General features: G+C 38.6%; 1 protein-coding gene across 1 annotated transcript; it reads right to left on the minus strand.

Moving 5' to 3' along the window:
- Nucleotides 1-5,880: 5,880 nt before the first annotated feature.
- TRPC6 (transient receptor potential cation channel, subfamily C, member 6) lies at nucleotides 5,881-33,587 on the minus strand (the record flags this gene model as incomplete). Its single annotated transcript, XM_009586891.1, has 8 exons — nucleotides 32,817-33,587; nucleotides 24,188-24,373; nucleotides 23,595-23,759; nucleotides 18,672-18,885; nucleotides 16,607-16,834; nucleotides 10,658-10,922; nucleotides 7,683-7,878; nucleotides 5,881-6,084 (listed from the first exon to the last, which is right to left on the minus strand). Coding segments are annotated over exons 1-8 (2,145 nt in total), but the record flags the coding sequence as incomplete, so codon positions are not given.
- Between the last annotated feature and the right edge of the window lie 19,783 nt (nucleotides 33,588-53,370).

Below are 53,370 nucleotides of genomic sequence, written 5' to 3' on the forward strand. Positions count from 1 at the left end.
TCTTCCTGCTTTTTCAGCTCCGGTTTCCTAAAGCACAATTTTTGGAAATAATGTAGTAGAATAAGAGGAAGAGTATGCTTCCTCTGCAGTGGCAGAGGAAAGTCGCCCTGGCCAAAGCTGCTCTAGGGCGTGAGCTGGTGTGGCTGGTGTCTCAGCCCTTCGGGATCTCCGACTTTTTCTGCAGCTGTGATACCATTCATGATCCTGTTACTTATCAGTTACTTACAATCTACTAATGCATTTAATTTCATTATGTATTTTTTAATATTTATTATGTATTTTATTACATATTTTAAATGTAATCTGTCATGCCGGTTACCGGTTTCAATTTTTTGTTACATTGGTTCACTTCAAAAGTTAATCCAATGCTTAACTAAAACCTGATTTTCACTTGAAATAGCAAAATCAGTAATATGTGGTGAAATAAGTGAGACACCGCAAACTTGTAAAACCAGACACACTGTAACATCTTTATCTTAACTTTGACCCTTTGGCGCTCTACATTTTCTAAACAGAATAATGTACTTTTAATTAGCTACAGACTGCACCTTGAAAGTTGGCAAGTAAATCAGAAGTGTGTAACTTCATTAAATGTGCTTATGTGTAACAGTAACAGGACAGAACACCTATTGTACGTTGCTGAATGACCACTTGGTGGCAGAGATTGCCAAGATTTCATTATAACTTCATTTTTGCACAAAGTTTTAAAACTCTCTTTAAGCTTCACGCCTATGGCTTTTTCCTCTCCCAAAAATTACTACTAGAGTAAACTCAGCCTGTCACTGAACTAGAATTCGTATTTTTAAGTTAATATCTATTGAACATCCACACATGAGTAACTGGAGGGGAAAAAAATGTAATTGAAATAAAACAATGATATAAACCCTAACAAAAACAACTCTCCTCCAGGAGTGTTGTGTGAAAGAAGAAATGCAGCATACATGGACCGTTGCTCTTAGAAAATACCTTCTTCTTTAAACTTGCTTCTCATTTCATCATTCTCTAGTATTACTTAAAATCCAATACAATCAGAATAGTAATGTAATTACTGTAGCTGTTTTGTGTAACACTTTATTATCATCTTAAATCCCAGTTTTCAGAAGCAGCTGACAACTTGGAATGCCAGTAAATTGTACGTGCTTGGACCAGAAGGGAGGGTTCCCAGAAAATAGCTCAGTTTGCACTCCCAGAACTAGAGGTCACTTGTGAAAATTTCAGAAACACTGTTTTATACTAATAAAGTAAAAGTTAACATATTTTTTATTGTTAGAGTGAGGGTTTAAAGCTATTTCAATAATTAGTTGTTCCTTATTTCTATTCTGAAGGGCCATGTTTTAAGAAAAAGGCTTAAATAAGTCATCTGCCACTATTGGTTTTTAGGTCAGGAAGATGAACAAGTTCTGTGACTCTTAAACCATAAACTTTCTCATTCACAAGGCAATTTTTCAATTTAGAACAAAACTCAAAGTAGGTTTCTTTAAAAGTCTCTTTTTTCTTCATTTATTTCTTCCCTTTTTTGGTTTGAGTTTCTTGTTCATTTGATGTTTAAAACACAAATTCTAGCCTGAAACAGAAGAAATCTGTGGGTTTTAATCAACAGCCTGAAAGGAAACATCTTCACAGCCTTTATTATTATATGTAGATATGTCTCAAGAAGTTAGTTTCTGGCGTGCTACACTTTGAACACAGCTATGCAAATCCCTTGCCATTTAGCATTGCTGGCATCTAGCTTTGTTTTTTTGCCAACGGTAATCAGGGCAGCGCTGGCTCTAGGGGAAGAATTTCCCCCCTTCCCATCTTAATTCTTGTTTTACACTCACCCTGGTGCTGCTGCCGCTTTTGCACTGAGACGATGCAGGCTCTGCAGGAGAAAGACCCACAGGTTGGGTCTGAATCGTTAAACTCAAGCGTGTGTTAATATTTCTGGGTATTGCAATGCAATGTCTTCTATCAGTAAACTTTTAGTGTCCTCCCAAGCAGGACTTGCACCAGAGCAACTGGCTCTCTCCCTAGGCATAGTTTGGCAACCGGAATGGTCTGGGGACAATAGCTTGCAGCAACCCTACTTTGGGAGGAAAACTACTTTAATAGGGGCAAGCCACACCTGAATTGGCCTCAGTGCCCAGATAAGCTCCCTGTCACATTTAATTTACAAGCACAGACACAGCCACCAAGTCTTGGGTCTGGTCTTGCCAAATCTTTTCTTATCTTTGCACAGCTCACTGTGGTTTTTGTAGCTCCTTGCACAAGTATCTCCTTGCTCAGCAGTCACAGCAGCACCAACCTGCTCAGCACAGGATCAGTCCGAAGTCAAAACCCAAAAAGCCTGAGAATGCCTCTGAGAAGATGCCATGAAACAGCCTCAACAATAACAAATCATTAACAGTGGGTCAAAATGTGACACAAAAACATTTTAGATACTTCTTAGAAGTGCGAAGGATGGGAACATCTGACAGATTCAGACAAAGTCAGCTCCACAGTATGTGGTGGTCCAAAAGGTAAGTAAAAATGGAATCATTTCGCAATATCAGTCACCCTGCTGGAAAAGCTGAGGAATGAATAGATGCAACTCAGCTGCTTTATGTCTTTTAACATAAAAGCTTTTTTTTTTAAAATTGATTCGCAGTTTTATAGCTTCTTTGGCTGAGGAGTAAGCACATTTCATTTAGCATTAGTTATACTACAATCTGCAGTGAGTGGAAAGCATTAATATTTAAAGACTGAAAATTAATTCAGGGTTAGGAAAAAATCTGATAAATGATGGTTGCATCCTTACAGCTCTCTTTCAGAGGGACTGCTGTAAAAGCAGACACAACTGTTACTGTTTTACCTAGAATTGGTAATTATTACACTTTGCACCTTTCTAGCCACCTGAATTGCTAGGTTTGAATACAATTTTGGAAAGGAATGATAAAAATCCAGCTTCTTTTCTTAGGGTGTAAGAATGGCATTTTTATGGGAACATAAATTTCATTTTAAAAAGTTATTAAAAATAAGCTTCTAACATACTTATGTGATTTTCAAAGTCACAAATTAAGTGAAGAAGAAAAAAAATTTGTTGTTTCTCACCATCACTTAATTTGAAGTTTATATGCATCTCCTTAAAGTCATGATTTTTCAGTGATGACTTTATCACTTACAGAGGTTGTGAAATCAATTTGCATCAAGCAGCTTGATGAAAAGTTTTGCAAATGTTGGAGTCACTAAGAACTTGAGCAAATGCAGTATCACCTCTGTGGGTCTTAAATACATTAAGTTTAGATTTCCCAAATAAAATTGTGAGATCTGTGAAAGGCTAGAAAAATTACCAGTAGCACACGAGACATCTGAAGTTAATAACAATCTTGACTTTGGTGACAGTGTTTGTAATATCTGTGTTTGTTTTTATAAACTATTATGAACTTAACCAGAGGCTTGTCAGAGGCACAGTATTCTTCCCTATAGCTCCATTTTTTCCTTCTGGGATTGCAACCCGTTTCTTTTCTCTTTTACTCTTCAACTGATAACTGTAATGGAAAAAGTGCTTGGCACATTGGTGACAGAGAGCTGACAAATGCACGTAACTCTTTACTGGCCCCCCATCTAATGACTAATGACTCTTGACTACAGACTCAAGAACTCCTAACCTTGAACAGGCCTCTGCTCAGACTACTGCCTATTTTAACAAAGATCCTGGCATATTCAGATTTCCATAAATGACACATTTGTTTCTGCCACCATGACAAACCTGTAATTTCTTTTTTTTGTGTGAATGTTACCATATGCTCACCTTTCTACGCACTACGTCTGATCAGCTGTCTTGCAAAGCTCTTCTTCCCTAACGTGTTACAATAGTGCTAGTCTTTACACTTCCAGTACCACCTAACACCATGTGCTACACCCTGCAAGGAAGACTGACTGATTATAAACTCTTGAAATAAGCCCTTGAGATACAGCAAGGAATCAACTCAAGTGCTTTTTACTGTACTTGTCGTGTAAATAAAATGGATAACAGAATGCTTTACAATAAAAGCAGGATGCATTTTTGGTGGAAGCAGAGACAGGCTACAAAGGGGGAATTTAAAAACTCTGCCCAGGCATGTGAGGGTGGTGGGAGGAAAGGCAAATCTCACCTTAAGCTGACATTTGCAAGGGCAGTAAGAAGAGCTTCTACTGCTACAATAGCAGTATAAGGCTGAACAAGGAAAATGTGGGCCTGTTGCTCAGTGGGGCGGGGGATTTAGTGACAGTGGACTCAGGTAAGGCTGAGGGACTTGATGCCTTCTTTGCCGCAGGCTTCGCCAACAGTCTCTCAGGCCTCTGTGCTTAGTGAAGGGATTCAAGGAGAAGGAGTATGACTGGCTGTGGACAGGGTTACTAGAAAGAACTTGACCCAGGCGAGTCCATTGGACCAAATGGGCTGCATCCACAGGTGCTGAGAGAACAGATGAAGCCTTCCAATTATGCTATCATCTTTGAAAGATCATGGAGATTGGGAGAAATCTCCAAAGGCTGGAGGAAGACAAATGTCAAACCCATCTTCAAAAAAGGCCAAAAATTATGATCTGGGCAACTACAGGCCACTCAAGCTCACTTTGGTAACTGGCAAAATAATGGTTTGAGTCCTCTTGGAGCACATTTCTGGGCTCATGGAAGAGCAGATGGTGACTGGGAACAGTAAGTGTGGGTTTATGAAGAGTAAAACGTGCCTGACCATTCAGATGGCCTTCTGAGATAAAAGACTGGATTTGTGTATGAGGGGAGAGCTGGAGATATCATCTACCCTGACTTTAGCAAAGGTTTTAACACTGTATCCTAGAATATTCTTGTACCCACATTAGGATCTTACTATCTGGACTGGCTGTCCACTGTATGGGTGGACAACTAGATGGGCAAAATCCTGGCTGGATGGTTGTGCTCAGAGGATAGTATAGGGGTCTTGTCCTGGGAATTGCTCTTTTAAACATCTTTATCAATGACCAGGTGTCAGAGGTGTTGGACTGCACTCCTGTCAAATTTGCAGACAAAGTCAAATTTGGGAGGGAGCAGCTGATAGGCTTGAGGACAGGGATGCCATCCAGGAGGATGGGCTGACAGGAACCCTGTGGATTTCAATAAGGACAAATGGGAAGGAATAACTCTTTCAACAACACAGGCTGGGGACTGGCTGGCTGGGGAGAAGCTCTGCAGAAAAGCACCTGGAGGACTCGAGGAACAGTGAGAAAGATGTTAAAAAGCTGCAGCAAGTTCAGCAGAGGGTCACCAAGATTTTTGGGGCTGGAGCACTTGCCCTGTGAAGGCACACTTGGGAATCTGGGTTTGTTCAGCCTGAAGGAGAGATGGCTTCAGGCATACCTAACAGGAGCCCCCAGTGCGTACGGGGAGGTCACTGAGGAGAAGGAGCTGGGCTCTCCACAGTGCTGCAGGACAGAAGGATGAGAGACAATGGACAAATTCAAACAAGAGGCAGAAGAAGCAACTTCTTCCCCATGAGGGACAGTCAGATGGTGGCACATGCTGCCCGGAGAGGTTGTGCATCCTTGGAGGTTTTCAAGACCTGACTAGATGAAGCCCTGAGCAACCTGGCCTGCTGCGAGCAGGAGGTTGGACCAGAGACCTCCTGAAGTCCCTCCCGGCCTGCATTATTCTCTGATTCTGTGACAAGCAGCAGGAAGAACTGTAAATTTACAATGGTATTTTTGGACTTTACTGATTACAAATGTAGACAAATATTTACATTAAAAAACAAAGCAAGAATTTCAGCCTGCACGTAGTGACTGACTTCAGTATGGACTAAGTATGTTGGGAAATCAATTGGAAAAACAGGTCAATGTGAAAAATCAAGTTAAAATTAGTTTTATCTTTTAAAATTAGCAGTCAGTATACACACTATACAATTACCTTGTTCATCTCTGCATCTTCCTGAAAGCTTTTCTTTTGGCACAGAAATGGTTTAGAAATCCATTTTTTGATTCTGAGTAGGAGATAGAGCAAAGATTTTGGGCTTGGCACTAAGTTGAAGGGTACTGGAAGAGTTCTCCCTTCTTCAAAGTAAGAAAACCAAAGTTTAGCCCTTGCAAATTTCCATTCTACATCAGCATCATCCTGTAAAACAGAAACATGGCTGTTAATACCATCCTGACTATTAAAGATGCTCTAGATCAAGAACTCGTTTAAAATCTGTGAAAACCAAATTTCAATGAATGGAACTGTTCTTATTAATCCATTTAAAGTAATGCAATTACAGAAGAACAAAGTGGATTTGATTTAAACACTAGTTACTCCAGAGTGAGTGCTAACAGTCTGCAATACAGGATCACAAAGACAGACCTCTTCGTTTGGTGCTTTCTGTAAACACACAGATAAGAAAGCAAGCTCTGACTTAAAAGCACCCAATACAATGCCCAATGTAGAGCTTCACGGCAACACTCAAATTCATCTGTTAGGGCTTGACCGAGTAGTCGCTTGCTTGGAACACTGTCATGCTCAGTAAGTAAAATGGAAAAATCCTATATTAATATAACAAAAATGTAAATCTCTCAATGAGACTACCAGCTCTGATTTCTTATGTTATTGGTCTCTTCTGTAGCAATTAGTCTATTACCTTTTTTGTGAAGAAGACATAGTATCAGAATTTTAAATGAAAATTTTACTCTATTACTTTAAAGATGAAGTTAAAAAAGATTAGATGATTCTTGCCTAATTCCTTCCACTTGCTGGAATATAAGATTAAATCAGGTATGCTATCATCACCATGGTTTATGTTTAACACTTATGATAGCCAAAACACGCACTCTATTCCTCCCTGTAAAGTTCAAGAGGGTTTTCTGCAGAAAGGACTGATGTCATGTTCAAGGACATGACCCAATATTGCTGTAGCTGTTTTTGAAGCTGTTTGTATCCAGTCACCATATTTTTTGATAATAGCCTGGGTTTTATTGCTTTGAACCTGATAGTTCTTGGTCTCCTGAGTCAGAAGAATCTGAACCTCCCTAGAGAATGTGTGTTGCTCTTGCTCAAGCTCGACAACACTACAGCCCCAAACCAAAGCCCAGAACCTGGGATCAAAGCAGTGTCAAACAACTTGAGTCTGCTGCTTTGTGGCAAGGACGTCACCTGGGAAAGGCTGGGATGGCTCCTGGAGATCTGCTTCCTTTTTTTCTAAACAGTGATAATGATTTAGCCCTTTGTTTTCCATGACATGCAAAAGTTCATGCTGACTTTCAGCAGCCCTGCTGATTACTTTGTCAAGTAAAGTTTTTTTCTCTGCAGAGGACTAGAGCAACAGTTGTTTAAATAAAAGAAGAAAACAGCATGTTACAGACTTGCTTGCAAGGTCAAGGCATAGGAACGAGAACATCCTTGCAGCAAGAGGGACACTACTCAAATAATAACTACCAATGAGGCAAATGAAAGATTTACAAAGTCACACAATGTAGCCCACCCTCTTCAGGAACATAACACAGTTCAACAACAGTTTCTTAGTCTAGTTCTTACTATTGCAAGCACATGCGGCTGGGTAATTTCCAGGTATTTTATAACACAAATGTACAGTGGAATTAATATTTTCTCCTAATATATTCCAAAAGCCTATGTGTTACTTTTCTTAAATAAGATGTCAACAAAAAAGATTTTCCAGGAGATTTAGACAATTAGCTATAACAGTAAATGTGGTGATATTTCATCATAAACAGAATTTTTACCTCAATTTCCTGGAATGAACTGTTGATCATTGCAATAAGCATGTTCAGTAAGACGATGACCATGGTAACATTATAGACTCCATAAAGGACATAACCAATGTTTTCAATAAATTTGTGTTTATAATTGATGACAACTGATTTAACTTCTGAGAGTCCAAATATAGCCCAGAACAATGTCTTGAAACTTTCTTCAACACTAAAAGGAGAAATTGAACACACGCGTATGTTACTGAAGAAAAGCTGTATATTCTTATTGTATAAATTGCCAGTTACCATTTTTATACAGTGTACAAATTTTTCCTTTATCATAATGTACAACTCTACCATAGTGATTTACGCAGAACAAGTAGACTATCTAATTTCATACGTACAGGGTGTTTCATAATATAAGATTCCTAATATTTAGGACTGATAATAAAACCATCTGATTCAGTTTAGAAATTATATATACATCCTCAAAAGAATATTACAATGATTCACTTGTTAACTACTTTAATCTACATGCTACATGCTTGCCGGTAATGTCAATGTAAGTAACAAAAATAATTAACATGTAAATACTTTATTTTAATTGCATCATTAGTTCACTTAGTATTAATTATTTCACCATTAATATGACTAACATTCTGAAACTGTGAAGAAGACAGGATGTCTGACTGCAAAACAGCATTTTTCAAAAAAACAGTCTCACAGACCATAATCCTCCAGTTGAGTTTTCACTATTCCACAAATCCAAGGTAAAGGTAATAAGCCATGGTGTGGGGATACTGATTTTTTTTCAGGTTAGTTCATTTAAATACATGTATTTCCTCTTAATCAGTTTTTTTTTTTTTATATATATATATAGACATAAGTCCAAACTTCTGAGGTATCATTTCCTATCTATCCCCACCTGTTTGAAGACATATTTCTCTTGCTTTGATGAAGAGATCTCAGTTCCCCATATCCAAAAATGCAGTAGCATTGCAAAGCACATTTTGGATTTTATTGCGTTATTGTTAAGAAAAAAAAAGTTAAAAGAAACTTGTAATTTTTAGTCATTAATTTACTTTTCCGCTTATAATATTTTATCAGTATTCCATTTGTGAGTTACAGTTTATCTATTGTGTAAACTAATAATAATAAAAAAGTAGTAACAACTTTTTCCCTCATGGCCAAGTTTGCTTCCTGGCTGAGTATACTTCATAACAGCTATAGCTTGAATATCATGACAGCCAGAAATTAAGTGGGCAAGGGCTGCAGAGCATGGAAAAGAATGAGTTTCCACTCAAGTGATCTATCTTAAAATCACAGCTAGAAATGAGAGGCACGACAAATGTATACCAAATAACTCCTGACAGACAGTAAATTCAGAATTTCTCTTCTTACGGTGGGAGAAGAAAAAAAGAACAGGAAATAAAGAGTCAAAAATAAAAAAAAGGGAATATATTTTCTCCTCTCAAGATGGAATAGGTTATTGCCATTGGAAACTATGGAGAGCCAGAGCTTAAGATAGGGATTAGATTTTTTTTTGACTGGTAAGAATATACAGAGTTGTCTGAATTAAATGAAAAGTATTTTATAATGTGTATCACACTGTAGTGATTAGTCTGCTTCAATTACAGATGACAGGAGCAGTTGATGGAGGAACCAGCCTTGCTCCCATGTGCTGCAGGGAGCCGCCTCGCTGCGCTCTGAAGTGCCGGTGCTGCCGCCCTTGCAGGCAGGATGCTGTCCCGCAGGCCCGGGGTCTGACCCAGCCTATGTCCCGAAATCCCTGAACAACAGGTTGCACTGACAGGTCATCTGACGTATGTACAGTGCTGTGTAAAGGGTCTGAGGTACTTCTGGTTTTTTACAAGCCTCCCCAGCCTAATGCAGCCCAGGCTTCTGCCAAGCTGCCTTCCAGCCAGTCAGCCCCAGCCTGCCCTGGTGCCTGAGGTTATTCCTCCCCAGGGGCAGGACATGGCATTTCCCTGTGCTGAACTTCACGAGGCCTCTGTCGGCCCATTTCTCCAGCCTGTCAAGGTCCTTCTGAGTGGCATCGCAACCAGCTGGCCTATCAGTGACTCTTGTTCATCCATAGAGGCCTCCTGACACCTTTGTTTGATTTCCTGCCCATTGAGACAAGTGCTGAAAAGGCAATCTTGAGTGCTGAAAAGGCAGTTCTTCAAAATCAACCAGCTTCCCTGGACTGCCCTTCCCTTCAGGATCTTATCTCATGAGATTCTTCCCTGAACAGCCCGAAGTCTGTTCTCCTGAAGTCCGGGGTTGTGGTCCTGTTATTTGCCTTGTTCTCTCTTCTCAGGAACCTGAACTCCACCATCTCATGGTCAGCCAAGGCTGTTTGCAACCTTCACATACCCAACCAGTTCCTCCTTGTTTGTAAAAGTCAGGGGTCACAAAACTCCTCTCCGCATCAGCTCCTCAATCACCTGTGTCAGGAATTTATTGTCAATGCTCTCCAGAAACCTCGTGGATTGCTTGTGCCCTGCTGTGTTGTCCCTCCAGCAGATATCAGGGCGGTTAAAAATCCCCATAATGACCAGGACCTGCAAGTGTGAGGCTTCTTCCAGTTGTCTGAAGAAGGCCTCATCTACTTTGCCTTCCTGATCAGGCATTTCGTAGCAGACATCTACTACAACATCACCCATGTTGATCTGCCCTCTAATCCTGACCTATAAGCTCTGGCTGGCTCATCATCTATACCTAGGCAGAGGTACAGCCATTCCAAAAAAAATACGTAAAGGCCAACTACATCTCACCTTTCCAGCCTGGCTTTCCTGATTTATCATAGCAAGAGCTCATCCTCTGATTTCAAATGTATCCTTTAAGCACCAGAACAGGAGAGAAAATTACTACTTAATCCAAGATGAAGAAATTTTTAAGATGCAAACAATTATAAAACAATTAGTAAACTTAACACATACGATGCAAGCAACCGACTTTCCATAAAAATAGCCCACAATCACAATGGTTTAATCAGTTGTACTTACGTTGTGAATGCTTCATTTTGTTTTGCCCCCAGATAGTAGGAATAGAGATTAAACATGCCTATCATGAAAGCCACAAACACCATGATAAATATCACCATGAACTTGAAGATGTCTTTCACAGTTCTGCCAAGTGATATCTGCAGTGGTCCAAAGCTTTCATTAGCTGGTAAGATGTAGGCTATTCTGGAGAAACTTAATACTACCGCAATTGCATACAGGCCTTCAGATATGATCTGAGGATCAGATGGATCCCAGTTTATTCTGGCTAGAAACAAAAGATGAGAATTTTGGTCAGTATTTCAAAGTCCACCTTAGGCTGTTTACTGAAGTACTCTCTTTTGGGGAGTAACAATGAACCAGTCAGTGTAAATTGGAATTGAATGCAATGATGCTATGAAAATTTGGAACAGATAAGGTGCAGTCTTCATGGTTTTTTTTCCTTTATTGTACATTGCATCATGAATTTTCAGCAATTTTCACTTGCAGAAAAATTCTAAGACTTTGTTGTCTAAAAGTAAGGATCAGTTACTTTATACCCTTTCAAACTTAAAAAACACATAGAAAATCTACTTCCTCACTGAGAGCTGTGAATGCTTAGGTATTAACTTGGGCTTCCATGTGCCAAGTATGACTGCTCAAATAGTGCCAGTAGTGGCTGTCCACTACATCACAGTGCTCAGCGAATGTCTTACATGAAGATGCTGCTAGAAATAGAAGTGGAAGGAAGATACCTTGTTACGACTGAAACAGAAGTGGGATATTATTCCACCTACTACGCTAGGGCTGGGGAAGCATTTTATTTTACTTATGTTTTACTCTCTTCTTTTTACAACTTCATCAGAAGTGTAATTTTTAATTAGAAGAAACCATGACTGGGTTTCAGTTTGAGATTAAGATGTCTACACAGAGCTATGCAAATGGAAGGTATAATCACTCCATCCTAGTGAGCACTTGGGGCTTGATTCAGACACCTGAGCAAAGACATCCATTGCCATTTGAGATGCCTAGGGTATCCAAGACTATTTGTACAGATCTGTCTGAGGTTTTTTTGGAGCAGCACCTTGACAATTCAAATGGCACTATTCACTTATGTTTGGCCAATTGAATTGAGTGAGCCAGGTAGAGATAAAACCATTTCACAGCTCTACTGACTCTATTGATTAGATCTCCATTGATTATAAAGGTGGGCTGCAAGATCACTGACGTAACTTTTTAGGAGTTGAATCCCGACCTATTAGAGGATTTAAGTAAAATTCACCTTATGGTGTCAGATGATGAAAACTGAATAAATTAAATTAGAAATGTGATTTGTTTGAGCTATCCGAAATGAACTGTTTAGATGTGGCGATCTGGAATCATTAAATGCCATCCACAACTCCAAAACTGTGGAATCAGTGTTTCTCTACTTTTTCTATATACTCCATCTTTTTACTCACAGTGAAATGGTAATGGCCCTTTCCTGACATACATCAAACACTCATTTCCATCACCTTTTCTATCACCATTTCTATCAATCTCTTCTTCTGAAGATAATCCACTCGTGTGAATTACTTGAACATCCTTTGGATCATGAGTGAACGTGACACTGCTGTTTGATAGAGAACACATTCAACTGAAGAGGGGAATATTCCAGTTCAAACCTGTGCTTAAATAAATATTTATAGAAAAGTGTCAGAAGGAGAAATCCAAAGCACTAACATTCAGGATATTTCCTAGCTGGACATTAAGCCATTCTCCCATAAGGTGGGAGGCTTAAGTTCAATTCACTACTGTGCTTCAGGCAAAGAGAAGAGGTTAAGCTGGGATGGGTTTCCTACATCCCAGGAGAGTATTGTCATCTGTGTTTATTCTACTGTAAATGCCAAAAAATGAAACAAATAATTTATACTATAATGAAGGCAATCACTGGCATTTGGAAAAATACCAATTTGAGATGTTAACTAACAAATAACCACTTAATAAACTATCAGAAAATTATTTTCTTCAAGGAACTAAGTGCCATGCCAGTATTCGTGTATCATGACAAAGTAATGAATGACTCTGGTTTTAGGCATAACAAGGCTCAGTTAGCACATATTCATTGCCTTGTTAGCTGCTGTGTGTTTCTTGTAGGTATGTGCATATTCTTTTGTTTATTGTCACTGTAAAGCCTACTACACACTATATTTAACTGAGAAAATGTCTATATGGCAAAAGATTGCACATTTTCACATAAGCAGACATACCTATGTTAACTTTACCTCAGATTTCATGAATAACTGAAATCAAAGATGTCAGATGTTTCAGTATGGGCTAGTAGCCAGATGTCTTTTAGGATTCCAGATGAGCTGTATTATCACAGAAAGTTTGAGGTGGGAAGGGACTTCTGGAGGTCACCTGGTCCAAGACCTCTGCTCAAGCAGGGCCACCTAGAGCCCAGGATGGTGTCCAGGTGACATCTGAATATCTCCAAGGATGGAGACTCCACCACCTCACTGAGCAACCTGTGCTAGTGCTTGGTCACCCACACAATAAAAAATTGTTTCCTGATGTTCAGAGGGAACTTCCTGTGTTTCAGTTTGTGCCCATTGCCTCTCGTCCTGTCACTGAAAAGAGCCTGGCTCTGTTCTCTTCGCACCCTCTCTTCAGGTATTTATACGTATTGGTGAGATCGCCTCCTGAGCCTTCCCTTCTCCAGGGTGAACAGTCCCAGCTCTCTCAGCCTTTCCTTACAGAACGGATGCGCCAGTCCCTTCATCACCTTTGTGGCTTTTCATAGGCCCTTCTCTCCAATATGTCTATGCCTCTCTTGTACAGAGAAGACCAGAACTGGACACAGGACACCAGGTGTGGCCTCACCAGTGCTGAGCAGAGGGGAAGGATCGCCTCCCTCCACCTGCTAGCAATGCTTTGCCTAGCACAGCCCAGGATACCATTGGCCTTCTTTGCCGCAAGGGCCCTTTGCTGGCTGGTGTTCAACCTGGTGTCCACCAAGTTATGTTTGCTAGCCTATGATAAAACCTGTGGCATTAAATATTCACTATTAATATTATCCATGTTAGTATGACCAAACACAGATGTTCTCCAAGCAGACTTCAGTGTACATGAAAGTAGAAAGGCTCTGCAGGGGGACCTGGACAGGCTGGATCGATGGGCTGAGGCCAATTGTATGAGGTTCAACAAGGCCAAGTGCCGGGTCCTGCACTTCGGCCACAACAACCCCAGGCAACGCTACAGGCTTGGGGAAGAGTGGCTGGAAAGCTGCCCAGAGGAAAAGGACCTGGGGGTGCTGGTTGACAGCCAGCTGAACATGAGCCGGCAGTGTGCCCAGGTGGCCAAGAAGGCCAACGGCATCCTGGCCTGTCTCAGAAATAGTGTGGCCAGCAGGAGTAGGGAGGTGATCGTGCCCCTGTACTCGGCCCTGGTGAGGCCGCACCTCGAATCCTGTGTTCAGTTTTGGGCCCCTCACTACAAGAAGGACATTGAGGAGCATCTCCAAAGAAGAACAACGAAGTTGGTGAAGGATCTAGAGCACAAGTCCTATGAGGAGCGGCTGAGGGAACTGGGGTTGTTTAGCCTGGAGAAACGGAGGCTGAGGGGAGACCTTATTGCTCTCTACAACTACCTGAAAGGAGGCTGTAGCAAGGTGGGTGTCAGTCTCTTTTCCCAATAGCAAGCAATAGGACAAGAGGAAATGGCCTCAAGTTGCACCACGGGAGGTTTAGATTGGGTATCAGGAAAAATTTCTTCACCGAAAGGGTTATTGGGCATTGGAACAGGCTGCCCAGGGAAGTGGTGGAGTCACCATCCCTGGAGGTATTTAAAAGACAAGTGGGTGTTACTGAAAACTGAATTAATGTTTAACTAGCTGCTTTTATAACTTATGTGAAATTTGTAACTTTCCAGTAAAATTTATGAGACTACAATTTAATAGGTTTCAGAATATATATATTAATTGCGCTGCTTTTTCTGCAGCCTGGATAATGAAGAAATGCAACCTTATCAGAAATAGTATTTGAAGCATAGAATAGAGATAGAAACTGATGTAATTCAGTGTCTAGAGAGAAATATCTAATAAGGGGAAGAGAAATGTGGTGGTGTTGAGAGTGAACATAATTTTTTCTCATTTGGGCAAAACAGCTTCTAGTCACTTCTCATATATGCCAAGCAAGTTTATTAACATTTTTATCTCTTACTCATAAAGAGAGTGGATTGAGAAATATTAAAATAACGTAACAGAGTCTCTGAGCAAAGAATATATAAAAGATACATTGGTTATGTTGGCAAAGGAGGTTTAAGAAGTTCCTGCATCTCATTGCTTAGTTCTGCCCCTGCATTACAGCACATCACATTCGCAGTCGTGCCAACACAAGTGTTTACAGGTGTGGTGGTACAATCCCCCCCTGCCTCCTGGGCCGCTCCACGATCTCAGAAACTCCCGTTAAACCTTGGCCTTGGTGTAATGAGTCAGGCCATGAAGTGTCCCTTTTACCATATCAGGAACCCTTGCATAGCTGAGGCTGGGGAATGTACCGATCGTACCAGAAACTTCTGCTGCCTGGCCCAAGTGGAGGACAAGAGCGGGGATAATTGTCATTCCCCGATACCCTTATCTGAGTCATAGCTCAGTGGAACGATAGCATTGTTACTGAAACCTTGAGAGTTTTGACGGATGACTAAAGTCAATCATCTTGCGACCCTATAAACAGCAGTCCCAAGTGAGACCCTTTGAGCTCTCCTGGACCGCAGCGGGCTGCGCCCAGCATCACCCTCTGAGTGGAATGCTCCTCAGAGTTTGCAAACTCTTGAGTTTGTGATATTCAGAGGACCATCGCCGAATGGCACGGGACCTGGGCTGCAACACTCCTCAAGGCTCAACCCTTGGCCCGTTGAGAAATGCCAAGACATTTGCCATGAGTATTTCACTGAATTCCAGGGGGATTTTTAACAGGTATATCTTTGTATTTTTATCTATCTTTGTACCCATGTGCATGTGTGTGTGAATTGATGGAAGTACCTGCTAGCAAATATAGTCTGCTAAAATCTTATGATCTATCTTAAGATTGTGGACGAACCTTAGACTGCTGTTAAACACATATAATCCCTTAGACATATACCGTTGACCAAGTCTGGGACTACGGGTAGATCTAGCCAGGTCTACTCTGAACCTCATGATTCAACAGGAGGGTCTTCTTACCCTTTTTGTATTAGACATAAACCGTTGTCCAAGTCTGAGACTAAGATTGGATCTAGCCGGGTCTTCTCTAAACCTCGTACTCAATGGGAGGGTCTCCCTTAACCTTTTCATCCTCAGCCTCTGTATAAATCATTCCAACTCAATTCTAACACGGTACCCTGGTTTCGGCTGGGATAGAGTTAATTTTCTTGCTAGTAGTTGGTATAGTGCTGTGTTTTGGATTTAGTATGAGAAGAATGTTGATAACACACTAATGTTTTAGTTGTTGCGAAGTAGTGTTTAACACTAGTCAAGGATTTTTCAGCTTCCCATGCTCTTTTCCTTTGTATGCTTCATCCATGTAGTAAGTGATCGAGTGAACCTTGCCATCAAACTCTGTTAAGTCGCACTTTTATAAATTTCTATTAAAATCACTTTCTGCTAATACCTTCGACAGCGATTCTTTGAGCGGCCTCTAAACCACTCATTTGTGACAGCAGGATAGCATTGTGTAACTAAACAGATGAAATGACCCGGATTAAAATAATCTTGAAAAGGGGTGGGGTGACAGTAGGGTTATTTTGATCTTAGTACATTTCAGTGCCTGATGTCTAGAACAGTCTCCAAAGAGATGTGTGAGCATAGCCAAGGGAACTGTGATCAAATAGAGGGATGAGAGGGGTGGGAACTCCTTAAGCAGTACATCGTGGAACTAAAGTATTGGAGACTTATTAACAGCAAGTCAATTCATCTTGGCCCAAGAAGTAAGTCTTAATCATGTGCAATCAACTCACCCAAGGTGTAGTATTTTATGTTGGGCTCCAGCGTTGGACTTGTCAGATCTTTCATATTTGCATCAACGAAGTTCTGGGCTCTGGACGCATGCCAAAATGCCATAAACCTTGCTATGAATGATGCTGCAAAAATTGCTAACATACCGAAATCAAGCATATTCCATAACTCAAAAAGATATTCCTTTGGACCTTGAGACCAAATTTCTTTACATTCAGACCATATCATGCCTGTATAAGACAAAACAGAGAAAACAGTGTGTTCTTTTATCTTCACGTTTGTTTTATTTGATACTTTATTATGTAGGGGATATGTTCTTGATTGCAGTCAAAGTCAAAACCATTTCGGTCAGTGGGAGTTCGAACACAAACTAAAATCCTTGAACCTGCCAATTCATATACATTCCAGCATTTCTTTCTCATGTGAGTAATAATAACAGTCTCTCATACTGCTTTTTCCTGTACAACTACAAAAGCTTTCAAAGAGAAGAATGGGATATGAGTAGTACCATTGTTACAGACACAGAAAGAGACTGAAAGAGCAGAAATACTCTGGCATGATTATATACTGGTAGAACTAATAGCAGAACTCACATTTTCTTATTTGCAGAGTACCCTGGGTAGAGTCTATTTTACTGAAATTGCAAATATATGTGACAAATGAAAGTAAAAATCAAACCTAATTCTTCAATAGAGCAAAGGTATCTGATTCCTAATCATTCCCCCTTAATAATAAAATATAGGAGTACAGTATTAGTTTATGGCATCCTTTTTATTGAGCAAATCCTTCTCCTTTTCAAGATAAAATGTATTTAATCATGAACTACATTTCTGGGATTCTAAAGAGAGTTAATAAAAACCTGAATTGGAATAATGTCACTATTTTTTGCACTTATCAAATTGTCTGAAGAAACTTTTAATCATTTTCAGATAAGGACAATTATAATGTTAATTACAGTAATTAAATTCAGTGCTACATCTGTATGCACTGAATTAATTTTTCATAAACCATCTTATGCGTGACACTGAAATAAATAAAAATAGATTAAATTAGCAAAATAGAACTTCAAATTGGAAAATTATTATTTACTCCTTTATTATCAGATGAAAACACTGATATTTATAGAATATTTAGAAATCTAAGTGCCATATTACTCCCATAATACACAATTATACTAACTTACATACAGCTATATGATGAAATAAATAAACATTGTCAATGTCTTTTAAAGCTGTAAGAATCAGTTGGTGTACAAATGGCTCCAATTTCAATCACAGAGGGCCCATAAAAGCAAAATATTTTAAATGCTTAAGCTCTTGAATGGAAACAGATTTTACTTAGCTTGAAGTTAACTCTCCCATATTACTGACTTAACTAACAACCTGAACCCAGATCTTTAAAATATTTGGGCATCTAAGCCCCACTGGAATAAATGGCATTAGATTTGTAAATAAGAATCAGACAGCTAAAACATTTTTGAGGGTCTGTGCTCAAGTTCTTATGCATCATCGAATTGAATGGGTCAGCTCAGAATACTATTCATAGTATTCATTTCATCCCTATGTTGGGATGGCAAAATCTACTGCTGAATGTTCAGGGGTCTATATTCTGCTTCTCTTTTGTCAATAATACATTCAGCTATACACTATTAATTCTGCAGGCACACATGCAAAATAAGAGAATCTTAGCAGATAGAGACAATTGGACACAAAAAAACTTGGCCCATGATGCGGAAATCTTTCCCCTTGGGAGTTGACACAGCCTGACTCAAAAAACCCAAGAAAACCGGTAGACGCTTTCCTTTGATAGCCATAAAAATGAATTCATTCATATTCAGATGATGTAGATTTCACCTAGGTCCTTAACCTGAATGTTTGTGATTAACTAGGTACATGTGAATCCTGCTGACATCCAGTAAGAAACATGAGGCCAATGTGGGAATGCAGCCAGTTGAATGAACTCCCTTTGTTGCAATTTTTACACATAACATTAATAGCAAAGGATTAAATTGGGTCCAGCTTCACTGAAATCATAGCAAGACAAATTTAAGCGAAAATTAATCTTTACCTATTACCCAAGAAATAATGAGCATCTCCATCCACGAGAAACAGGATGTTTTCATCCTAAATAGCTGTTTTACATTGCCTGTTGTTTCATTAGGTCGGAGTTTGGTGCCATCAAATCTGTCAGCTGCATTCATGACAAGTAGACCAAGAAAAATGGTGAAAGAGGCTGCATGGGCTACAAACTTCATAAATGGTCCACGCATTATCCTCCCCAGCTGCAACAGAGGTTATGAAACACAAGGATATTGCATTGTCTTCTTCCACAATAAAAATGTATAAAAAGAACAGTAACACAAAGAAATATATGTTTCAGTAACACACAGGAACAAATATTTGGAAAAAGTTGTATACTATGATGCTATGCTGACGGTCACCTTTAAAAGTTTCTCCTTATTTGCTATTTTCAGAGGGATAATCTATCAGTTTCACCATATATGTATTTTTAACTCAGTGTTCTGAAATAATTCTGTAATTATTTTGGGGCATCTATGTCTATTATAGGTAATCAAGAAAAAAATTTATTATAGTTGTTGAATTTCTTACATGCTAGTCATCTCTATGAGGCAACAAAGAAAATGAGATTTTGGCACTTACTAAAAGCATTGTTATCACCAGGAGTGAATTATGACTAAAGAATTCTGTTTCTTGACTGACGTGATACCCAATTTAGCACAGTTATTGTGCAGTTTTCCCAACTTATTTTCTTTTTAAAAAAAAGTCATGAGGCCCCAAAAGGTTATGTCTATAGTTCTGTAGTGTCTTAATTTCCTTCCTGACTCCTTTAATGGAAATGTGCTCAACTTTGTCATGTCTAAGAACAACTTTAAAATCGTTTAGTGCAACACTTAAAAAACCTAAAAGTTCCATACAAACTCACACAAGGCTGAACTTTTAGCAATTATTTACTTTATTTTTGACAGTGCTTGTATTAATAGTAAAAGTCTTAGCTTGTTCATTTAGTTGGCAGCTGCAGAAAAATACTTTTTTATTTTAGATGAAGACAGTATCTGTATCTGACAAAAATTTCTTGGAAAGAATTAAAAGCAAGTGTCATGGATCTCAGCTGAAGCATATAACAATCTGTGGTCTGGAAAAGGGAGGGGAAAGCAGAAAGATAAGTTATTGGTATTCGTATTTTTGCTACACTTGTTTCACTATCAAAGTCAGAATTTTGCTGTCCTTACAGTCAACTTTTACAGAAACACAGAAGAAGAGGATGCAGCCAAGAATGCGATGGTAAGGTCTCAAATACAGATAACATGAAGAAAACTAGACAAATGTAGAAAGAAGATACTGTTAAAGGAACACTGTCAAGGTTAGCAGGAACAAAATTTGATCTTCTTTCTCCTTTATATTATTTTGCAAACCCATGCCATTCATTATGTTTATGTTTCTCACTCAATAAAATTAACTTATCTTTTATTAAATAAAATATTCCATCAGCCTCATGAGGTGAACTTCAACAACCAATTATTTTGCGTGAACTACAAAGAGAACAGGTAATTGTCATGGGGAAAGATTTTATTTCAAGCTAGGAAGGAACAGTCATACACAACACACAATAAAGCAGAGCCAGAAAATTATAAAGTACCTTGACAGTGTCCTTTTAAATGCATTATTCTTGTGTTCATAAACGAAGATGGGTTAGGAGACAGATGCCAGAAAGAGACATAGCCAAAAAAGAAGAAAAAATACTGAAGGAGGTAACATTAATATAACCATTGATCAAAAAATATAAAATTTAAAAGACTGAACTCCTAGCGGCCCCCCTCCCACCCTTCAAAAGAGACAGAAAAGTATTTTTTACATCTATATAGTAAAATCTCCCTGGAAGCAGGACTGACTACAGTTGAACTGATCACACAAATGCTGGAAGTTATTATGACATTGCCATATAACAGTGATCCAATAAAATCCTGAAATGACACTTTCAAAATTCCCAATCTCCTTATGGCAAAGATATAGGTCAGAAAATATGAATCAAGAGCAACATGTAAAGACAAGACCATAATCTTGCAAGTTTGGACTTTTCTATAAGATAGAGTCCCTCCTTAATACACTTTCACTGTGCATTTTGACATAATAAATTCCCTCCCATTGCACAGACCAAGGACATGATTTTCTAAATGCTCTGAATCTCTTTCTGTTAATTTAAGTGGTTTTTGTTTTGGGTTTTGTTTTGAGGTTTTTTTCTGGTTTCTGACCCTCTGTGCTATGGTCTTCGGTTTGCTATAGAGTTTTGGAGAGTGTTTTATAGGTTAGTTTGGGTTAGGACAAGATATACAATAGTTATACTGTGGATACTTCCACATGTATTTGTCTGTATACAGGGTCACCTGAAATCGCTGGGGACTGGAGTCAGTGATTCACATTATGCCACCTTTGCGACTCTGCAGAAACAATCAGTATTGTAACATTATGGAGTATGGCACTGATAGATAAATGATAAAATAGGACTCCAGGTAGCACATCTACCACAAAGGAGAAAAAGCCTGACAACAAAGAAGAGACAATGCATATACTTTTTTAGGAAGAACAATTTCCTAGCTCCTCATATACTGGACTCATATACTTATATAGTATAATGTTCAATTTCTTTTCCTCTACCACAGTGCAAAAGAGGAATGTGTATAACCCTCAGAACACACTTCTATAAAGCATGTAGGGACTTATCAAGTTACTTCTTGATAAGGTGGCTGGGAAGAGCGAAGGAAGACTGAATTTCAAATTCAGATCCCTCATCTTGGCCAGGGGCTGACTGAATTACTTAGGAATTCATAAAGCTAAAAATGTAAATTCTATTATGAATTAGAGCTGAACAGCACAGACATTAGAGATTCTTGGAGATAACTGAAAAAAATTTTTACTCTTTCAAAATGTCAAGTAATAAAATAGTATTCTAGAACTTTGGGGTTAATTATGTCAGTAGTTAGACTGAATTACCAATTAGAAATGAAGAGCAAACAGTTCACAAAACTTTGAAGTGCCTCCATGTGGATTGCTGGCTAAAACTCAAATAAGAGGTAATCTTAATTCCTTTCAGCATCTGACACTAGTGACTTCCTGCCAAATCAACAGGACTTTGTCTACATATTTCTATGAAATTTCTTCCAGATCTGAAACTCTCAATTCAGTACCTATGGTCCAAGCTCAAATTAGTTTTTTCCTAAAGAGGAAACTGGTCAGCTATACAGGTAACTGACTGAGATGCTGAAATGTCATAAAGACATTTTTGCCTTTATCAGAGCCATGGCATGAGAATATAAAGAAATGTGTCAGAATAACTCCACTGCAAGCTGTTATTTTTACCACAAATACTGTGAGTATTTTCCCTCTCTTCTGTCACTGTGCCCTATAGTGCCAAACCTGGAAAAAGAATGGGTACTTTATCTTGGTAGGAGGAGAAGAGATTTATAAAATTCATACACAGAATGAACTCTGTTGATATAGATCATGTTCTGTATTGGAGCCATCCTATCCTGAAATTAAAAAGTGAACTTCTTTGTCTTCAAAAAACAGATGAACCAAATTTTGAAGTATGAGTGAAGCACAAGGTAAGAAATGGCAACGGGTGAAAAAGGTGGATTAGATTTTACATTTGCAGAATATAATGAAACAAAAAGCATTCAACATATAAATCACATGATGAGACAATTAAATAGCGACAGAGGAAGTGAAACCTTAAAGGATGTTGTCCCTTGAACCTTGACTTTAAAAAGCTACTCTGAAATAGCTTTTCCAGAATGTTCAAAATTACTTTAAGATCCAATAAATCATTGAAATAGGAAAATGACAAATAGATAAGTCACTGGTATAGTTGAAAACCAATTACTGAAGTATGTTGAATCTCAAGGCGTGTTTTAAGACAAAAGTATTCATCAAAATCCTAGTCACTATACAGAAAAGTGAAAATGATATAACTGATTTTTATTGTCCAGACTGAAAGAAATGAAAAATATGGCATAACAGAAAAGGCCCACCTTTCTCCTCTCAGAGAACAATAAAAAAAACCCACAAAGACCTCAGTCCTCTCTTTCAATCTTCCTCTTCCCCTGGAATCATTGTATGTGCACAGGATTCGACCTGCTAAAATCACGGATGTTATACTGTAACCTGTTGAATAATCCTTATAGGATCTCATTTGTTCCTAACATACTCTCAAGGAAAATCTTCCATCAGTGTCCATTTAAAATGGATAGTGACCAACTAAAGCAGAGATTCAACACAAAGTTCAGAGAAGTCAGAGACTGCAACCCATCTCCAGTGGAAAGGCTTTCCATACTATATATCATCCAAAACAGATACAGTGGTAGCATCCAGATCCAGACAGTGCATTATAAATGGATGCAGGGGAGGCTGAGTGACTGCTTTAAAAACCTCACGAAATATAATGAGTGTTAGCACTGCCTTGACAACACAGTTCACTTTGACTTCTAGAAGACTGATGATGTCTGTTTTACTTTCTGGCATTCATGTTTCAGTGACTTTTATCTATTAATTTTTAATCATCAAAAATAAAATTGCCTTTGAGGTAATTGGAATCAACGCACACTTGAACTTACTCTAGCTCTGAATCGATGGGAAATGAGGATCCTCTGCCTCTGCCTACTAAGGCAACAACTAAATGAAGAATAGTTTGACTCATTATTTCTAAAGTACAATTTCTACAAGGCAACTCTTGCTCAACCATTGTAATTTAATATACATTGCATTTAACACAATACATTTACCTGTCTTAATTACAATTGTCAGAACATGCAATCTTGCAGCCATTCCATTCTAACTCAGCTTTAAAATAACACATTTCTGAAGTATTATTTAAGCATATCAGTAATTTATACTCATGCTTCATCTTTGCCAGACAGCAATCTACATACCGATGATACAGTTAACAAAAGGCCATTAGAAGATTTCACAGACTGACCTTACTGCAAGGAGCAATCCAGTAAGCCATTGAAAGGAATGGCAGTCCTACCGCAACAGCGAGAACAACCAGAAACTTCACTGCCATGGTCTGCTGCCGTAAACCTGACAAATTCTCATACCAGATTGAGAGAAGTTGTTGCTGGCAGTTTGGATGTGCTACAAACTGTAACAAAGAAAATGTGCATCAGTATTTGTTATGCAGTGTACGACTGCTGTGCTATCCTCCGGTTTTTATTAAATCTTGTACTTTTCCAGGCCGCAGAAGTAGTGCAGGTTTCTTCCATCTTTTTTTTTTTAAATAGATTAAAACTAAAAACAAGTAAATATCTACAAATTTTGCACAATAGCTACACATTTTTTTAGAGCCATTTGCTCTCATACTCACTGTGACCAGTATCCACCCTGAGTATCTGCTTCTTGTTTATATTGCAAGCTATATTGGGACAAGGATTCTTTTGTATGTAAAATACACTGTGCAGAAGGGCCCAAATGTTCATTTAAGTGTCAGAGGCTACCAAACCAGAAACATTTAATAACAGCACAATTTAATACCACTATCATGACATCATGTTGATCAACATAATTGCTTACTTTTTTAACTTCATACTTAATGGCGAGTTTTAAGCGGCTAAGGCTGGGGCGACCATGTTCTCCATTATTATGGCTCATCTCTACATCACCATTCAAAATAGCTTCCACTTCTTCTGTATTTCTGCACAAATCAAGGAGTCCAACTACAAAATCCTTGCATTGCATAGACAATTTCTTGTAATCATTCTAGAAAAGAAAAGAAGAGAGAAGATAACTTGCTGTTTAGACCTAACACAAAAGAAATAGTTCTACATCCCAGCTACACATCTGTGAGCATCAATAGTTTGTTTGCATCTTGTAATGTTTTTTTCTGGTAGATTAACAGCACTTTGTTATCAGGCATCTACTTCCCCTGAATGTTCAAAGAGTAGGATTCATCTCACCTTGGTTACCTTGGACATCTACATTATCAATTTTTACAACTGAGTTACTTCTCTAGACTTGCTTTAGAGTCAATTGAAATATTGTATGACATATTTTAATGACTATTTCCAGTTGAGATGAATAGCACAAGGGAAATTTTTCTGTTCACTGACTGTCACAGAAGTCTAGATAACTAGCTCAGATGTAGAAAGTTACACTGTAGAGATCTCAGTTGGACAAGATGAGTATCCTACAGAGAACATGTCTAAACAACTTCCCAACCTTCCTGAGAATTACATAAATATATTGAATTTTCTTAGGCCTTGAATTATTCTTGTAAATCTTATCTTTCTCATTTTCCAACATCTATTTTAGCTTGCAAACAGAAGATTTGATTGCTGTGTTTCAGCAACAGTGTCAGCAGTGCTACAGATAGCATGGTGATACCACATTTCTAACTTAAACTCAATGCTCTCTAGCTTAAATATCTCACAACAGGCTTTGCCGTGTGAGCTAAAATGTTGCTCTACAACTGCAGGTTCCATTGCTTATTGCTTTAACTACCAAATATTCTTCTCAGTCACTGTTTTTCAAAAGGTGTAAGTCAAAATAGAAAAAGATATTTTGATCACTGCAATCCACAGTTCGTTAACCACTCCTTACTTGCAGCTGTGTTTGGGTCATAAAAGATTAATATAGTTATACAGATAGGGAGTTAGATGGAGATAGATATAGATGTATATCTAAAGCTAAAAAATGTGTACAGATATATTGCCCCTGGCCTAGAACTTACAAGAGATTTACTCATACATGTGTCAACAACTTCTGATATTCTTGTGATCTCTGCTAATTTTAATGTCTTAAAAAGATGAAATTACTGTAGAATTTTTCCCAAACAAAAGAATGAAAAAATACCTAACCACTCCACACCATACAGGACTAGTCATGTAGTCTCTATTTCATATTCAAAGTAACTTTCTATGAATGCTTTTATTATAGTGACACATTTCCCCCTCTTCTGGTCTGTTCTTCATAGCATTCCCCCTTCTCCCACTCTTAGTCTCTGCTTAGTCCCTTTTTCTTAATTACTTCCTTCATACTAACTGCCATCTAATGCACACCCTGGAAGAGAAACCATTATTTTGAGTATACAGAATACCCTAACTTATTTGCCAAGGGTGTACTTCATGCATGTTTGTGCTTTATTACCCACAACACCACAATACCAGTTTATTACCCACAACACCACAATACCAGTTTATTACTTTGATATATTAAAGGATTGCATCCAAGCTTTACATTTCACTTTACTTAGACAGATGCAAACATTCATGGACAAATAGTTACAGACACTATTGTATGTCTATATAAAACTGCTAGTGATTTATTTTTTTAATAATGTAATGTAAGCAAGATAGCTCAGATCTGTCATAAAAGAAAAAGGAACTTTAATGTCATTTCTCTAGAAAGACAACAGAAGCTAAATACTAAAACTAACCATTTCACGACATGCTGTATATTTTATGATTGTATTATTTACTTTCCCTCTCTTCAGAAGAATAACAATAGAGATTAACCAAAATCCTGACTTCTTGGCACTACAGAAAGACATTTTTTGAGGCTAATATATCACTTTCTGTTTGGCTTTCATTTTTGTAGCAGCAGCTAAGATTCAGTATTCAATCATTTTAATACATAAATGTCCTCTTCAAAGTTAAAGGAAAAGTAGCCATTTGAGACAAAGCAAAAACCTAGAGTCAATCTGTGCACCCTTGTACGATTAGGTACCATGAACTGTTCCAAACTGATATCTGACCTTTCAACACCAAACGAAAAAAGGAGTATTTTTCAATAGATTTAGGAACGAAGTGATTTGGCCTTCATAAATAACTATTACAAAATATTGTAATATATTTGTAATATATTGGTATATGCATATTTTCTAGTAGGAGATACGTATATACATGCACACTCACGCTCACTCTTCATCAGTATTTTCCAGGTCTGGTGACTGAGACATGACATGGATTTTCAAAACAGTATGTGAGGAGACCATTACTCCACGGTGGAGTCCAATGCCTTTGGGTAGTCTCAAAACAAAAATCATGTACGATAATTTATTCTAATGAACAATATGATTTTTTCTGAGTGTAAACCTATTTACTAAAATGAATACTGAATGGGCACTTTTAAAAATAGCCAGATACCCCCATTCACATTCACACTTTGCAGAATTATCCCTTCTGAATTTAGGTTCTGTACGCAGTATCACAGCATATTTTAGCACCCAGCAAATTCATCCATAAACTCCATCAATTTATTTTCTCATTTGCAAATGCAGTAAAACAGCTTCCCCTCCCGTGAAATACTGCCACAGCTGTGATCAGTGGTGGTAGCTCAGCTGAAATCTCCTCGGCAGTCAGGTTACAGCAAATAAGCTCTGGGGAAATCAAGCGGCGCCCAGCATTGCCGCCTCCGCCCCAGCCGCAGCACAGGAGGGTTGTAACACAGCAAAGTCAGCTGAAGGCAAGGCACGTCCCTGCTCCAGTTCACAGTTTGCTGTCTTGAGACATATTCCCTTATGAAGAATTTATCCTCTTAGGGAAGGTTATGGAGGACAGATGGGATGATAATGTCTTAAACTGCTACGGGAAGATTTGTCAGGGTCTGAACACAGGGAAGGTAGCCCTAGCCAGGGAACTTCCACTTCTAAGAAATCAAGTGTGTTAACTTGCAGAGACTACTGCACAGGCTGCCTTTTGCCCCCTGTCTCCTTGGTCTACTTACATGTGTAGTGACAGCAAAAATGATTAATATGCTCTTCTTGCCATCTCAATGTCTTTCTGTCACACATGCACAGAAACTTCCCTCTCCCCCAGAGTCTCACATGTCTCTTACCACTAACGTGAGCTCAGGGAACGTGGCAATTTGTTTGGCTTAACTTATTTTTGAAAATGGCCAAAGGCACATGGATAATTTCGTGAGTTCTCTGCAAATTGTAAACTTAATGAATTAAAAAAGCAGTCCTGTGAGACTTGAGAAGGTAGTTAGCAATTAAATTACAGTTGGAGGCTCTAAAAAGAATGAGTCCTTAATTCTGCAATAAAGCATGCGTGTGCTTTATTTTACGCATGTGACAATGTTGGTTCAGGGCTCCTCAGCAGTTTAGGAAAAACCCAATTTTGCCAAATTTTGCCACACCAAGGATGAGGGGGCAGCACTAGCTGCTCCCACCCTGCAAAAGGAAGGTGATGATTTGCGGTGAGTGCTGTGGGGATGAGGATGGGGGAACAAGATGCTGGTGGTAGAGGAATGACAGGAAGGGTGGGGGTGACAGTGGCTGCTGCTGAGAGGGGTCACCTGCCCTTCATGTAAGGAGCAGCCACAGACTGTCCTGGCGTCCCGGATAAGAGAGCAAGAAGGCCACAGTCACTTTGAAAACCTCCGCTGACCATGATTTGCCTTACCTCTGACCACATACGCAGGAGAGCATGGCCAGGAGAGCAGGAGAGCATCACCACAGCCGCTTCTCCCAGAAGAAAGGGGCCTTCTCCACTCAGCCTCCTGTGTCCAGTCACAGGCTCCTGCTGTCCCCCAGACTGTGCCCGTGACGAAAATGCTCTCAGGATGCAGGCTGACACTGAACCCCACAGATGAGATGGAGCAGTGCTCCAGACCACAACCTGGCCCTGCTTAGTGAACTGTAGAGGCCAGGACCAGAAACACGGGTACTGCTATAAGAGGATCTAGGATTTCACAGTGCCTTGTGAATGTAAGTGGGACCTAAATGTTGGATTTAGGCATCTTGGTAGGTAAACAAACACATTATTCCCCTTACAAAGGTGGTCCTTATTCCTTCGGAGCTTCAGTTCTTCTCTAAAAGGTGATGTTAGCTTTTCTCTAAGAGAGCTGACAATACCTGGGAGCTGAGAAGACTGGGACCTAATTTCTGCAATGGGGGTTCTATAAATGAAAACAAACAGAAAATCAGACTGTGACATGATAAATCGAATTTTGCTTCTCATCAGAAAAGCAAACTCAGATGACCTTCTCAGGGGTATTAATTTAGAGCAGGGAGTAACATATCTACATTTATTTTAAAAATACATTTTTCCACTCCATCCCATTAAACTATAAAAGAGTCTGTTGCCATTACAGCTGCAGTGGACTTTGTACTACATGAAAATCTTATCCATTTTGAACAGCACTGGGCCACAGCTGTCCTTCTCAAAACTCCAGGCCATATCTCTGCAGGACAACATTTGTCAGATATCATCTACATCCTTATGGACATAATAGAGATATTAGCTCTACGGTAGGCAAACAATTTTGATGACAGAAAATACAAGCACAATCCCCCAAAATAAAAATATTCTATATAGTATCAAACATTGTAAAGCTGCACACTTAGCCATGTCATAAAAAGCTTAATTAAATGGCGTTCAGAAAATCCTGAAGATCTCAGAATTACTCAGGAAGCTGTTTGCTTGGTACAGAAATATTCCTACACTATACTTGACACATCTGTCCAGCTGACTTCTTTCAGAAGTCATCTTCCACTTTTTTCTGGTTTTAGAATCATAGAATCATAGAATAGTTTGCTTTGGAAGGGACCTTTAAAGGTCATCTAGTCCAACCCCCCTGCAATGAGCAGGGACATTTCCAACTAGATCAGGTTGCTCAGAGCCCCGTCCAACCTGACCTTGAATGTTTCCAGGGATGCGGCATTTACCACCTCCCTGGGCAACCTGTTCCACTGTCTCACCACCCTCATCATAAAAAATTTCTTCCTTACATCCAATTCAAACCTATCCTCTTTTCAGTTTAAAACCATTGCCCCTTGTCCTGTCACTACAGACCCTGGTAAAAAGTCTCTCTGTGCCTTTCTTATAAGCCCCCTCTATATCTTGAAAGGCCACAATAAGGTCTCCCCGGAGCCTTCTCTTCTTCAGGCTGAACAACCCCAACTCTCTCAGCTTCTCCTCATAGGAGAGGTGTTCCATCCTTCTGATCGTTTTTGTGGCCCTCCTCTGGACCCGCTCCAACAGGTCCATGTCTTTCCTGTGCTGAGGGCTCCAGAGCTGGACACAGTACTCCAGGTGGGGTCTCATCAGAAACTCCTAACAAAGAATCATCATCCAAATCACTTGTAAACACAGTATCTGCAACCAACGTAACAGGCATGTAATGCTAGATACCACTACTACAAAGGTTTGAAGCAAAGAAAGAAGTTTATTCCAGGGAATAGTGGTTTCCACTGATTATGGCATTTCCTGTTTTGCATGAATCACAGTTTCATGGTCAGTGTTATCTCTAACGTTAACTGATGGTGTAAGACAGGAGAGAGAAGTAATTTATAAGACAGTCACAAAGCAACCAGCATCACAGTTCAGCATCAACCCTTTCCATTGCCTCTGAGGATGACCTGGGAATTGTCTGTGCCACTGGTTGCTGTAGGCACCCACTAGGAAGCTCCCTTGCAACAGTACCTCATCAGCACTATAAAATAGGTGACTTTTAAAACAGTGTATTACCAGAAAGTTCAATTTTCATTTACGCAAGGTTTTAAATACTTTAAATGGCTCAGGCGAACCCTAGGTGGAGCTAAAGGTTTGCCATGTCCAGCTAATTTATGCACTAAAAATATACTTGTTTTGATTACACTAAAACGTGTAACACATTTTTATGAAAACCACATTTTTACGCAGGGACTACACTATCCAGATAATTGTAGCAACTCCTGAAATAAAGTAAGGGTAACAATTTTTAGATAAATTGCTGCAAGCAGGGATATGAACTTACAGGAGCACAAACAAGCCCAGACTCAGTAAAGACAATTGCATCCATTTCCTGCAGCTTGTACACACAACCTTTGTACTGCCTGCACTGAACCTAAGCCAGGTATTTCTCAGACAAGCCCCCAGCCTGTCTAGATATTGTAAATGTCATCACTTGTCAATAGTGTAAATGTTAACTCTCGTCAATGCACGTATAAATGTACTCCCTTGTCTTTAACATTTATCCAGAACCACCACATGATTTTAATACCTGCAAAAATGTTCCCAGAAGACCTTATGTTGCCAGCCGCCTACTCCTGGTGAAACCTTAAATTAAGGGAGAGTTAAATTTCCATGTTGCCTTGTGCTCCTGCTTCTCATTGTTCCTATTCACCTTTACTCTACTCTAAAGAGTATGTACGTCCCCAGCAGACCTTGGCTTATTAACACTTGGCAATACGGAGCTGCTCTGCCTCTCGTTTCTGCTGAGGGACAGTACCTCAAAACCTCTGTTGCAACTCTTTATACAACACTACCCTACAAGTAGAGCTCTAATTTTTTGCAACTGAGGCAAAAGAGTAACTATAAAACCAAAAGTCACTCAGGGATGAGCCAGGTCACGTCGAGGAAGGGCCTCCTCACGGCACATCAGGGCAGGCTGCAGAAGCGTGCTTTCTGAACCAGCCCACCTTTTCTCACCTATGTGCTCCACTCCCTGCCCTGGTGGCACCAGGGACAACTACTACGCTCCCAGTTCACCTCGCCAGTTGTGTACTGCAGCATACATTTGAAGGACACTTCTTGCTGACAGCTCCAGATGATGATTTTATTTATCTTTATCATAATCTTAGCTTGTATCGCTCCAACTGTGGCAAACGGAGCTATACAGTCCCTACAAATCAGACATGCTATTTATCTCGACATAGCTGTGAACTTAACAGGCTGCATTTATGGTGTATGAAAAATGTTCTTCTGTTCTGTTCTAAATTTATTCCCCTTTAAGTTAATCAAGTCCTTTTGTTCACATCTTCAGCAGCTGCTAAAGAGAAAGAAACAAGAGTATGTTTAAATACCCTTCTCTGAACTGTACATGAAAGCACTGGATGAAATCTCAGTCCACTGAGGTCCTAAGGATTTATGCCAGGGACTTCATGGGGTAGACTTTAATCTTCCCAGAATTTGGTCTTATTGATATAAAATAAAAATTCTCCCCTGCTCCTATTCCAGCTGTTTAGCTGCTGTTTTTAAGAACCCCTTGCACATTCCCCCTCCAAGAAATATTTCAGCTTCTTACAACAGATTGGTGCCACAAAGGTACACCTACGAGAATGAGTCAGGAGTAATAAATTCAGAATTGCAGCATCTCAGCTTAGGTTGGCTGAGCAGAAATGGGTTCACAGCCTTGAGAACTGTGCCACTGCTAAGATTAACATTAAATATTGATCATGGCAACTTCAAACTCTTCCTAACACAATGTTGGAAATTATTCTCTTACTGTTTTGGAGGGGGTTTGATCTTCTGCTAGTGAAGTCTAGATATCTTGCTTTGTCACAGCAGTATCATATATTAGCATCTGCTTTCAACAGGGTCCCATAAGCTAAAACCAGTCCAAGTGAATTTTAGCTAACCTAAGTCATAATTAACACTGCCTATGTTTGCATAAGGCCTGGTTTTGCATTTACTGAGAGCAGAAAGCTTACATTCTTACTGTCTTGACACAAATAAACTGTGGTAAACATTTTTGTAGGTTGTGCACCATTGTATCTACATAATAAAAAAAAACCAAAACCAAAAACATTCATGCTTCAATGATCTAAGGGGCCTCGAATCCCTGAGTTCTCAACTTTTTTTTTTTTTTCCAAAATCATGCATTTTTGTAACATTAAAAATTCTATGTAACACTGAAAAAGTTTTTAACTTCACAGAGTTCACATATAACTAGGTACAAATAAGTTAAAAAGAGGAAGAGGTTAGTAGAAACACCAGAGAAAAGCAACACATGAAAAAAAGAACAAGCATGACATTATTTAGAGTCCTTTTAGTAAATAACTGTAAAACATTGTCAGAAGTGAGCAAGCTTTCAGCCCAACTATGAGAAAATAATGAGAATGCATGAGGGTTTAGTAGAACCATGCAATTTGTCTTCCATAAGTGACCAAACTGTCCCATTTCAGTCTCCTCTTTCGCCTGTCCTAGGCCAGCTTCACTCATGGGTTTGAAGGTACTCCCTTACTATTCTGCCTGATAGGAAGTGGAAAATAAGTTCACTGGCATCTTCTACATAAGCAGCATGAATTACAATCAGCACAGAGCAATAAGACATTACCAAAGACTTAAATCCCCAGTCATTAAACAATTGTACATTTTTCCACATTATCCTGCTGATTTGTGAAGATGATGCTGGCCTCTTACTGTTCAAGGATGGGAGAAAGACCTATGATTGAACTTTGCCATTCCGTGTCTGTAAGAATCGGTATCCTTCTACTCACCTTAAACTCTTTTTCAATGTTGGCAAGCACGGCCAACTCATTGCTGAGCTCTAAGGCAGTCATTACAGGGTCTTCACTGGACAAAGACAGATAAGCAGGGCTGGCCAGACCTTTGTAGGCATTGATTCTGGACCTAGAATGGCTGAAAGAGTCATGCTTTTGTTTCTGATTGCATTCACTGCACTTGCAGAAATAGTCATGTGGCCTATCGATCCGAGCTCCTTTTCTTAGCAGAGTGTGGACAATCTCATACTCATGGCAGTGAGCAGCTAGAATGATTGGTGTAACATCATGGGAAAACCGTGTGCCGTCTTCATCGTATGCATAGAAGTCATCGTGCTGGAGCTCCGACTGGCTAGGACTCAATGCAAGCCTCTTGCCTTCGGCAAATGCGGGATGGTTTAGGATGGCTTCCACTATCCGAACATAACCTTTGCTAATAGCCAAAAGCAAGGCATCCCCTACCCGAGACAGGTTCTCCTTCTTCAGCAGAAGTTCTGTGATCTCCAGGTGCTCATTGGCAACTGCTAGCTGCAGGGCGTTCTGTCCCATATAGTCCACACAGTTCACATTGAGTGAGGAACATTCTTCCAGCATTTTGCGAATCACTGGAATATTTCCATATTCTGCTGCATCCAAAAAGCGCTCCTCCTCAAGAGAAAGACTTGTTGAGTGGTCATTAAACATATACGCTGGCCCTCGACTGGCCTGCCTCCTCCCCTTCTCCCGGAGAATGGTCTGTCGTCGTAGCGCTAGTCTATTCTCATTGCTTCGGCTGTGTAGAAATAGAGAAATTATTAGTTCTATTGCGCACAAGGGCGTATCCATTTTAAATAATAATTAATAAAAATATTTTAATCATTTATCTGCTGCTTATTTTTAATGCAGCAGGGAGACCAGAAACCCTGGTTTTGATGCACTTTGTAACCACTGTCACTACACAGCTCTGGAATCAGTAGCCAGCTACATTTTATTTCAACAAGAAAAAGCCCTAGTCAATCATAATTTAAGACTAAATTTTTTTCCCTATTTCATCCTTCACAGCTTTTCCATAATTTTTAGTGAAGCTGGATTGTGCTTCATGTTACATGAGTAGAATAATGGTTTTAAAGGTAAGGTTCTTTCTCAGGTTTACAGAAATCCCTCTCTGTTTTTCCAGCACTCTTCTATCCAAATTTCTCATCATCATTTGGTATCCCACACATCCCCCTGATATGTACGGTTACTTCATGAAAAAAGTGCTTCCTATTTTAACCTAGAAAGGAAGAAAGTATTATAACACTTTTGCATGCCAAGATCTCACTTTCTGATTACAAGAATATTTTCAACAGAAAACATTCAACTGAGTTTGAGAATTGCTTCAAGAGCAAAACTATTTTTTCTCTGGGTGAACGCACTACTTTCTGACACCTTTGCTAGATCTAGCAGATTTTTTGAAGGACTTCACTGGAACAACTGGGTATCAAAAAAAAGAACATCAGATCTCAAGTTCATTGTTTAAATATATATTTTAAATACAAAGATGACCCGGAGAATGGTGATAACATGCAATGACTGCCTCAGTCCAGAGAGAGCTCGTACCAACTGCACAATGCAGTGAGAATAGCCCACGTCTGCTCAGCTAGTAGGAGTAGTCCCGGTGACACCACATGAGCCTAGGTGCCCTCAGGTGGCCCTTCTGAAAGCCACCATCCCCTCAGGATACCATTCACCCAAAGCTCTTTACATGGTTTACTTTGGTGGTAAGTCACAGCTCAGAGTGAAGACAAGTCACGGCATGAAAGGAGTCAGCAGTCGTGGGATGAGGGACGAGGGATTGCAGAGCACAGCAGGGCGCACAAACATGGAAACTCTCTAAATTTCCTTCTGCCTCAGAAAAGCAAACAGGCTGACTTCACTTACTCTTATTATTCTTATTGCCATCACTACTTTGGCAGCTATCTAGCTTACATTTTGGATCTGGTTTCTCCTCTTCACCCTCCTGATATTTTTCTGACATCTATAATTGAATGCTCAGTTATAAATTGAATCTTCTGTACAAGATAAAAGCATATCGGCTACGTTGTACAACATCTGTTACTCCCCATCTCCACCATTCTTTTCATTATTACAGTTCATAACCTTGATACCCTGTTTATTCCTCCACTCAGTGGCTTGTCACCAAATCCTGCCAATTCTTGCTTCATCATAGCTCTGAAATGTTGTCCGTTCTTCTACTTCTACTACTGAAACCCTCAGTCATTCCTCACGTTTTATATTATTAAATATTAATTACTTAATAATTATTTAATTATCAAAACATAAAGTGAACCATATCAAAGCTAAGTTTGCTGAGGAATGCTACAAAATATGCTACATTCTTTTTAACAAGAAGAAAATCTAATTCATTACTCTATTATTTCAGTCAACTAAGATCCCAATCCTCAATAGAAATTCAATTGCCAATCATTTTCTCTCTCAGAATTACTCTGCTAAACTACACAATATTCACTACAACTTCATCTTTTTTCTTTTTGAATGGTAGCTTAATGATTCTTTACATCCATACGCTCAAATACACTTCCCTATTTTCACTATTTTCAGTATTTCCCACAAAATAATAACCATGAGCAATATTTTATTCATTAAATACTTACTAATGAATATGAATGTAAGTATTTAAATGACAGCAAAAAAATCAGTCCTTTGTGACTCAATATGTCTTCACAAAAAGTAACATTACAAGATATTATTTCTTCTAGATTGTTTATATTTAACTTTAGTACAAATTTCCGTTTTGCCTCTTGCCTCCTGAGTTCCAGAGATACAGTCCTCTGCAGCACTGGAAATGCTTCAAATTGTCAAAGTCTTAAATCTAAAAGGACAATTTTTTTGCAAGATAATCACAAGTATGGAATGTAGAATATATCAAAATTGATAACTGTAACATTGTTCAATATGATGACAGTACTAATACTGTTCTACAATGGCAAGTTTACAGTTTTAGTTTGGACTATGTCTATCATTTCATGATATGGAATAAAGTTAGATCCCATCCTCTTCTACTCCTGAAGATCTTTACAAAGGCTGTCTCAGTTACTGTGGGTTCAAAACATATGAGAGAGTATCGATATATGCTAATGTCTTATAGGTGAATATGCTATATGGCTGGTTGAAATTTTTCCATGCATATTTCCAGATATTTTAAAAGAAAAAAATATTTATAATTGTTGAAAAGACAGCCTTTGGAGAGGTTTCATAGAAAACACAGAAAACTAAAAGAATGAAAATGTTACTGGCATTGGCGACAATATTGGTGCCAAAAACTGAAATTCTAAATAGAAGCCAGTCTTTTGATATACCTACAAGTGTTCAACTGGAAATGCGTGTGCTAAATTGGAACAGGGATGAAATGGTAGAAAGGAGAGATCACAGCAGCGAAAGCAGACACCAGACTACCCAGTTTTGAAAGTTATACCTTAAAGGACTGTAACGTGGTTCTGAAAAGTTTCTTAAAAGATGGAATATGACAGTATATTGGCAGGCTGAAAATCAGCTGGGAGACAGGAAAGAGAAGGAAGCTGAGGACAAGATGAGAGGGAAAAATGAGAAAGAAAAGAATGTAAGGTGAAATTTTAAAACCTGCTGGGTGTTAAGATTTATGCACTGAATAACTTTTAAGAGATGACCATAGCAGGACCATAGGGAGACAAGTTCCCTAATTTCCACAGCAGAGTTAGTTCTCAAAAAATAAAGGACTTAAATACTCCAATGAAGTTAATCTACAGTCAAGGGTATAAAATTGGGCTGTATGTTTCTTGCATTTTATAGCTTCCTGGAAAAAAGAGGCTCAGTGTAATAATCATAAAATTTTGAGAAAAAATGTTTAGTTGATTCTGATCAACTGATCAGAACTGATTTTCATTCACCATTGCCCTCGCATATCCAAATGGTGCAATGCTTGGGGAAAAAAACATTTTTATAGTGACATGAATTAGAGCTAGCGTAAAAACAAACAATACATACTGTAATTACGCATCTCGTACATGTATGCTTCTACTAAATTTAATTAAACATGATTTGGTTTTAGAGCTTAACTGATAAAAATTAAAGCTTCTGTACTGTAACATAGCAAATTTATAAAAAAATGGATACAAACACTTTGACTGTGCTGCTTTTAAGACTTTTTACAAAGGTGATGTCATGGCAGTTCACTGAATTGTGAATTGCCACTCCTTCTTAGGAGATATTTGGAAAAGCAAGTATACCTGTGTTGAACAGTTGTTGTCAGTAAGATAAACAAATGTTTTTTAATTATTCTTTTCTTCTACTGCACTATTAATGAAGGATTAATGATGCATACTGCGTTGCCCTTTTAGCATTCTATAGTTGAGTGTATAAATGCAAGAAATTAGGAAAATCATCATAGGAGGCAGCACTACACAAACAGGAATAATAAAGCATGATTTGGTCAAAAACAGCATTTCTAGATGAAATATAGATAAGAAAAGTGACATTCAAAGTGATTACTTTAAAAAGTAATACCTTTGATATCAGTTTAGAAAAATATAGCAAACTTACAAGATTCAACACATATACACACGAAAACTAGGATAAATATAAAAATAAGAACATAGAGCTTTTTTCTGAGCTACAGTTCCACAGTTTATAAGATTTGTATTTATTACTAACAAAAAAGTTTGCTTTCAAAATGAATTTACACCTAGAACTAAATATTGCCCTGCTAGCATTTAAATATTTTGTGTTGTTTGAAAGAAGAGGAAATGTTTCTCTACTAACAATTTGAAAAAACTATTTATTACAAAATATCAAATAATTAAATTTATATGATATGTAATAGTTACATGTAGCTATACCTGTGCTTGCATCATTTAGATTGCTTTGATATTATATAGTCAACTGTTTATTTGATTTATATTTGACTTGTGTCTCCTGTTCCTACGTCTTTTACAGTAGAAGCTATAATGCTGTTTGGATTCCACAGGGCTAAGCAAGTTAGGGTAGCAAAAGGTGAAAACATCTACCTCCATCTGAGAAGTCACTGTGCAATTTAGCTCTTGACCTGAATAAACTGTTACAGTCGGGTTCTTTTGGAGTACCAATTGCTCAGTTTCTCTTTAAGTTGTTTTATGTCAAATGTAAGCACTATCAAAATAACAAAACGCAAGTTTTATTATTCAAACGAATGGTACTTCTTTTCAGTGTTTGCCATGGAGTCAGAGAGCTCCAACTGAAATGGAATAGCAGGACACGTTCTGCAGCAGTTAATCACACATCACGTAGGTTCGAGTTTCCAGTCCATTTAATGAAATTAAAGTAAAAAATTCTATTATATTCTGATTAGTGCTGAAGCTATTAAGCCCCTTCCATAGTTCTTTACTCTGCTCAATAAAATCCATTACAGTAACATTTTCTCAGTGCAAGTTTTGCAGCTGACTCAACCGGCAGCAGAAGCAGGCAACGAGTATAGTAACCAGTGTCTACCATGTGCTGATCTTTAAGCTATTTCTTGCATTTAGCAAAGGAAAAGCTTTGAGAGATTTTAATTAACACAAGCAGATGTCAGCATATCGGCTGTTATAAGTGTCCTTACCTGTACTTCTGCAATTTCCCTCTCCATGGCCTCTTCAGACATTAAGATGTGATGACCATCTTCCAACAAAAGTCACTGCAGTATCTCTCACCTTAGAAATTCCCAGAGCATCCATGCTCCCTCTACCATATTTCACCTCAATTTATTCTAAAGACCCAAACCACCATGTTTTAAGAAATATTTGTTGTTTTGCGCCAACGGGTACCATGGTTGCATCTCCCTCAATCCTTACTCCTTCATTTTCTCTCCCATGCCTTACATATGCTCTGTGACTGTGTACGTGAAAGCTCCTCCTGCTACTATCTACTATCCAAAAAGCCATGCTGCATCTCCTACATAGCAAGGGAAGTGTTCGCAAAGCCTAAATTCAGTTTAATGAGGTTAATCTCTCCAACTCCTACAGTCAGTAAAGCAAACAGACACCATGAGACCAGGATTCAGAGCAGGAACTCCATCTCTTTGTAGATTATGTACCGTGTATAGGATGGTTAGCATCATTAACATAACATTAGCTATGTTATGTTTATGTTTGCCTAAGATAAATAGCCTAAATTCCTGACACCTGCTCAACTCATGATAATAACACATCTATACTGCTTATCCTTATCCTTCTGATTCTCACTTCTGGCAGAAACACTGAGACAATACATATGCATGCAAAGATGGAGTTAGGAAAGCTAAAGTTCAGCTGGAGTTAAAAGTAGCAAAGGATGTGAAGACCAGCAAAAAATGTCTTCTGAAAGTACACTATAAGCAGAAGGAAGGCTAAGGAAATTCGTTCAACAGACCGGTGGACCCACTGACCAAGGACACTCAATAATTTCCTTGCCTCAGTTTTCACCAGCAAGGTCTTTCCGCAGACCTCAAAGGTCCCCAACCAAGTAGCAGAGTGAAGCATTATCTACATTCAAAGAAGACTGACCTGGGCTACAATTAAGCCAACCGGATGCAGAGTCCTGAAACCTTGCATCCAAGGGTACAGAGGGAGCTGGTAGATGTCATCGCAAGGCTGCTTTCTATCACCGTTTAAAGTGCATAGCGACTGGCGGAATTTTTACTCATAGGAAACAGGTTTTCCAACTTTCTTAGCTCCCCATTGGCTTCTCAGTTTTGAATAAACTGATCATTGAATTGCAGTAGCACAATAATCTGAAATGCAGAAACCATTGAGCAGCATGCTGGTAAACTCCGTATCTATCTTAAACTGCTTCTTTCTTCATGATGTGTGCAGCAATTATTTATTGCTAAACATCATTTAAATAATTTATACTGAAGTTAATTAACAGACAATAAATTCAGCCCATAAAAAATCATAATTTTTAAAAATTCCTTCAAAAAAATAAAGATGCAGTGTAGATTCAGATCTTTTTTAAACTAAGTGACGATAACAATATAATTGATATAAAATACATATCTTTATCTGCCCTGCAAAACTAATCCAGTATAAAATTATTTTGCTAGCATTTGATCCTTATAAAGTGAAAGGAAACAAACCCTTCAACAGGATCACGGTCACTATTTTTTCCTGAGATGTTAACTGAACTTCAGTTAACCAGCCAAAAACTCCAGTTCATTAAACACTTTCTCTTTCATTTTTCAAATAATAGAAACCAATTATATTTCTATTCCAGCAATACATTCAGTATGATTTATGAAAACAAAGAGTAATCATTGCTAGTGAAGAATAGTTAGAATTAGCTTGTTCGTCCAGTAGCATTTCCTCTTTCCTTGCCTCTATTTAGAAGAAAATCATTGCTTAAATGGGAGATTAAGTACATACATTCCCAAGACAACAACTCATCTTCTGCAGTAGAACTTATTACAGAATGAAACAGAAGATTTTTGCATTGTCTGCTGGACTGTAGCACATGTCTGATGCAGAGCTCTAGAATCTCAGTGTAATCCATTTTCCCTGCAGGAATGTATTTTATAAGTATGAAATAAATTTCCTGTTTTGCCCATTTGCAATTACAGTTAATGGAAGTTAAGGGTCTGTAATTAAAACTGGTTCTTGCAGCACAAGACTATAAATATGTTTAATTGTAACACAGAAGGCAAATTATTCTACTTTATTATTTCTGCTTAATTAGATGCATACAGTAAATATTAAGTCAGGAATTTGTTAAGAAGAGTATAAGATACCTGATTGCCTCCAAGACCAGGGAAAGGAATTTGATGATCCAGAAGAGTATGTTCAGTTCTGTTGTGTTCCGATGTTCTTACATTTATTTCACCGTTACGAAGGTCTTTTCAGTCCATTTTTTATCAAAAAGATGCCCATGTTAGCACCTATTGTCACAGATTCTGGCCACATAAGTCTTAAAGCCACTTGAAACCTCAACCTTCCCAGAGTACTGAATAACTGTTGGTTGCAACAGATTATTAATGCACTTTGGGGGAAATGCAGTCTAAATGACCACACTTATTACTACTTATTATTAAGAGCCAGCATGACCAAGCCTGGAATACTGCCATAATTTTGGATACCATATTACAGGAAGGAGTTCTACAAAATAAGAAATTAAATGCAAGAGAGCAGCAGGGGTCACACATTCTCTACTGTATTTTCCACTTTAAGCATAACAAGGCTGATTTTGTGAATTATATAGTCTGGTATTCCACTCATCTCACTTCTACCATAGGAACAGCAGGATTCTAGTATAAATTAGTCTCTGTAGATAAAGGAGAGACAATTCTCCTGCCTACCTGTCCTGGTTTTGGCTGGGATAGGGGTAAATTTCTTGCTAGTGCTGTGTTTTGGATTTAGTATGAGGAGAATGTTGATAACACACTGATGTTTTCAGTTGTTGCTAAGTACCCTCTTAGGCCAAGGACAGCTCCCATGCCTACTGACTGAGCTAGGTACACAAGATGGGAGGGAACATAATCAGGACAGCCAGCTCAGCTGGCCAATGGAGTATTCCATACCATGTGACATCATGCTCAGTATATGAATGGTAGGCGTGATCCAGGAAGTACCGATCGCTACCTGGTTATCTGTCAGCGGGGGTGGTGAGCAATTGCATTGTGCATCACTTATTTTGTATATTTTATCATTATCATTATTATTCTCCCTTTTCTGTTTTATTAAACTGTCTTTATCTCAACTCACGAGTTTTTCTCACTCTTACCCTTCCGATTCTCTCCCCGTCCCACTGAGGGGGTGGGCGGGAGTGAGTGAGCGGCTGCGTGGTATTTGGCTGCCTGCCAGGTTAAACTACGACACTACCTTTAATATTTATTTTAGGATAGCATAAATTTTCATGTGGAACACCTACATTTTTCCATTGTTTAAAAAAGAATCCTATCTGATTAGGTGAGATTAAGGCCTCCTTTAATATATATAATATAGCAGGAACATAGACCACAGAAGGATGATGGAGTCAAGTCCCTTACAAGTACAGACACCACCTCAAATAATTCCCATTAAAATATCAGGCTCTGTTTTAAAGGAAATTGCTATCTTGCTGAATGTTATTTTCTCTCACTAATCCCACTGAACGACTAATCCAGAATTTGATTGTTCTAGCAGTTAGAAACATTCATCTAATTTTCAGACTAAATTTAATAATGGCCAATTTATATCTACTTGTTTTTGTTTAGGAACCAGAATTGTATTTCAAATTAAGCAGCACTTTCCCCTGACAATGGTTACCGGCAACCGTAGCAATCATATCCCCTCTCAACCTTCATTTTGCTGAGCTAAATCAAGCTCATCTCATTTCCTGCTATGTCTATGCAGTGAAACCTGCCACAGAACAAAAACCCGCTCGAGTTCGCCTTCCTGAACCATACAGTAATCCCACATGTCAGTGTTTGCAGTAAAATGATGAGCAACCATTTTGTGTTAAAATGTACTTCTCTGGTGCATTTACATCCAAGAAATCATTTAGGCATTACGGATTCCTCTGTGAGCCAGAGATAACTCTTCTGCCTTTGCTGACTTTCCTTAATCAGGCGTCAGACAGCGAGTCTCTGATTTATGAACAGTCTCTGTGCTGAAAGATCCGATTTCGACCCTCAACTCAACTTTTGCTATGAAGAGTTGTGGAGCTGGGAAAGTTTGGGAGTGGGAAACAATTGTGAGCATTCACAGCATTATAATACAAAGTAAAAAGCTTTTTAGAAGAGTCTGCAATAGCTGCTAGACGCTGAACGAGCTTGCGTAGTGACAGGATAGACGACTCCTCTTTTTCCTTTATTCATATAAAAGGGTTTATTATACTCTAAACTTACTGTGTAAGAGTACTCCATTAATTCATTTAAACTTGAGGTTTGGCTTACCTTCAAAAATTTATTACCTTTGGAGGAAGACCATACAACTTCTTAGGAAGTTAAAAAAAAAAGAAAAAAGCCAATGTAAACTAAATCAATAATTTTCAAATTTAATTCTCATATGCTGTTGGTAAACTGTCAATAATTAGTAATTAGCCAGGAGATCAGATAAGAAGTAATACCAAATAAGACCATCAACACCAAACACCCAAGAATAAATTATCTTGAAACAATCTAATTTCCTTCTGTGACGGAATAAGAAGCCGTGTGAACTAGGCGGGACCCATATATATGTCCTTTAGTAAGGCTTCTGCTGCTGTCACACATGATATCCTAACGAGCAAACTACAGAAAGAGACTGAATGAAATTATGAAGAGGAAGCACAGTTGGTTGGAAATCAATGCAAGGTTATAAAGACAAGCAGCTCAGAAAATCTGACTTAGATCTGGTATGATTTAATATATTCATTACATGTGACGGATGTTGGAAGAGAAACTCCATGTTTACATTTGCATGGGAACTTAGTCTGGGAGGGATTGAAAACTTAGTCTGGGAGGAAAGCAAGGTTAGGATTTTGAATGGGCCTGACAAGAAGTGATCTGAAATAAATGCTACGCAATTTGAAAACAAGATGTAAAAAGTTTTGCACCTAAGTGAGATTAAGAAAGCACACATTAAAAGATGGGAATGGCCTAGGTCAGTTTGGAAGTAGGACAGGTATGAAATAACATTGGTGTTATACAAACTTGTGGTGACACAGGCCCTGCACTTTGAGAACAATACAGACCAACTGCAATTAGTCTAGCGAACGACTACAGAGCTGATCAAAGGTCTGGAAGTCATGAAACAAAGTACAAGTAGGTTTTGTTTAATCTAGACGAGACTGAAGGAAGATAGATAGTGTTCAAAGAAATGGTGTAAAAGGAAGGGAATAATTTGTTTCTATTCAGGTCTGGGATTAGTAGACAACCTGTAGCTTCGAAGTCCCTAAAACTTGGTGAGAAAATATTTCAGAGGAAAAAGGAACATTTGGATGTTCTATTCTTCTACTCTTCTTTAACAGATACATATATATGACATATTTATAAATGTAGTACAGAGCATAATAATATATAATATATAATTTGCAATACATATTTTATAAAATTATATATTGATACATATAAAATATATAGTAATGTATATAAAATTAAATAATATATACTTAGTCCAATCAGAGGTAAGATATGAGCTTAGACAGACACATGGTCTGAACCTCTATGTGATGCCATGCTACAGGACAGGAAGTGGTAGGCTGTAGAAAGGAAGATTAGATTAAAAATCTCAATGTAAAGACAGTGAACTTTTGGAAACAAATATCTGAAAAACCTTGAATTTTCCACCACCAGAGATCTTGAAGAACAGCTGAATGGCTATGGGACAGCTGACCTTGCTTGGTGGAGAGGAATTGGCTAAGATGTCCATGTCTCTCCTAGCCTTATTGTCTACAATTTGATGCTGCAAATTATTAACAGGGACATATCTGTCTCATGAGGGAAGACAAACGCCTCAAACTATGTTATTCAGTACTCATGCTTCTTCTGCAGTTCTCCATCATCAGTCAGTCACTAAAGCCGATGACAGTCCCACATCCTTTACTACTACAAAGCATGTGCATGCAGCTCTCACAAGATGCGTCTCTCTCAGGAAACTAGTAACAAACGACAGACAATGACAACTCCCTGGCTTGAATCTGATCATCAAAGTTAGAGCCTGTACAAACATACAAAGGTATGCAAAGTGTTCAGTGTTGATAAAGACCCATTTCACAGGCCTGGACACTGAGTCAGGGTGCTGGTCATTACTGTCTCCAGGTCTGAGCTCAGCACAGCACGGGGCCACCACCCGTACAGCATGAGAGAGATGTTTATCTTTTACAGGTAGCAAGACAGCTTCTTTTGCTGGTGTTTTCTACCTGGAATAATTTTTGATCATTCCTTGATCTATTTAGTGATAATGGGAAAGTCCTCTTAATAACATCCACTTTGGTATAAAGACTCACAGTTCCTCCATAACCTGTAGAAGCTGGTGCTAAAATGTAAGTGGGCTAGAGCTGAAGTGCTGTAAATAACAAGCCAAAACCAGCTGTGGACATTTACAATAAAATTTCCAAATAATCAATGACAGTGACTGCATTAGAAGTGAGAAAAGCCCATAATGAACATCCCTTAGGTATTTCATTTTGCAGCACTTGAAAGGCACAAATAAGAGTATTTCTACTTGTGTGGGGTTTTTTATCAGAAGATGCACATCTAACACCAAGTATGAAATATGTCATCTTTAAGACTGTTATTTGAAATTGTGGTTGTCTTCTGGGACTGCCCTGGAGGCACTTCTGAGACCTGAACTGTCATAGCTTTTTGTTTACATACTGCTGAGAAGTGTTTTCTCCAAGGTGATTCATTATGTTGTGCAAATGCTTTTGTATAGAAGCAGATAAAAACAATTTTATTTTAGAGAGTATTTCCTCATCCACAGCTTGGTGAAAAGTTCACATCTGTTGATGTGAACCTAGAAAGGTAGTGGCCCAACAAACATTTTCTTCAGGGAACAGCAAAAGATTTTTCTCTCTCTCCTGGAAAGTAGTTCAGTGGCTATTTAATGGCTGATGGAGGGAAAGCACATAACATAGGGCAAACAACCATTTCCCAGGCTCCTCATTTCATTTGTCATTCTCCCTTCTTTTTACCCTGCTCTTTCACTCCAGCGATAAAACTGGTGGCTTATTATTGATGAAGCAGCTGCCCAACACTGAAATGAGAATGACAAGCAAATAGAAAAGTTTAGGGAAATGATTAAGAAAACAGTGTCTGGAGAAAAATGGTCCATGGTGGAAAGGCAACTTGGAAAACTGTAACTGAGTCTGCTTAAAGGAGATTTATCAGAAAAAACAAATAAAAGGTTAGACAGTTCTGATTGCTTGAAGCTTTTAAAGAGAGAAATGGGATTGAAATTCTTTCCTAAGAATAAAAAAGGAGAGAAGAGAGTGCTTTACTAGCCCCGAACCTGTTATATACCATACTTGCAAGGCAAAGAAAAAACAGAGCAGATTAAACAGCATAGGATGGTAACACAAGACAGATGACACCAAGAAATGGGTTGAGACTGCTTAGTATAGAGGGGCAAAAGATAGCTTTTTATTTTTATCATCCTTTTCTTTGGGGATTAATGTAATTTTAAGCTTTAGAAGACTACTATGGAACTGGGTTTTGTAGGTCAGAAGATCCCGTTGTACCTAAGCACATGCATAATTTCATGCTGGCTCCTGAAAACTTTTGACAATAAGCCTTAAATATAAGCTTTGAAGTCTAATTTTAGGGTCATTATTGAAAACCATTTTCCAGTACTTGATCTTGCTCAGAATGGTGTCTAGCTATGTCTGCAAAAATAGTTCCTTTATATCGAATACATACCCGCTAAAACATTTTTCCTTAACTGTAAAAAAATGCTGAATGCATTCACCCTTTAAAACACATTTTAATTTAAGTGTAATTGTTTAGTTTCACACATTATTTGATCAATGTGCTACTCTGAGGTTGTTTAAAGCCAGGAAGTATTTTTTTTCTGGACTGTTTTCTTGCAGAAGCTGGCAAAGAATACTGTGCGCCCACCAGAGGGAACTCCTTACTAAGCTTGGCACCTGATAACACCAGTATTCCCCGCTATACCCAACTTCTCAATGAAAAATTTATAGTTCCATATTCCTTAGGTGTTTTCCAGGAAGTACCTTCTGGTGCCCACTACATAATTTTGTTACTACTCTACTCCTTTGTTATCCTCTACTCCTCTGGAGACAGACCATCCAAAGTCTATTGGTTTCAGCAACATTAAAACAAAGATCAAAAAGTCTTAATAATTCAAATTAGCATTTTAGCTACAAGACTGGAAAAAAAGAAAAGTTAGAAGCAAATGAAATACAAAGTATGACTTTAGCATAAATTTAACAGCTGGGTACTTTGCTAATTTGTGTTTCTTACATGGAATACCTGAAGTACACCACAGCCTTCATTGCCATGTGTTTACAGAGATATCCCACTTCCAGCATATTCCAAGGGCTACACTAAATTCTGTATCTATTCCTACAGTCTTATGCACAGCCATTTTGAGATGAAGTAAATCATCTGCAATTCCGGAGGTATCTATATGCCTTTGGAGTTGGGGCATAAACAATTTGCATAGGTCTAACTGAGCTTGCATGTTTTGCAAAATTGAATGTCCTGTGCCTCGTTCACTCCTTAGTTACCAGGCAGTGTCTAACTTTGTCACTGCAGTTGATGGTTCTTTTTGAGGTTCCTTCTGTTATTGCTGGAAATTATTTCCCCTTTCGGAAATTCAGTCTTCTGGTTAAGTGCTTGCTGACCAGTTCAAGCCACGTCCTTTACAGAGCTATTAATACTGTGCAGTATATGTGCTATGCAAGCAGTCTGCTGTGCTCACAATCTCTGGTGAGTTACCGGCTTTCATTACTCACCTCATTATGAGATGACTATCAGTAGTTGCTGCTATCACGAAGACTACTGTAGATAACAATTGCTAGGTGACTGGCTGCCTCAAGCAAGCTTCTCCTTTCCATTAATTATCACTCGGATTTCTGTGTTAATATGCTACTGCAGTTAGCACATCTAAAAATTCAAGGTCTGATTTTATCCAAGATGGAAATTTAGGATCCATTTGTTTACCTAGGTATGAGCCCACTGAAAAGTTCATATTAGATCCACCTCTAAAATTTCCATAACTCTCCTAATGTCACTTCTTTCTATTACTATTCTTTCATTATTACTATCATAAGACTATTCTCGATGAATTGTAAACTAAGTCACTAAAGCTAACAGGTCATGTTTTTTAAAATGAAGCTAAAACATTTTCCAGTTAGAATGATCACAATCAATATAATGGCTGTAACACAAACACAGCTGGCTATGACAAACATGCCTCTATAAACAGAACATTATTACATTAGTAATAGTCAACAAGAGAGCCCATGCTATTTTCTCAGAGTTCCTTAGGAACAAAGTGACAAGAAGTCCAAATAAAAGCAAAATCTACTTCTCATATAGATCTCTGGAATGTTAAGCTACCGTGTAGCATGTGCTTTAGTGCTGTGTCCCACTGGTTATAAATAAAAAGCACTTAAAATAGAGTGTGGATACTTGTACCAATGCTAAAACTGGATACAAACAAAGCAAACTTCTATTATATACAAGCAACTTGATCTTGGTAGTCCCCTGTTGGAAACTAAGATTCTTAAAGAGAAACTGTCTTTCAAACTATAGAGACAAGGTTCAGCGTTTCATCTCTCCAAATCAAATCTGGTGACACAAAATGTTGATCCCATAGAGATCGAGGGACAAATACAATTTTTTTTTTAGCTTCAAAAGGATTATAATTGGTTTCTATTCAGCTAAACAGGTTAATTCCTATACTGTCATAATTTATATGGTGCAGCAGTTTTGCTAACTGTTTAGTAAATTAGATCAGGATGCTACTTCATGTGCATTCTTGCAGAAATACTCCCAACCCTCTGCTCTGCTTTGGCTGCTCATTGCTACTCTCTCACACCATGCCATTTGTTATTCTGACGTAAGTACTGGGGCATCTCCAGGTTGACCCCAATCAAGGAGCTCACCTAAATGAAAATTAACATTTCTGAAAGAATAATAATAAAAAATGCTTACTTTAAGCCCAGCTCTCCAACCCAGTTTATCATACTGCAAACACTTGTGCTGGCCCATGGTAGGAGGTAGTGTGAGGACAGGAATCAGTGGCAGGGGTGAGGAGAGAGGGAGACTTGATTCTTGTGGTGACAGAGGTTGTTAAATACCCCAAAGTGTATGGAAATCTATAGACTAACACTACTTAACAAACATCTACAGTAATACTGGTCTGTGCCACAAAGACTGCCGTCTACCAAGTTGCTTAGTACGACTTCATTGCTTCCTTGTGCTCTCCCTCTGTCCATTGCATCACCCTGTTTTGCTTCTGTCGTGGTTTAACTCCAGCTGGCAACTAAGCCCCACCCAGCCACTCGCTCACTCCCCCCTGGTGGGATGGGGGAGAGAATCAGAAGGGTAAAAGTGAGAAAATTTGTGGGTTGAGATAAAGACAGTTTAACAGGTAAAGCAAAAGCCACGCACACAAGCAAAGCAAAACAAGGAATTCATTCACTGCTTCCCATCGGCAGGCAGGCGTTCAGCCATCTCCAGGAAAGCAGGGCTCTATCATGCGTAACGGTAACTTGGGAAGACAAACACCATCACTCCAAACGCCCCGCCCTTCCTTCTCCTTCACCCAGCTTTATATGCTGAGCATGACGTCATATGGTATGGAATACCTCTTTGGGCAGCTGGCGTCAGCTGCCCCAGCTGTGTCCCCTCCCAGCTTCTTGTGCACCCCCAGCCTACTCGCTGGTGGGGTGGGGTGAGGAGCAGAAAAGGTCTTGACTCTGTGTAAGCACTGCTCAGCAGTAATGAAAACATCCCTGTGTTATCAACACTGTTTCCAGCCCAAATCCAAAACACAGCCCCATACTGGCTACTATGACGAAAATTAACTCTATCCTAGCTAAAACCAGCACCGCTTCGTATTATATTGTGAGGTCTATTAGTCAGAACAATAGGCTATGATGCAAAAAATAGGGTTTTTTTTTTCAATCAACATTTTGTATTCACTCATCAAATGAATAGATAGATGATCTATCTATGATGACGGTCAAGTGAATAGATAGATGATCTAGAAGACTCGGGGAGTCTATAATCCTATAGACTCCCTCATCCTTCCCAGTCTGGTGTCAGGGATTCCCCCCAGTTTACCATTTACCACTTGCAAAGTCCAGGTGAAAAGCAGAATAGACAATGTAATTTCATGTGGATTTTCTCTATCAAGTTCTGTGTTGTGGTTGCCCATGTCACAACTGCATAAACAGAGCCTGGGCATATTATTAGTATTTAAATCAGTAACAGTGGTCCTTCAGCTGATCTGCATTAAACCCTAAAAGCAACTACATCTCTAGTTTTAGCGAATACTAAACAGAAAACAGGTTGAAACCTATGGGTCCAGAAGGCCCAGGATATTTTCTGAGCATTTAATGCTTTATTATCTGCTGACTGTCAACAGTTCACAAATGCAGATGCTTGTGGCACCCTTATCTGACTCCCTGCCTCCAGGACTGCTCATGCACAGCTCCCTTCCTCAAATCTCTGAGTCATCATAAGGCAACTACAGAACTTCTGCTACTGGGAATCCAAGAGAACAGTCGGGAGCCTAGAAAGAGCAAAGCCCCATTTACACACACACACCCCTTCCCTCTAGAGAGCATATGCCAATGAACCGATAGAAGAACATGTTTAAAACTATCCGGCAATGCAACATTGTGCTTCTATAGTGTGTATTTATTTTCCTTCTGTCAAGTCTTTTTTGATTTTGACCACACATAGGCATGTTTTTAAATAGCACTTGGAGGGAGAGCTGATGACTTATACTGCTTGTTCTCCCTTTTTTTTCCAAGAACAAGTACAAGCAGAGCCTGTAATAACTCTTCCCTACAAAGGAAACTGAAGAAAATAGAGCAGTAAGTAAATTAGCAGATAACTGGTCCAAAACAAGCAAAACGAGGCGAACCTTTACACTGTACAGTTAGTATGTGGAACCCGCCACACAATGCTATGGTGCTAAAAGTAACAACAGGTTCAAGGGACAACTAGACAAATTCAGTGAACAGAAATCCACTGCTGGTATTAAATACAAAGTTTCTGAAATCTCTGAGCAGTAAACTGCAGGAAGCTAGGAAAGAATGCCTTCTTGTCTTCACTAGTCTCATAGTCTTTTCTAGACATTACTTTTGGCCCCTGCTGGAGACAGGATACTGTGAGGTCTGTAATTTACTCCTCTTATGTATTTTTATATATAAAACAATGCATATACCTAATCATATATATAGTTGTATATAGGTGCCTGACTCAAAAGGCTTTCTTGAACCACAAGCAGAACTGAGGAGAGGTACTAGCTTGTCTTTTGAATCATTTACAGTGGGCAGAAAGATTCAGTAAAAGGTACTTCTGTATCTGTAGCTGTTTGCATAGCCCATAACAGATTCCAACAGCTTCTGTTATAATCTCTTGTGATCCCCACAGCAGTAAAGAGCACATCGCAGTGGCATGTTCTCTAAGGTTTTGAGGCTGTTCAGCTTACCCTGAAAGGTTAACAGCTTTCCTTTGGGTGCCTCATAAAGAAGAAAAGCACAGGAACCTCTTCAAAGGACTGCTTCTTTTCTCATTCTCTGACAGAATAGCTTTGGATTTAGGCCAATAATTTTAATATTTGTAAGTACCACATAGATGTGTGCATGCTGTAACAATGTAGCTTAATAAAAACTCATTTCTGTATGAGCATTTTGTTACATAAACTTGAGTATGGATTAAGACTATTAAATTAGGCAACAGGAAAGTACATCTATATACTAGAGACAAAGTTACATTTGCATTGCTCCTCTAAGTAAAGCTACAATCTATCACAGAGATATGGTATGTGATTTAGTATAGTAGTAATTTGCAGTTAATGGCTTCATGTTTATAAAATCACTTCACACCTAAGAGAAAAATACACTAAACAGATTAGTGCAAATAAGTGTAAGGATTAGAAACTGGCCTGAGTTACAATTTTTCTTTAGAATTTGAAGAACTCAAGTGTTCAGACAGCTGATCTTGATTTAGGTTCCTTTCTAATAAATATCAATGACTGAAATTAAACAACAGCTTTAAAAGACACTAACATCTGAGTACAATGCATCAGAAAGACAGGGAGATCAGCCGTTAGTTGATTAGCTCTGTAGTACTCCATTCTTCATCAGCAAACTCCAGAGCTGAAATGTCGAAGTTCAATGGCATGAGCTCTTGATGCTGCAGCAACAGCCTATAAACTCTGCAGCAACACTGACTTACTATACCGTCATCTATCATTCTCTACATCCAACCTTTCTTTGCAAAACCTTATACAATTATGGCTCACAGCTAGAGAAGAACACTGACGTAAGCCTCACAATTCTGATGATGAACTTCTACCTACAAGAGTAATTAACTGTAAAAAAATACAGCTGAGGAAAATTTTCCCTTGTGTTCTCCAACGCCAGTCTGAAATTCAAGTCCTTTGAAGTATCTGACAGCACAGCTCAGAACCTTTTTCTAAAAGTAGTTACTCTCTTTTGAATAGTACACACAATAACGTACGAAACATACTTTGCATAGCATATCTTGACCTTTAGAGAAAAAAACCACAAGATGCAACTACATGGGGTTTCAGTGAGGTACATTTAATCCCATTTAATACAATTAATTACAAGCTTTACTGCTTGTAAGGCTTAACACTGCTGGGACCAGGCAACCTTGAAATAAAGGCAGGAAACCTCAGAGACCTATTTTGGAATAACTGTGCAGTTCATACTTCGCGGAGCTAGTTTCAGGCTGTCTGCAGACAGGGAAATGACACCATCAGTATAGAATCATAGAGTAGTTTGGGTTGGAAGGGATCTTTAAAGGTCATCTAGTCCTATTAATATTTAAAAAAAGAACAATTTCACTAGTGCAAGACCATATGTTTACCTGATTAAAGGAAAACTCATAAATGTCACAATTTAAGAACACTCATACAAAACAATTCTTTTCTTTTAAAAAAGTGTCACATACCATATTTTTACTAAAAAAGTTACAAACTAATGGAAGACTGTTTACCTCCATCTCTTGTCAACAAGGAAAGTAGTCAACAACAGTAGTCACTAGCTCATATCCCCAAAGCAAAGAGCCAGGGCTGAAGAGGTAGGACTCTGGAGTACAGCTACACATTTATGACCTCCAGCAAAATCCCAGCTGTGGAACTGCAGGGGCCGTGACTCCAGCTGACCATAGCTTAACACTGTAGGTAGATGCAGCATGTAGAAGACTGCCTAAATCTGTGAAATGATGGGTAAACCTAACTTAGCAGCCTTTAATAACAGCATCTCAAGGAGTATTCTGTTTTGCTTGCTAGAATAGGCAGATCTGTGGGAGACTGCACAGAGGGACACGAAAAAGTTCTTGTTGAATATTGTTGACAAAAAAAAAGGGAAAGGAGAAAGAAAACTCTAGCAATGCTGGGGAAAGATATATTTAAGTTATGCCTCAGATATGAAGAGATGTCCTATTATGGTCCTGAGGCATTAGTCTTCTGATAACAGTGGAGTTGCATGTTTAAAGATTAATTTCACTTCAGCTTGTAAAGCTGCCACATTCAGGAAGACATTTTAAAAGCAGAGAAACTTCATGCTCTTGGTAGTATTGCTCCTCTTCAGTTTATTTTAATTGTACCTTTCTACCTTTTACCACAGTCCTTGTTCATTCTGCTGGGTTTTTTTTCATAAACTGAACTCTACTTACTGACATATGTGATAATTAACCTCATTTGTGAAATGCTTCTCCCCAAGCACCTTCTTAACTCCTTCATTTATTTTTAAACCAACACTCATTAGAGACAATATTGTCACCTACTGTATCCGTACTCAGAACCTGCCAGCAGATATCAATAAATTGCCTGGAAATAATAATATAAAATAAAATTAAAATACTAGAACAAAAATTAAAAAACAATGCACCATGCATAGAATCATAGAATCATTAAGG

Source organism: Fulmarus glacialis, unplaced genomic scaffold, assembly GCF_000690835.1.
Source record: "Fulmarus glacialis isolate BGI_N327 unplaced genomic scaffold, ASM69083v1 scaffold3801, whole genome shotgun sequence".
Taxonomy (NCBI): Eukaryota; Metazoa; Chordata; class Aves; order Procellariiformes; family Procellariidae; genus Fulmarus; species Fulmarus glacialis.